This window comes from Anopheles coustani, chromosome 2 (assembly GCF_943734705.1).
Source record: "Anopheles coustani chromosome 2, idAnoCousDA_361_x.2, whole genome shotgun sequence".
Classification (NCBI taxonomy): domain Eukaryota; kingdom Metazoa; phylum Arthropoda; class Insecta; order Diptera; family Culicidae; genus Anopheles; species Anopheles coustani.
In genome coordinates this window covers 51,267,533-51,339,621 of record NC_071289.1, presented here as the reverse complement: position 1 = coordinate 51,339,621, position 72,089 = coordinate 51,267,533, and the positions used below count along the sequence as shown (strand labels likewise).

At 42.2% G+C, this 72,089-nt stretch overlaps 2 protein-coding genes and 1 pseudogene across 2 annotated transcripts in view; 1 reads left to right on the top strand and 2 right to left on the bottom strand.

Annotated features, from left to right (window-relative positions):
* Positions 1-23,268, top strand: part of LOC131264586 (trigger factor-like) — a 23,391-nt gene extending 123 nt beyond the window's left edge. Inside the window, exons 1-2 of the mRNA XM_058266865.1 lie at positions 1-184; positions 23,057-23,268. The exon at positions 1-184 is cut by the window's left edge and continues 123 nt beyond it. Coding sequence (XP_058122848.1) covers positions 1-184; positions 23,057-23,268 — 396 coding nt within the window. The remainder of the gene's footprint in view (positions 185-23,056) is intronic.
* Positions 23,269-37,934: 14,666 nt separating this feature from the next.
* LOC131264585 (uncharacterized) lies at positions 37,935-43,801 on the bottom strand (annotated as a pseudogene).
* A 13,954-nt stretch (positions 43,802-57,755) lies between these two features.
* LOC131264584 (uncharacterized) lies at positions 57,756-62,951 on the bottom strand. The gene is made up of 2 exons (XM_058266864.1): positions 62,067-62,951; positions 57,756-61,766 (listed from the first exon to the last, which is right to left on the bottom strand). The coding sequence occupies exons 1-2, from the start codon at positions 62,949-62,951 to the stop codon at positions 57,756-57,758; spliced, it is 4,896 nt and encodes a 1,631-aa protein (XP_058122847.1).
* Between the last annotated feature and the right edge of the window lie 9,138 nt (positions 62,952-72,089).

Here is a 72,089-nt window from a genome sequence, read left to right as displayed (position 1 = left end):
AAGGAGGTGGCCCAAAAACTTGCCCAACTCCAAGAGCAAATAGGTGCCGCCCGCGACAAGTCTGCCACCCCGGAGGAGCCATTGGAGAAGAAGGTAACTAAAATGACCGAAACCTTAAAAGAAGTAGTGCACGAACGACCGAAGGACCCGGCCTTAAGTTTACCGGAGTTCAATGGTGATAGCCGTATGTGGCTAAAGTTCAAAACTGCCTTTGGAAATATGAAAAATGATAATAAATGGAAACAAGAAGATATACTGCAAGCCTTGCAAGAAAAGATCAAAGGGGAAGCTGCCATAAGTGTGCATCGTTTCATGAACGACACACAACATATCGATAAAATCATGGAGAGATTGGAAAAGGAATATGGAAATGTTGGAATAGTTTATCGAACCTTGTTCAATGATTTGCTTAAAGTTGGAAAACCTACATTGAAAAACCCCAAAACCTTCATTAACTTTATGCGTGCCTTAGATGAATTGATCATATATTTAAATTCACTAAACAAGTCTGAGTATTTGTATGATCAAAGGTTGATAAGCGATTTGATGTAAAGATTACCAGATGATACGATGCACAAATGGTTTAATTTTTTGTTGGAAGGAGGGAAGGGAAATACATTACAGGAGCTTGCCGAATGGTTAACACCAACCGAAGAGCTTGCTATGTCACTCAATGCTAATAAACGCCAAGAACTTCCTCCAATAAATGAACAGACGCCCATTCCTGCAAGCCGACCTGGGTTTTGTGAGAAATATAGGATATGGCTGCCAAATTTGCAAAAGAGACCATCAAACCACAGATTGTAGAAGATTCAAATTCGTGAATATTGATGAAAGATGGGACACTGTTAGGCGCTTAGGTTTGTGCATAAATTGTTGCAAGCTAATCAATGCAATTTACCACCTCAATGTCGCGAAGGTAATTGTCGGCGGAAGCATAACACACTGCTACATCGTAACATGGCACATACCAACCAAGGGAATGTTGCAAGGCTAAATGTACACAATCTTAGAGAACAACTATACTACCAAATACTTTCCATAACTGTGAAACATGGAGAGCACGACCTACAGACCTTTGCATTTTTGGACACGGGGTCTGCAGTGAGCCCAATAAAAGAAGTCGTGCAACGAAAACTAAACGTGCCAGGGATACCAAGACCGACGGAAATGGTTTGGAGCAACGGAAACATACCAACGGAACTTGAAAGTGTAGAAATCGGGTTAGAAACTAGAAGCTTTGAAGGCATTTCATATCAAATAAATGAACTAAGAACGGTACGAAACTTAGATCTACCCACACGATCTGTTGATGCTAACGAATTAAGACAAAATACCGACACTTAAATTTTATCGATGTGCCATCCTACATTAAAGGAACTTAAAGGAACTACGTTAAAGGAGCACATTAGTATTGAAGGCTTCGAGGTGAGGCCTATAGCACAAACACCCGTTAACAAAGATGAGGAAAGAGCGGTTCAAGTAAAAGAATTGACAAGAGAAAAAGTTTTAGGACACTACTGGAATACCTCAAGAGATTCATTTAACTTTGTCGTAAAAAACATTCAACTACCTGATTCTGAAGCAACAAAAAGAAGTATATTATTATTATGTGGCACGACATCCCCTAGTGGGACAAGGCCTCTCTCCGAAGAGAGTTTGTGTGACCGAAAGACGGTATATTATAGATCGGTGGTCAGCCGTTCGTAATACCGGAGGGTGCCAGACTCGAGATTCGATCCCACACCTGTGGCGTGGTGTTTCCTCGCACTACCGCTGCGCCATGGGCACCCCCAAAAGAAGTATACTTTCACGAATAATGAAAATTTTTGATCCTTTGGGGTTGTTAGCAAACTATTTGATAGAAAATAGATTGTTATTGCAAGACATATGTAAAATAGGAATTTCTTGGGATGCTAAACTTCCAACTACTATTATGATGAAACGGGAAGACTTGCTGAAATTACTAGAATCATGGAAAACACCACGATGCTATTCACCAGCAGCCACTGTAGTAACCAGGCAGTTGCATGTATTTGTAGATGCTTCGGAACGGGCCTTTGCAGCGGTAGCTTATTTGCGTGCTGTTCACGAAAATTTCATAGATGTCAGTATAGTAGCGGCTAAATCAAGAGTGGCGCCCACCAAACCGCTTTCTATACCTCGCTTACAATTACAAGCAGCAATGCTAGGAGTGAGGTTGGTGGAAATCATTAAAAGAGAGTTAAGATTGCATATTAATCAGTCCGTATTTTGGTCCGATTTAAAGACTGTTCTAGCATGGATATCATCGGAACCAAGAAAGTACACCACTTTCGTAGCTTTGAGAATAGGTGAAATATTAGTCTCACCACCGTTAGTCAATGGAGATGTGTCTCAACAACGGCTAATCCGGCTAATGAAGCCACCAAGCCAAGAACCTTGGGAAAAATTGATAGATCAATTTGGCTGCAAGGGCCTGAGTTTTTAAAATTACCTGAGCAAACAATGACAACGGTGGAGGAAGCAAGACCGATGCTACTTCTGAATCTAAGGGAAATACGAAATTGGTCGTTTATAAACGTAGAATGGGCCTCCAGCTGGGTGAAGTTGAATGATCGCTAGCCATAGACCTCCTATATATTGATTGGTTACGAGCAAAAGCGCAGCGTAAGGAGTTCGTTTGCGTGATTGATAAAGAAAGATTAGATAATAGGGCTTATTACGATTCTCGAACAACTCTCTAATCACACGGAAGCCGCCGACTCGAACGTTGGAGAAAATTGCATGATGGACAGAACTGTCAAACTGGGGTGAATCGACTTCTCGAACGGGAGCCGAACGGATACTCGAAGATGAGGCATAATGCAAATGTGACGTTCGGGTCGGAAATTCTCTAACGTTCGAGTTTCGTAATAGGCCCTAATGCCGAGCATCTTCTACTTCAAAAGGCCCAGTGGGAAGGATTCAGAGAGGAAATTTTGACGTTAAGGAACGAAGAACCAGTTTTCCGTCATAGCTCAAGAAGAAACCGTAATCTTGAACTCAGCGAAAAAGGAATATTGAGGGCTGTCGGAAGACTAAGTGGAAGCGATGAACTCTCTGTAAACATGAAAAAACTACCGCAAATGCATAAGAGAGAAAAATGGCAAACAAGAGTACTGCCTTTAACACAAGAATCCAAATTGGGGTCATTTTGACCCCAACGCAGTTTTCGATTTTAATATCTCGAAAACGGCTGACTATTTTTACAAAAAAAAAAATAAGGCTTTTCTTAAAATCCAGAGTTATATCTAAAACAAAAATTTCAGATTTTTCTGTTCGACCAGTTCCGAGAATCAACATGACTATACCTAGAATGCTTTTTAGGGGTCATTTTGACCCCTACTTGTAAAACGCTATAACTTCACTATTTTTGTAGATTTTTCAAATCCGTAAAATGTTACTTTTTAGTATATTTGTTGATTATCTTTTGGCGTTTTTGGTTTTTCAATGCATTTCTTCATCATGTCGCTAGCTCGGTGTATAGCAAAAACGGTCGAAATTGCGTTTTTTTCAGCATTTATTTATTCAATATCTGTAATGTAAATCTAGAAAATAAATGTGCGCTAAATAGTTAGTATGTTGAGCAACATTTCAAAAATAAAATCATATTTTTGCCATCATAAATGACTCCATAAATTGGCCTCAAAGATTAAAAATAACGCCAATTCCCATAGTAACGCATCGCGCATAACAATTCGAAACGCTCGCGTACGGAATAACGGAACAAAGCGCAGAACGGAAACCACCTATGGAAAATGTTAAAATCCACATCTTCAAGATCAATTTGTGGCGTTATTTGTTAATTTAAAAATATGAAATTATTTTTCAAAGGTGGCCTAATTTATAAACATCATAGCGCACACTTTTTTTCTGAATTTGCATGATAAATTTTAATCCTTTTCAATTTTTATTCTTTCAAAATTTATCATGCAAATTAACTCATACCGATCTTTTTTGCTATACACCGAGCTAGCGGAATGGTGAAGTGGTACATCAAAAAATTAAAAACGCCAAAAGATAGTCAATAAATATACTAAAACGTAACAGTTTACGGATTTGAAAAATCTTCAAAAATAGTGAAGTTATAGCGTTTTCAAAATAGGGGTCAAAATGACCCCTAAAAAGCATTCGGGCAAGTTTCCAAAGCAATGTATTCTAGTGTTAAAAGTCGATGACGTAGTAGTATTCCCCAAAATGAACAAAGGCCCGAAAAATTGATAAATGGAAGCAGTACACACAGCAGCAGTCAAACAAGTGAGATCAGTTACTATTAAATGTGTCGACGCCTTAGTAAAACGCCCAGCTTGTAAGGTTGCCAAACTTTCAATATTTAAAGAATGATAAGGTCCAGTTGATAAATTTTGTGCGAGCATCATTTCCTAATAGTTCAGAAACTCAACGTTCTTGCTACACATCCGGGATATGAGGAATCTTGGGAAGAAGAGAGGAAGGGATGTTTACAGTTGATATTTGATATTTGATGAAATTGTTTGACGATTATGAGGGGGAAGAGAGAAGAGTGAATATGAAGTTTATGATATGTACTTGGTGGATGTTATGTGATCATGATTTATGGATGAGGTGATATTTGGAGATTTGGCATGGGAAGAGCATGCGGTGTTGATGATGTGTTGTAGTATGGAAATAGTGGCACAATGGTGTCAAGGTGATTCGTGGATCGTGAGTAGCATGAACGTTGAGTTAAACAAATAAGGGTTGGTAGCTACAAGAAGCACTTTTGAGTAAAGATAATCGCAAAATTAAATTGTATCCTGGTTAGTGGCTTGCAGGAAGGCTCGATTGTTCATTGACATCACCATAATTTTCCACTCCATACAGTTTGTTAAGTTGTTTTTATTTATGTCGAAACAATTTTTGAAAAGTCTAATTTATTTGTAATGTGCAGCTTGTAATTATTCAATATTATCTAAAAATTTATTATTTTTTACTATTTATTGCTTGACGGCTGAGCCGTATAGTAATTTATTTAATTTATTTGTGGTGATACCGGCACCGAGATGCCGTAAGCCGATGCGCTGCACGGACACTCTAGTGCCTCGGATTGACATTTGGCGTAGCTGGTGCTAGCGGGATAGCACAGATTAGGCTAACACACACACTCACACTAAGTAAGGATAGCATTAGCACACACTAAGTAAGGATAGGATTAGCACACACTAAGTAAGGATAGGAAAGTAAGCATATAAAAGAGTCGAGATGCGCTCGAGAAACTCTCTGTTGAATTGTAACCGCAAGAAGAACCGGACGTAATAAAGAAAGACCAGTGGCCTAAAGTAAAACATTATATATTAAACCATCACATTCGGATCCTCCTGGGCAGCAAAGGTCTTGATTGGCGGGCGGTATCGTTTGCTGTGGGAATAATAATGAAAAAAAGGATTGCTCTGCGGCTTTAATTTTGTAGCACCTCTACTAGGAGTTACGGAGGGAGGGATGTTGCCGCTAGAGCAATAAATTAATTAAAATAACTTAAATGAAATTTTTTTTTCAGAAATCACTTTTCCTCAAACTAAAAAGTAAAAACTAATTTATGGTCTATATATATATATATATATATATATATATATATATATATATATATATGTATATAAGTTACGTCTCGTCTGTGCACGTCTTTCTTCTTCCACGGCTCGAACAAGAAGAGCGATCGTTTCCGTCTAAGCACTGACGGATCCTTCTGACAGCGAGATGCTATATTAATCAAGGTTAATATAGGTCTGCTGTATCCTATCGTACTATAACTACTCCGGGGCGCAAGATCGGACGTACTCGTTCGATAAGCTAATCTTATCATTCCAACTAATTGCCTAAGTCACAGCCGCTTTCTTATTCTTTTAATTTTTATCTTATGTAATCTTATATTCCTATGGTCTATAAATGTCTTTCTTTTGTTTTCCTTAACCTTAACTTGTTTGTACCTAGTTCTTTTCTTATTTCTTATGCCTTGAATCTTATTGTACACGGTTTCATTTTCTTTTAATTCGGGTTCATCCTCTTTGTTAACGTTAGATTTTTCTCTGCACTTATTTTGATAGTTTTTAAGATTTACGATAACATCGTCAAATACTACATCTCTATTTCTGATAATTGAATCAATATTGAGTGGCCGTTCATCGCCATCCTTGATCCCAAAGAATACTTCAATTGGTTTCGCTTTAATAGCTTAATTTTATAAATCTCCTTATCAGTGCAGTCACTATACTTTTCTTTAATACATAAAAATATCTCTGAAAGAGTCGAATGAAATCTTTCGACAATTCCATCTGAATGATCTGAGATCTGTTTCCGTTGTTGATATAGCCCAGTTTTGAATTACAGAAATGTTGTCCGGGCTGGGTTTAACGCCGTCGGGTGTCACTATGTGCCCAAGGAATGCTACATCCTTTTTCAAAAATTCACTCTTTCCAAGATGAGTTTTTAAGTTGTTTTTTTCTATCGTTTCAAATATTGCTTTCAAATTGATTATATGCTCTTGTAAACTTGTGGAAAAAACGATAATATCCTCCATGTAAACTAGACATTTTCTTCCGATATGCTCCCTAAGAATATTATCCATTACTCTCTGAAAAGTCGATGGAGCATTTTTCAGCCCGAATGGCATTCTCACAAACTCGTAGTGGCCATTATCCACACTGAACGCGGTTTTTTGGATATCTTTGCCATTAAATTCAATCTTTCCAAGTTTATCCAATATCTCTGTGATGTTAGGTATAGGATAATGATCACACACACACAAGTCTCCATTTTCGTTAACCAGATGAATCACTCTTTTTGGAAACAATCCAAATGGGTGTAGTGTTGGGAAATGAAGCTCCGGGAAGGGATAAAATCTTCAAGCTCCGATCCGGAAAAGGAGCGAATCCCTTCATTAGCTCCGGGCTCCTAGAATAGATAAACAGCCTAAGCATGGAGTTCGATCATGCATCGAACAAAAAATAACATGTATTTAACAACATTTAATAATAAATTATTGATTAGTTTATTTATGAATAGTTAAAATTTATAAAACAAATGTATTTGAACATAAAGCTGCTGATATTTGTTCAGTTGTATTGTTCGGTTGTGCTGTCAGTAGTCAGCCCCACGGATAAGCCGCCCCTGATTAATCTTTACCCGGTTGACAAAAATTCAAATTTTTTGCAGCTGTCATGTAGTACCAGCAAGTTTTTCCATGGCAGATTGCTGGGACTCTTGCTGGAACTACATAGTACCAGCAACAATGTCAATTTCTGTCAACCGGGTACCCAAACAGTCGACATTCCACTGTATATTATAACTATGAAGACTAAAATCATACATTAGAAACAAAATAATTTTACTGTCAATTTTACATATTTTCGGACACCTTCGATATTGCATGTTTTTTTTCTCATTGTGCTTTTCATTATTCAAAACTGAAATAAAAATTTACAAGCAAAGCATAAAAAAAAAACTTGTTTGTTTGTAGTTCAATAAGTATTTTTATTAAGAATACCCTGTCTAATAAAAATTTTAATTTACATTTCTTTTTTTAAGTTATGTTGTAAAAACAGCATTTCATTTAACTTCTTAGGTTCTAACCTATTTCTTTTTTCCGTGTATATTTGGCCCGCTTTGGAAAATATTCGTTCACATGGAACTGATGTAGCCGGAATATGTAATTTCTTTTTTGCTATTTTATATAATTTCGGGAACCTATGCTGTTCTTCTCTCCACCACAATAAAGGATCTTCGTCAAAACCCAGGGCCCTAGCATTGATGTAATGGTCAAACTCTGCAATCGCCGCTGCTTTTGGGTGAATTTGCTCTCTGGCATTATTTACCTGACTGATAAAATCGCTAAATATTGAATTAGATGGTGGAACGGATTCTCTCGGTGGTGCTTCTGTACTAAAATTACTGTCCTGTTGGTATAGATAGGCTGTTTTATTTATGATGGACTCACGTATTGTTTTGTAGTTTGGCGGATCATTCTTAAAGGGGAAATTTTTAATGCGGGGGTCTAAAATCATTGATTCTTGTACTACCATGTTACTGCGTGTGGCTCTAAAACGTTCTTCCATTCCTTTTACTAGAGCAGATATTAAATTTTTTACTTCTTCCGTCATCGTTGTGATTGGTATGGATAAAAGTTTTTCAATTAAAATTTTTATTAATAGTCCTACCTTTGATATTGTAATCGATTTTTCGGCAGAAATTGTCTGAGTTGCGTAATTGAAATGAGTTAGTATTTTGACCGATTCTTCTATTACCTGCCATTGGTGATTACTTAGATTACAATTTTTTTTAAACGAATCTAAAGTAGCCCCTATTGCTACCCTATTTTTTAAAAACCGATCTAGCATCATAGGTGGAATTCCACCTTGTAATAACGTCCTGTTTTAATTTTAGTTTTTCCATTTTTAAGTTTTGCTGTATCTGTGCTAGCTTTAGTGTGGCCGATGAACTCTTTTTAAAAAACATGACTATTGATTTCACTTCTTCTACCGTTTCTTTAATACTATCTTGAATGGCATGTTGTACTATGAGGTTCAGAGAATGTGCAAAACAGGAAAAATGCCGAATATTTAGTTCATTAGCTGCTGTTTTCATATTGCTAGCGTTATCCGTTGTTATTGCCGAAACTTTATTTAGAGGTATTTCAAATTTTAGAAGAACTGTTTTGAGCCAGTCGGCAATGTTTTTTCCTGTGTGTTGATGGTTAAATTCACCGCATTCTAACATAAACGAAGTTAATTGAAATTCATTATTAATAAAATGTACAGTAACAGCAAGGAAACTAACATTGTTTATGTTGGTCCATCCATCGGAAGTTAGGGCAACTGAATCTACTGAACATAATTGAGCTTTTACCTTTTCAAATGTTTCGTTATACAAACTGGGAAGTAAACTTTTGGACAATGTTTTCCTACATGGTGGTTGATAGTTTGGGTTTAGTAAATTGATAAATTCTCTGAAATCTTCTCCTTCAACTATGGAAAACGGAAAATATTCCTTGCAAATCATCCTCAACAGAGTATGATCCAATTTATGTTTAAGATGGGTTGTAAGTGGGGCCCTAACAGGGAAATGTTGATCTATACGGTCTTGTTTAGTTAAATTGATATTCGAAGGACCTGGTATTGGGTCATCACTTACTGGTTCTGAAGTACTTTCACGATCAGCTGGGACGGTGGATTCAGTGCTTACGGAGACAAGCTTACGGTTTTTGAACACTACGCAGGAATGATGAAATCGTTGTAAGTGCCGCCACATGTTGGATGTAACGGCCTTTTTAATTTTTACGCCACAGTAACGACATTTTGCGTCCTTGTCGTCTTCAACAAAATGACGCCACAGCTCGGTATCAGCACGAGGTGACATTATATCCTTTGTTTACCTGTGAAAACACTCGTGGAAAACGAATTAATCAACTGCAAAACGCATTGCAAAGTAACTGTTTTTAACTTACCGTTATATATATGAACACTCGCTCAACTTTTTATTACTTCCTCCAGCGAAGTTTTTGATTGCTGGTTATTAAGAACTGATTTAATATAATATTCACTGAAGCATGCACTTTTAACCATGCGTATTGCTCTATGAATAATGAGACTATGCTCATAACCGTGGGACACTTTGATAACCCGTTGGACACTTCGAGCTTCTCAACGACCAAATTGAAATTTGAAATTTGTTTAAAGTTCGAGTTCACTTCATGTACTCGTAGCAAACACTGGTCTGCAATTTTTCGTTACTTTTCACTCAGTTAATTGGGGAAGATTTTAATCACTGGTTAAGTGCTGACTTAATGTAATGTCTACTGACGCTTGCACTTTTAACCATGCGTATCACTCTATGAATAATGAGACTATGCTCATAACCGTGGGACACTTTGATAATCAGTTGGACACTTCGAGCTTCTCAACGACCAAATTGGAAATGAAATTTGTTTCTAATGCGTTAATCGCTTATATACCCCTAGCTGTTAGCGATTTTTTATTACTTCCCATTCGGTATTCAATCGAATCTGGACTGCTTTAGCAATAACACTTGGTTTTCGGTTGAAATATATATGTATATATCTCATTGCCTGCTGCGTCGGTAAAGTTAACCCGAATCGGAGGTGTCGGGGTTTCAGGCTGGCGAGATTCTATCGAAAAACAAGTATTCTAGAAATATTTTAAATTTGCTATGAACCCATTAAACTTTGGGTGGCTATCTTTGGTATAGTTAACCCGAATCGGAGGTGTCGGGGTTTCAGGCTGGCGAGATTCTATCGAAGAACAAGTGTTCTAGAAATATTCTAAATTTGCTATGAACCCATTAAACTTTGCTTGGCTATCTTTGGTATAGTTAACCCGAATCGGAGGTGTCGGGGTTTCAGGCTGGCGAGATTCTATCGAAGAACAAGTGTTCTAGAAATATTCTAAATTTGCTATGAACCCATTAAACTTTGCGTGGCTATCTTTGGTATAGTTAACCCGAATCGGAGGTGTCGGTGCTTCAGGTTGGCGAGATTCTATCGAAGAACAAGTGTTCTAGAAATATTCTAAATTTGCTATGAACCCATTAAACTTTGCTTGGCTATCTTTGAAAAAAAAAAATAACTCTGAAACCGATGTTAAGTTGTTACTACTATTTATAGACCGATGTAAATAGTTTAATGTAAAAATGTCATTTTTCAATAAATGAAGTCAGTATTAATATGCAATGCTTTTCATCTCAGAAAGCCCCGTCAACAAAGTATTAAGTTTGAATGGTCAAGATCTCCTGAATTGTACTCTGAGTACTTATTCAACAGAGAATTTTCATCGACTTTATGGTATTTCAAGTAATCTTTATTTTTATAAATCTCAGTTTCAAAGTCCCGTGATGAGATGAGGCAATAAACCCTACATTTTTACAGTGCACGTGAAGCATGCTTTTTACAATCTGACTCTAAGTGGAAACGGGACTCGAACACGGGTTTACCAAGAGCGAAGCCGTAGTCTTGCCGAGGAACCATAGCACAAGTTAAAAATTGTGAGGAAATATCGCTACTTGAATGGCAAACGTAGATTTTGAAGAAAAATTTTATTTCGTACTATAAAAGATTTTCCCATTCGGGATTCGAACACCAAACCTCTGATACAAGGCTCGAGCATCACTACCAGTATACCAGTTGTACAAGTGGGTAGCATAGGGAAAATACAGGTATATATGGCTATGTGAATAAATTGAACCACCAAGCTGTTAATTTAATAATGGTTATGATAATTTGAAATCTATGTAACAAAATATGATCAGATTTGAAAAAGTAATTTGAATATCTAAAAAAAATCATGAAAAAAAATTTTTACAACCGTCAACAAAAAAGTTTTTTCTAGCCTAGATTTGAACTCCGATCCTCCGGAACAACACCCATGCACTTTGCCTCCTAGACTATTGATGAAAGAAAATTTCCGAGTGATATCACAGCTACTTATATGTCTGTAGGCAATCTGAATGTAGCATAGAAAATGAACCAAGAATAAAAACTTTAGTCACATTTTTCCTCCCCGAGCTTCGCCGGGGCTTCGAGCTAGTCTGTAAAATAAAAAAAACTGTCAGTTTGATCCGTCCGTTACAAAGTTGAGCGAGTGTTCAGATATTTAACAGTAACGCTGTGCAAAAATCTGTGCTCAAAGTGAATTTTGGGATTGTTTTAGTACTAAAGACGCTGCAATCTTTCACTGCAATAAAATTTAAAAAAATCACTTTCGCAAGGTTTTTACAATATTTCTTCGCGCACTGTAACATTTCAGTGACGCATCCAAGGTGATTGAGCATTGCAATATTGCTATGACATTTTCAAATTTTATTTCAGAGTCAAATTTTATTTCATTGAAGTGAAATATTGCATCCATTTTCTAGCACCATGTAATTTGTTTTCTGCAAGTATGTATTTCTACAGACAGCAAGAATAAAATTCGAATTTGTAAAATCTCCTGAACTGTAGCCCCGTGCGTCTGGGCTGAGCGAGAAGACTCGCGCATTTAACGGTTGTTTAAAAACACCTATGCTTAATATGGATTTTGTGATTTATTGATTCGATTTCTATGCATAATTCCCTAAAAACTTGACTTCTCGCACTAGTGGTGTCATTTTGTTGCAGACAAAAAAAACAATTTTTTTAAATTGTTTGTCATCACGCAGATCGGTTTAATAATTTGTACATGGTGCAAAAAACCGCAAAGTATACCGGAGACGCGATCTCGCGAAAACATTCGTCTGCGGCTTGCTTCACGTCTCCGGTCTGCTTTAAACTTTCCTATGCTCTTTCATATTCCTCATTCGATCCCATATCGAACAAACGTCAAATCCCATCCACTCCGGAGAGAATCCCATTCGATCCCATATCGAACAAACGTCAAATCCCATTCACTCCGGAGGGAATCCCATGTCGAACAAACGTCAAATCCCATCCACTCCGGAGAGAATCCCATTCGATCCCATATCGAACAAACGTCAAATCCCATTCACTCCGGAGGGAATCCCATGTCGAACAAACGTCAAATCCCATCCACTCCGGAGAGAATCCCATTCGATCCCATATCGAACAAACGTCAAATCCCATTCACTCCGGAGGGAATCCCATTCGTTCCCATATCGAATGACTGTCAAAATCCCATTCGCTTCTGACTCATGCAACATGAGGAGCTAATCAAACTAAATTTAGGATCGGATCGAAAAACTCCATGGCTGGATCGGATAAATCAATACGATCCAGCTCCGACGTCGCAACACTAAATTGGTGTCGACCATGGACTGTTAGAAGGATGAATTATTCCTTGCTCCAATAATGCATTTACTTGTTTTTGGACCTCGTCTTTATGGCAGTATGGATAGCGATATGACTTCGTATAAACCGGAATGTCGTCTTTTGTATTGAAATGATGTTTAATAGCATTGGTAAATGTCAGCTTATTACCTTCAATGTTGAAAATATCCTCAAACTGAGAAATCACATTTGTAACGTCGAACTTTTCTTCCTCATTTAGATGCTCAAGCTTTAATTGTTGTAATAGATCTTTTTACATATTGGCAGACTTCAACTAGTTGACGATGGATTTCAATAAGTGTCACCTTTTTCGCACTCAAAAAACGTATTACAGAACGCAATTCGCACTTGGACGCTGACGCGAGGGGTACCTCCATCGTTGACGGCTGCTCAGCCAAGACTGAGCGGTCGGGGAAGCCTCACCCAGCAGCAAAGTGGTAGTGGGGGAGCCAAGGAACACGGCGGTGTTGCCAGATTTCGCCTAGCGCGTGATCCGGCGAAGTTGCAGCGTTGGAGACCTTACTTTATTGTCAGCCCTCGTACAAAATCGCGCGTATAAACGAAAGTCAACGCGGGTCAACAAGTCTGTCGAATCGCTGTGGATTCGTTTATACGCGCGATTGACAGACCATCCGTACCGGCTTGTGCTATCATCTCCTACAATTCTGATATCATCTGCCACGATTGTTGTATACATGCCACACTTGGCTTGTCATCTGTCACGTTTGTGGAATCATCTACTGCGTTTGTGGTATCATCTGATTATTTTGTGCTATCAAATGGTAAACCCTGTAGAATACGTCAAGGGCAAAAAGGATTGCTTGACCTTTAAAGCCGAACTGCCCGAATCGTCCATCAAATTTGATTACTTTTACTAAAGGATTGATTCTTCGAAGCAATCTGGCTTCCGATTCGTGTAAGTCTTGGATCACGGCCGGAATGTCACCAGGATCCAAGTTATTCCAATATGCCATTGCCGGATCCATTCGATGGCGTTCATTTTTCAGATGTGTGTTACATCGTGAACAAACTTGTAGTGATGATTTTACAGCAAGCTCTGCTGGAAGGTAATCCTTTAAACAACGTATATAATTGTCATCTGAGTTGGATGTGGCACCCCCAGCCCCTTGCAGAGGGTAAGGGGATGTTCCTGAGGGACTGTCGGGCTCCTTACCTAGGTAAGGGGTACCACGCGCTGGGGAACGGATTCTGTAAGATACAGCAGACGGGTTGCCCCCGCTGATTGACTCCCACCACTACCTCCTAAAAACCTTGCCGAGCTGGTTGTTCCGTGCGTTTTGGTGCGCGTCTGGCTCCCATGTTTGGCTCAGTTTACCCCTGCCTTCTTCCTGCTGTCATCAGGATGTCCTCACTGTGTCATCGCTGATGGCGTCGTTGTCGGGACCGATTTTCCTGCTGTGACAGTCTCCGTTGGTCCCTTCGGATTTCTTCGAGCTCTTCTTCCGCTGCTACGAGGTCTCGCTGAGCGTCTTGCACTTCCTGCTGGTTCGTAGCCTCGTGTCGCCTCAGCATTGCGTCGTTCCTGCGCTCGAGCGCGTGGTGCGTAGCTCGCTGGACGGTCCTGTTTCTCAGGCGACGGATTCGTTCACGGATGTTGCGCAACTCCCGAAGCCAGTTTGATCTGTCCACGGGCGTCATGGCGTTGAGTCTGGCGGTGAGTGCTGGGCGACGGCGCGAGTATCCGCCCGGCCGACGCAGCCTGTTTCTCACTCGCCTCGCTTCTGCTGCCGCAGCATCCGCTCTCGTTTCCGCTGCTGCTGCCGTTGATCGGTGCTGTTGCTCCGCTCGCCAGGAGCGCTGCAGCTCCCTGGTGATGCTGTGTACTGCCTCGTTTGCTCTGTCCCAGTTTCGACGACTACTGAGAAGGTGGCTCACCAGCGTTTCGGCAGTGAGTACGAGGTCCTGTTGGTCAGTAAGGAGTCGTTGCCGTACATCTGCGAACCGCGGGCAGGAAAACAGCACGTGCTCCACGTTCTCTACTACGCCTACGCAATGGATGCAGTCCGGGGATAGGGTGAACCCCTTAAGGAACAGGTACTCTCGGAAGAATCCGTGTCCCGTAAGAGCCTGCGACAAATGGAAGTTCACCCTTCCATGTTTCCGTGCGACCCATGGCGTTATTTGCGGGATCACTCGATGTGCCCACCTCACATACCTGCTGGCGTTAGGCTGCTCGGCTAAGTTGCTTGGAACAGATTTCACAGGCCGTATCGCTGAATGTGTTAACATCTTTCAAAAAGGCCTGTATAGTTCCAATGCTTTGGGTGTATGAATTTTTGTCTATTATCAGTCGCTGCACTCTGTCCTGCTCAGTCTCGCGGGCCCGGCATTTCGTGTACGTACACAAATCAAAGCAGTGGTAGTGAAAAAAATTGCTCGGAACCTTTCACGCCGGTTTCGGCAACCTTCGTGTTATTCATTGCCTACCAGAAGAGCGACAGGATAAGAAAATGTTCGGATTTTCGGAGTTCCCATTCCCGCTGTTGCCAGTTTTTTTCTGTTACTGTTGGAGGAGCAGGAAAGGAAAGAGTATTATAATTGTTTCTCATGATATGTCGCTAAATTATGGGTCTCCTAGTATGTCCCTTTCTTAGAAAGTTCGAATTAAGACCCCTTGGGGTACGAAAGGCCGACTACGGTATCTTTTTAACGAAGTGCGACTTTGCAGTTGGCACGTGATGTGTTGGAACCGTTGTGTTATAGTACCGCGGCTATTATTTTGCTGCTATGAGTTTATAAGAGCGCCTATTTTCGTTAGCTCTTTAAAATGTCCTAGCTACAAAACGTTTGTTCTTAAGACTGCAACAGTTTTAGACAAAAGATTTACATGACATAAAATTTATATTTCTTGAATCCCTACGCAGTGTTGCTTATAATACTCAGAAGACAGCATTGATCATAGAACGGAACCATATTGCTCAGCTGCGCGAGTCATAATGGAACTGCAGTTGTCCGTCACTGAGAACATCGGTCAGAGGTTACCGGATCAAGCAGCTTCCTTCTAGCAACAGTCGAAGCTCAGCGTGCAGCATTGCCAGGCTCGTCTTGAATTTGCTCACTAAGGTGTAGTCCATTAGCGAAATGTGCTTTAGGACCTTTACCTTTACCTTCAGCTAAGCGGCTTTGACGAAATTTAATGAAATATGCACGATAAGCCGTGCAATGGGAAATACAGAGGCTCAAAAATGAGAAATGGATGTGGTGTACAACTTGTGTCCGACATTGGAGTTCTTCACGAGAAAACAGCAACCAAAATGATTAAATTTCCTTCATGGTCAAACAATTAAAGAAAAACCAAAGATGCGCATCTAGGGATGTACGTTACTTATAAGGTAGTATGCGTAAATATTCCAAATTTACCTTGCCTCCTGTACGGTTGCAAAGGAAAGCAGTATATTGCTGCTCACTCTCGCTGCAGTAGTTTTTTTCGGATTTTGCCGAAGCTAATCCGCACACCTCGTCTGCGCGTTAGCCGCGCCCGAAGAACGCGCAGACGACGTGTGCACACCCCTTTACGGTTGCTCGCGCTGGGTTTTCGATCGCTCGCGCTGGGTCTTCGAAGACCCGATCGCGCAGGGCATTTAAACTTCGTATCGTATTGCAATGCGCATGCGCTCTTTCCCAATTCCCACAAGCTTCGGGTCGTGGTAGGAAATCAATGGGCAAGAGCGAGATGGTGATATTCTGCTCTCTTTTACACCAACGCAGAAATTCCCCCGTCCCGCCACCGCCAGAAATCTCTGGCCACCGCGCCCATCTGGTGCCGCGGCAGCCGATCCGAACTGAAAAATCGAGGTTTGTGATTGGCTAGCCGAACCTTCATGTGTGAAGTCATCAAAGTGCGCATGCGCATTGTAATGCGCAATGCAATGTAGTTTTATGCGATTTGAGTTCACTTCAATGATTAACAACGCTAAATGAGTATACAACTCATCATATAAACGTCGTATAAACGCGTGATGCGTTCGTAAACTTGAAATGAAAGTTGCTGTCATTTATCTGCACCTTTAGACAATACACCTTTTACCACTGTTTAGCGCGATGGCCAAGGCGTTTAGTGACACCGTCCAAAACATCAATACGATCGCCGGAGCTATTAAGACAGCGCGAGCGCCGTTTAGCAACTCCATCCAAAGCATTAAGAAGATGACAGACCCTTCTAAGATAATGGGAGCACCCTTTGCGCGTTAACCGCACCTATCGAACCGTCCGCGGCACCTTTTAGCGGCAGTCAGTTTTCCGAGCCTTTTGTGAGCGCTTTTGTTCAAAGAGTCGATTGTAGAGGTGGATGCTTCATTTCGTGGTTTGAATTTTCCGTTACGTGTCAATATTTCGAATATTTTTTGTTTAGCTGGAAAGTTGTTTAAAATGTCTCGGGATATTCTTTCTGAAAACTGTAAATGAAAATAATAATTTCCATAAAGAGCTTTAATATTTATTTTCATAAAGGTCGCCTTTTCAAAAACATTCTTATTTACATTTGTGCATTGGGTTTGGTGCATATTTACTCCATAATTGCTTCCTTTCTGAGGCATTTTGTGATATATGAAAACATATTGTGCACATATAGCCTGCACAATCAGATGGAGTAATTAATGAAGCTGCTCCTGCGATGGCGTTCATCAGCTCCGCTTCGTTCTGTGGATTGGACCGTCGAGTAATTTGTTTCCACTGACTCGAAAAAAGCTATTTTAGGGCAATCTGGATTTCTGGATTTGCCAGTCCAGCTACATTGTGGCAAAAAGTGCCTATCAAAAATTAAATCTAATAAAGCATCTGCTAATTTTACGCCAAACGTTCTAGAGCTTGACCATAACTAAATTGAACCAAGGAAAGCGCGCTGCTGTGGCGCCTCTAGCGGCGTCAGCCAGAAACTAATATTGTCAGTAGTATTAGTAAATAGTAACAATGAAGTTGTGAAAGTTTCAGATCTGCACTATTGATTTTCGCGAAATGCCGTACAATGGAAATTGAACGACCAAAAATGAATCCGCACAAATAACTGGAAAACCAAGGTAATTGAGCAAATTGAATAAGCCGGGAACCTATAAAAAAAAAACAATAAAAATGACAAATATTTTTCTTTGGTATAATCATGCATAACGATTGTTATAAAAATAGGTTTTTAGTATTCTAGTGTTCACTGTTCTTATAAATTCACGTATTTTGTGTTTTGGTTCCTGCATTAGCGCTCGTATCGTGGAAAGGGACACCGTTTTCGCAACGTCCGTTCACTTCTTCTTGCCAAGAATATCTCTAACTGTTCCACCACTTCGTCTAAGCTGAAGTTTTGTGATTTTCCAGATTTTTTCGATGGGGCGAAACTCTGGGAAATTTGGTTTCGGTACCAAGTGGATCTTATTGGCCCAGTACCACTCCAAGACAACCTTGGACTAATGGCAGGTCGAAAAATCTGCAGAAACAAGTATGTGAATTTGTAGGAACAGGGAACACGTAAATAGTAAAAACTTATTTTCAAAACAAACCTTTTGTATAACTGTACAAAAGAAAAATACATGTAATTTTTTTTTGCTTTTAATATGAATTCCAGGCCTTGTCAATCTGTCCACCGACGCTCCAGTTATCCCAATCTGCAAGGTCTGGCTTAAAAGACCGATTGACTCAATTTACAATACAGGGTTGAGGAGTTTGAATGGTTTTTACTGCACTTGGCTTCTGCTTGTGTCCGTGTAGTTACATACTGTCAAGCGGGATTTAAGTGCATTTCGTGTAAATTTCAATCTAGTTTAGGAGGTTCTTATTTTTCTTCCTTGCATTGTATTTCTGTCATAGCGAAACAGGCACGATGAGAATCGTAAATATTTGGTTGTTTATTTAATGCAGCTGACTATCGTAGCATCACAGATCAGTGTATTTTAAAGCATCCAATCGATACAATGAGCGAAGAGGGTGAAAAAATTAATCACAGTGAAGAAAACAACAACTTGCAAGAAGGTTCGGCAACAGCAGACGACACAGCTGAGGCAGAGGTAATGTTCGTATCATCGTTCGGAAGATTAACTCAACGCAGTGATCCCGCTTTCATCTTCAGCCATAATTGTTTGTATAACAATCTGTGTTTTTTTTTGTTTAACATCAAGGAAATCTTCGAAAGATCGAAAGAAGAGGTTTGAGCCAGTGGTTGGGGCATGGCTCATTGAAGAGCATTGACGCCCAAAGCCGCCTGGCTCTCGCAAAGCTCTTGCGCTAGAAAGCTCCTGTCTGAACGCATCAGCTGGCACCTACAGGACAACCTACCTCCGGTTAGCGGCCCGACATCGAGGCCTCCGAGACGGCCGCTTCCTTCGCCGCCGTCAGAGGACTGCGGCTAGTCTCGTCGACTGTCACCTCCCATACAGCGTCACTGCTCCTACTTCTGGAACGGCTGGTGGTGCAGTAGCCCGCCTCCTTGTTCCTCGGTTGCCTGCTGCTTCGGCTACGGTCCTCGGGATCGGCTCGAGGCTGTGTGCTGTGCAACGGTGCTGTGCTCACAACAACTCAACAACAACACACTCTGTCAACTCCTTCCGTCGTGAGGACGATTTGCCCAACAATGCGCAAAATCCACCCCAGCAGGAGGATGTTTCGAACGGACTCAACCAACTGTGTCATGCGCAGGGGAATCAAATGAAACACTTGATGTGGAGCATCTTGATACAAAAGATTTGCATGAGGGCTGACCGCTAAGCAAAGGAATCATCTTCGAAGTGCCGACCGCAAGACCACCTGATAATTGGTGTTAACGCGTTCTTAGCGGAGGATATATCGAACGATGTCGATACGTGACTGCCGATATGAATGTTGAATAATTTGTCCACCTCGATTGCTCGAAATGTAACAATTGTGTTTCTTGTTTTACTAGATTGAAAATAAATAAAAAAATCCGCAAAATCTTTTCTCAAAGCGGCTGTTGGAAAGTATTGGAATTAGCCTCATTTTGTCATTATCATTTTTATGCGAAGAATCATTAAACACCGTTCTTACGGTTTAAAACGATACATTTGTTGTTTTGTAGTTGTGTGAGTGTTTAGAATATGTATTTAAAAAAGACATAACCGGAAAAAAAATTGTAATAAAATGTTCTACGTATTGCACTTGCTCCATTTATATATGGCAACTGACTAAAAAGAATTGTCCAATCGAATGGTCTAGTGGTTAGGAGTGCTGAACACGAAATATGCAGTTGATGGTTTGATACACATGCAGGTATGTAATAAAAATCTACTAATACATATATGAAAATCTACATGCTTTCAGAAAAGGAAACTGTACAACAACACGTAGCAAGCAGAGCAATGACGAAGGACAGAGACGTGGGTGTTCGAAAAAAGGAGGGACAACTTTTTATTTCGAATTTTCGAAATTCCCACTTTTTGACATATGCGGTCTTTTAACCGTGTTATTTAGACGTCTTTTAACGGTCTTTTAACCTATTAAAAGACCACTAAAAGACGTCTTTTAAAGTGACGTTTGCAGCTTGGGATTTGTGCGGTTCATTTTTGGACGTTTAATTTCCATCGTACGGCATTTCGTGGAAAAAAAAAAATAGTACAGGTCTGAAACTTTCACAACTTCATTGTTACTATTTACTAATACTACTAAAAATATTAGTTTCTGGCTGACGCCGATAGAGGCGCCACAGTAGCGCGCTTTTCTTGGTTCAATTTAGTTATGGTCATGCTTTATAATCCTGGAGCCGTGTTTCTAAGTTTTCTAATTCTTCTTTACTTGTAATGATCTGAAATTGGAAATCAGTCCTAGAGACGGATCCTTCCGTAGGACGGATAGCTGCAATTAAGGTTTCCAATTCTGAACGAGCGTGTTTTACATCACGATTGGTTTTATTCGATGTCAGCTCAATGTTTTCCACTCGGAGTGTAAGCTTATCTATTTTGTTACGATGTCGTGAAGCAGCTTCATTATTTCATCATTTGGACGCGTGGTGGTAGCTACGACAATAAATTCATTTGAGAAAAAGTGGAAGGTTAATTTAAAACTTGTGTGTACTTACCCGAAGGAATTGATTGTTGACGTAATTGAATATTTGTGATTGGCGGAGGATTTTCTGGATTGGTTGTTGCTGGAATCTGCTGCTGTTTTGTGGCCGGGACAGAAGGATTAACGCCAATTGCAATCCAACGTTTTGTACATGGTTCCCTAAAGTGGTCGCAAGTGGTCGGAATTTGAATGTGCGGTAAACAGCGCCGCTCTCGAAAGGTTGCCAGACAACCGCAAGTTTGCTTCCGGTTGAGAGCCGCAACAACTAGCTTGGAAGAATCTCCTCAGAGATTGGATCTCGCCACTTTATGCTTGTAAGCCGCAACTGAGCAGTTGTATGAATCCCTCAGTGCTTGGATGGATCAATTAACCGGTTGAAATCAAAGTCAATCAACATGCAGGTCGCAGCATACCATGTAACGAGCCGAAACCGTGGGAAAATGGTTGAACAGCGAAGAAAGTGGGGTAAAACTGCAAATCTGATATGTTTCACCACCAGAACAAAGAGTTGAGGCGTTCGAAATATGTTCTGAAGCAAGACTGGGTATAAGGCAGACCAAGGCACTTAATTTCGGCAATCACAACGAGCAAAAGAATCCATATCCCATTGTTATGTTCGGGGGTCTGGGTGTAAGGTGGCCAGTTTCTCAAGGTTTGTACTATCCCTGAATACAGCTATCCGGTAGGCATTATAGTTAAAATACACTTAACGTTTATTAACACTCTCGCTTGGATCAGTTCCTATTTACGTGGTAGATCATACAGCGTGAAAATCAATGATGCCATCTCGGCTTCATTTTCTAGTTCCTCAGGCGTCCCTCAAGGCAGCAACCTTGGTCCTTTGCTGTTTGTTCTGTTCATTAACGACATTTGTAATGTTCTTAAAAATGTCTCTGAGTTAATGTATGCAGACGATTTAAAGGTTTATTGTGAAGTGTCTGAACTGTCGGATTGTGTTAGGCTGCAGGAGGTCCTAAATGATCTCTGTTCGTGGTGTGAGGTCAATTCACTTGGGCTATGCGTTGATAAATGTTGCTTAGTGTCGTTCCATAGACTAAGAGAACCTAAATTATTCATGTACACGCTTAATGAACAGAGCCTCAATCGCTGTTACTCGGTTCGGGACTTAGGTGTAACCCTTGACAATAAATTAACATTTTGCGAGCACTATAACGTATTAATTGACAAGGCGAATAGAATGTTAGGCTTCGTGATAAGAAACACTAAGGAATTTGATGACCCAATGTGTCTAAAAACGCTTTATGTCAGTTTTGTCAGATCGTGTCTTGAATGTTGTAGTGTTATTAGGGCCCCACATTTTGATGTTTGGTGTAATAGAATAGAAAAGGTTCAACGACGATTCACTAGGCTAGCTATTCGTTCACTACGGTGGGAGGACAGTAACCTACCTCCCCCGTACCAGTCCCGTTGTCTCTTACTTGGATTACAGTCTTTAAACAAACGCAGGCTAGTAGCTCAAGCTGTGTTTGTAGCTAAATTAATCCGTGGTGATATCGACGCGCCATCCCTGCTTGAGCTAGTTGAATTTAATGCACCATACCGACAATTGCGGACCACTGAGTTTTTAAGGGTTAGATTTAGTAGGACGCGTTACGCTCAGTTCGCACCAATGACCGCCATGTGCAGAGCATTTAACAAAGCTTATCCAGCATTTGACTTTAACATATCTATTGACACTTTCAAAGCCAGGCTTCTTGCTGATCCGCATTTTACGTTAGATTAAGTTGTGATTTTTGTAAATTTAGTTCTTAAGACATTCACTGGGACCGCGTAGTCCGTTGAATTTTTTTAATAAATAAATAAATAAATAAATAAATAAATAAAAACACTTTAAAACAAAAGGGGACGAGACGTGCGGCATGCGTTGCCGGCACGTCCATCCGTGGCTGATGCTGAACCCGAAGTCCTCGATAAGTTCGGGACTATCGTTGCGCACGATAAGCGCTGCGGCCGACTCCAGAACCGGTAACCGCTTGAACTTTGGTCTCAAGGACGTCGTCCTGACACGTACACATCTACATGTTCCTCGCAATGCTGCGAGGAACCCAGAGTGCCCGGTCGTGTGACGCAGCCCGCGTACGTAGCATCTCCCCCTTTAGGATAGCAGATACCCGTCGAACTTTCGCGGAGCTCTATTAATCCTAGAAGAGCGGCGAAGTGAGGGTATCGGCTGCGCTTCCGAATGATCATCTGTCTGCTGTTGCTCTGCAGCCGGGGAAAACATCGTCTGCTCTGGTATCGGCGGGTTCGGAAGCTTCGTAGATGATGTTAACGGCGATGACGATGATGTTGGTGGTTCCGCTGATCCCCGCAGCGCAGACGATGGTGATGACAGTGACGTAGACATTGACGAAGACGATGACGTAGATGATGACGTAGACGAAGACGAAGACGATGACTTAGACGGTGACGTAGACAAATGACAAGAATCCAGCAAGACAGCCAATGGTAGACGATTAGATGACCCTTCCGTTGTCCGACGATCGCCAGCGATAACTCTCGGACGTTATTAAACTTGTTCTTAGATGATCTCCCACGGCAAAGATGATTTGGCCCAAGGGATTGGATTCTCGTGCGGTGGTGACTTGGCCGCAGCGGCGCATGATGAACATGTGCCTACACGTTCATCTATATCCTCGTCCATACAAGGCCAATATACGTAAGGCTTGGTTAATTTAGAAATGGGGCAGTTTGTTTGAATGATAGCGGAGCCCCCCGTGAACAAAAATGGACAAATTTTACACCGTTTGGTGACAAAAGTATGTACTTTATTTGGTCAAATTTTCACGCCATTTAGTTATTTCTGCTCCAAGATAGTCGACATGCAAGAGGAGAAGCGAAAACTAATTGTGCACAACTATCTGCAGAATCCATTAGTGTCATCTCGGGAGCTAGCAAAACGGTTAAGTTTGCTAAATCGACCGTTGCGTGAGTGATTAATAAATTAAATGAAAAAATAAATTTTCAAAACAAAAGTTTTTCCCTAAACGTACTAAAAAATAAAAAAAATTATGTATGTTAAATGACATATGTACTTATGTATCAGATTTTCGCCTTTATCGTTATTCGCATTACATCAAGATTGCTCTCAGTTCGATCGCCATCTACGACGCTATATATGAGGCCGTATGGGTTTAAAAACGAGAACTAATTTGCATTCTATGGACGAAGATAACACTTCAACTCGCCTTGTTGAAGCGTTTAAATCAATATGATAAATATAAAGATCACTAGACGGTAGAACAACGTTCTCCCCTTCTTGTGATTCTGGCAATGAAACATTAAAAACATTTTCTGTAGAACAAACATCAACACCAAAGATAGTAAAAGTTAAATTTTTAAATTGTGGCTCTAATGTAAACCCTTCTGCTAGAACAAAACGGCCTTCTTTTCGAATTCGAAATCTAGCTTTGATAATCTGACTCCGTTCCGTTAATCTCCCTGCAACCTGTTGCACGATTTTCGTACCGGATCTAACACATGGCTTGATAAATCTCATGTTATTTTCAAAGCCATATGCTGAAAACGAGTCCAGTGGCCCTAATCGTTCAACTTCTATGGCTATGTGTTGCAAATTGTGAACATTGCTGGACAATTTAGATAGCCCATAGAATTGGTCAAAATCTCTTACGAATTGATTGAGCATTCGTTTCGCAAGAGGAAAAAGTGCCTTATGCTCCAGTGTACTTAAAATAGTAATTCCACAAAAATATAATAAAAAATGATTATATGCTTCAGGTAGCATAAAATCTTTGAAAATGACTATGCTAATGTAGTGCAGAAAAATAGGAAATTCTGTAGCTTTCTACAGGGCTATTTCCTTAAGGTGTCTCATTGGGCGTGGAACTTCACAAGGAAGTCGTTTTTTCAACAGAAATGCAGAAACGACATCCTTTTGTCGGTTTCCCCAATGAATGAATTGGCGCTCATTGAAGCAGTTTGCCAACATGCCCTCAAGTTTTTTTTTTGTGACGCCTTCATCAATAAGATGAAGCCTTTCACCTACAGGGAATCCCTTAATCATATCAAAATGGACGATTTCCTCCAACGGAGTCCGGCCGGTTTGGTGATCTGGATAGGCTCCACTCCTGAACGCGGCGTCGGTTCGTAGCGGAGCATTGACCGTTTCGAAAATTGTTGTTCTTCCTCTACCTGATCGCTCGGACCGGCCGACAGTTGTGCAGGGTAAACATGCGTGCCTACCATTGAAGTTCACTGTTGCTGAAATCCCAAAAACATGTATTAAACTCTCTTCTTATATCAAAGAAAAATTAGGAAAATACCTTTTAAATACGCTCGCATTGGTGCATCGGCAATAACGGCGCGTAACATAAACGGTATCACTCGACTACCTAACTTTAAGCCACGTTGGTATAGATCGTTTACTTCATTTATAAATGGTCTGAGAAAATCTTCTAAGCTTCCCGATTTAGACGATCCGCCAAACGTTCCGATTGCCAAAACTGGCATTTTAGGCAGTTCTACTGCTCTTATTTGAATCGGAAGCAAGTTTTTGCGACTCTTTTTGAAGAGCGGTAATCCGTCGATTGATACATCAATCCCTCCGCTCGGATTGTGAACCCATACTCGCTTATGCTGCCAAACACTTCCTTCAAATTTGTGTCGTGCTCTTCCTGCGTTGTACCGCCGATGATCACATCGTCCATGTACTCGCAAACTTTTTTTCGCACTGCTGGGGCTATCTTGACTCCGGGCGGAAGACGGTTATATTTGTATAGACCTCGGTGAGTGTTTATAGTGAGCAGTGCTCTGTATTGCTCTTCCACTTGCACTTGTGTGAATGCATCCGATAGGTCTATGGTAGTGAACATCTTGCATTGTGCCAACTATGCAAAGATGTCTTCAGGAACTGGGAGTGGATATTCATGCGACTTAAGGGCTTGATTCACCCAGTCAGAGTAATCAACTGGCATAATAACTTTCAATTTCTCCAATCTTTCGAGTTCTTCGTCTACTATGGCCTGCATTGCATATGCAACGGGTCACCTAGGGTGGAAAACTGAAGGAACGGAGCCAAGTGCAAACAAGTCTACTAAATCAGCTCCCAATAAAAGTAGATCAACCTGTGCCACGCGGATGGTCGCTGGCTTCGTAATGTTGCACATTGTGACTTCCGCTTCGAATTCGCCCAATAATTCAAGTTGCTCGTTTGATGCAAGTCCCCCATGCAGTATGGCTGATGACGATAATGTCCGATGTCGTATCGAATTGTAACCGTATGCCTCTTCCATTAATAATAGCTTCGATAAATTTGCGATTGGTTTGTACACTGCACACACTAACGGTTTTAGTAGAAAGTTGTGGTCGGTATTGCTTTCGACGTACGTGGTACTTTTCTGAGCGGCAGCGTTCCTCACAATGCACGATGGAGCGAAGCCGGGATAAAAATCAAAAATTCATTTTTGGATTTCAGAAAAATGAGATATGTTTTCTTAAACTACAAGATGAATCTAAGAAATGACCCAAAAACTAGAGCCTCTGTTCTTCCAGGTTCTGAGAAACAGCCCGTCAAAGTCAAGATTTGTGAAAATATTGCATGAAAAATTGAAAAAATCCATCAACTTTGAAGATCTGTAACTCCTATAATAATGGTCTGAATCGAATTTCAAGCACAGTTTTGGAAAGGTATATTATTATGCTTTAAAATTGTTGACAGCAAAAGCATATAAATTTTTCCAAAAAATTCACAAATATTTGTAAGTATAAAACGACTACTTTGCATAAATATTGTTGAAAAAAACGAATCCCTTTCGGTCCAAAAAACTAAAATCAGTGGTGTCCCAAAATGATAGCCTCACTTAGGATTTTGATCGAATTATCAACAAAAATAGCATAAATGGATTAAAAAGTCATGATTTAGTTATCAGTTGGTTCTCCATTACAATTTATGCTTGGAAAATGCTTGATGGTATGCTCTCCGATAATTATTCTAACGTATTTACTGATAAGGAACGCCAAGCATTTCGGATAGCAAGTTTAAGGTCCTTTAGGGTCTCGTAATGTCTCCCATCGACGATCTTCATAAATCTCTTGAACTAGCCTTCCACAAACATTCTCTATTGGATTAAGGTCTGGAGAAACGGCTGGCTAAGACATTGTTTCGATACTAGATCGTGCCTGGTAAGTTCTTGTTGTCTTGCTTGCGTGCACGGCAGCATTTTCTTGCATAAAAATGAGCTGTTGAGTGTTGTGATTTTCCAGATAAGGCTTTAAATGATTGTCCAGGATGTCGATAAACATATCGCTGTTCATACGTGTTGGTATAATGGCCAATTTACTTCTACTAAGACCGCTGAACGCAGCCCAAATTATGACTGATTCACCTTCAAAATTGCGACGGTAGAAAAATCGTGCTATCGTCTTAAATCTCGCCGGTAATGGATGTAACCATCCGATCCATCAATATTTAACTTTTTTTCATCAATATAATCCACCTCACATGAATTAATAAATTAAAATTTGAACAATACTACACAGTGACAAGTTACGTTTCTCCACTCATTCTTCCATGTCATGTGTTCTGTAGCAAACTCCAATCTAGCGACTTTTTGGTGAAGTTTAAGGGCAGAAACTTTCTTCATGGACTCTCTTACAATATCAGAACATGAATTCAAAGCTCGCAACACAGCATTTTGGTGCACATTCACCCAGAAATCGTTTTTTGTCCTATGGCAACCTTTGGTTGCATTGAAAGCAACTTAAAAAATCCTCCGATTATCACGTGAGGAAAGATTTTGAAGACGACCAGGAGACTTCTGAAGCCCATATTAACTGGAATCTTTTACATAATCGTTAATGACGTTTGTGAATCTATTTATTAGCACAACAATCTCATGATTTGACTTGCCATTAAAGCGATAAGCATCAATTTGACTTTTTTTTCGTTCCTATAGTTGTTTTCTGCTTCCAATGTTCAAATTAAATTACAAATTAAAGTAAGAGAACTTAAAAATTACTTCTGGCAACTGATAACGTAGCTAGAAACTGGGTTGCTTTGTTAATTTGAATGATTTTTGAAGTGAGGCTATCATTATGGGACACTCCATTTTTTAAATTTTTGACCAAAATGTTATAATTAATTTTTCTTTCTGATAAATTAGAGGTGAAACACATTTCTTTTAGATTAAGGAATATGTTTCTGTCGTTTATTTTACTTTGCGATCATTTAAAATAGCATATGAGTGAAAAAACTGGGTGAGGCTATCATTATGGGGCGCAGTGTACAATTCAGCTAAATGAAGCAAGTTATGTGACGGTAAATTATTCATTTTACATGAGTTGAATTGATGGAAAATGTTTGGCATATTTAACTGACACTATGTATACGCAAACATGTTGTATATATGGTGCAAAACCAACAGAAATGAACAGTGTAGAGCACTTATAAAATGGATTTATTCCATATCCTGAGAATTTATCATGTGACTTATATACGACTACACTGCGCTGTTGGATGAGATTTTTCGAATGCTTGCCTCACATTTCGTACAGAATTGAATTTAAAAAACGGAAGGTTACTAAAAATTATATAAACATGTACAATGACCGAAAAAAAAAAATTGTATTGGAAAAGATGTACAGGGAAATTGGTGTTAAAGTAGATGAACCAAGGTGAATAGGTTGAAATAGTACGACGGGAAATGTTTGTCGTAGGGCTTTTTCAAACATTCAAAAGTTGAGCAATATTTTGCAAATAGAAACAGAACTTATAGAAAGGTTTCGAAATATTTTAATAGCCATCACCTGTTCACAGCCTTTAAATCCAAAAACTATTACTCTATATTGCATAGACACATACATGTCTTACAAACATCATTACAACTGGTACAAAATGCCTTCTACTGTCCATAAAGTTCTTGCGCATGTAGATGAAATAATTGTGAATGCCCCAGCTCCATTGGGATCCTTAGGAGAGGAAGCAGCAGAATGTAGAAATAAAATGTACAGAAGGGATAGCATTGCAATCATCAGAATAGTTCAGAAGTTATGTCCGCGTTAGATGCTTTAAATATCAATTATTTTCCAGATAACAATATTTTGAATGAAATTTTTTGTAAATTTAGTTTGTTTTATAACAAACTAAAAAATTTTTTTAAGTCAATGTAAAAAAAAAAGTTTGAAAAGTTGATGCACCCATAGAAAAGCCCAAAAATATGAGGTTTTTGCAGCGCCCCCTGGTGGGATTGTCCAGAAACATCATAATTTCGTGTAATATAATAGTACTACACGATATTGCAATGAAAAAATTGCAAAACATTTGATTCCGAATTTTATCCCGGCAATTTGCTCTTTTCGCTCCATAGTGCAATGATCGATCTTACCGCATTTTTGACACTTATGCGTAGCCTGCGGACAATCTTGCACCCAATGCCGACCACCGCAGCGCCAACATGCGCTTGGTGGCTTAATATTTGAGGGTATTATGATTGGGAGCGCGGAAACGATAAACTTCTCGACGCTGGCCCATACAAAAGGTAAACAACACTTTGAAAAAAGCGAAAAAATGGCTGGGCGTCTCGACGATCCAAAACGACGCCACCTGAGTGTCGAGACGATGCGCGGATACGAAACGACGCGCGTCGTTATCGTCGAGCAGTTTCAAGCACCTCCTGGTCGATGGATCTCTATACACCGTATGTGTCCGAAGCATATGTGGGTTCTATGGATCTTGGTATTTACCAAGAACATGATAATTCAGGATGCAATTTTCATATCAACGTTGTGTTTAGACAAGTCACTTTGATTTATTTAGCCATTTAGCCATAGTATAAAACACACCAATAACTCGATCGTTTTGAAAATTGATTAAAAATCAAAGTGCTCGAAACTTGTTAAAAACTATATATTTATATACCTTGAAATACTTGTATAAATACCCAGGTTGCTATTCGAGCAAATATGCGGAAACTTTCGAGCAATAACGCGGAACTGGATCATAATACCCTCAATTGTTGGCTGATCGATCATCGCGACTGCCCCAGCGGGGACGTGGTCCTTTACCGCAAATCTTTTGCTAATGATTCCAACCGCCATTTTGTAATGCGAGCACACGTTCTCTTGCTTTCCCGACGATCATTGCATTATCTAGTTTTAAATTTGCAATACGAATGCACTCCGCGGAAAGTTGCTCAATCGTTACATCTTCTCGATCTTCTATGCGAGTAAGTAACTTTAAATCGAAAATCTTTGTCCGTTTCCTCCTTGTGTCCGCAAACAAAAACTAGACGCTTCAAACTCAATCAGATGAGCGAAGAACAATTGAAGTCAACGCACACTCGGTTGACTCAGTAAGCGTACGCCAAAAAAATCCTCTGTGTGAGATTTCAAAAGATGCATGCACTTGTAGCGCTTGCTCAAAAGGGATTCTGCCTTCCCAAAAATCGATTTTAACTTCTCCACTGTAGCCGCCAGCGTAAAATCCCGGGGATAACGGGGAAGGATAAAACTTACATACTGGTCGTGTTCTATTGTCCCCAGCTTGCCCATGAGCAATCTGACCTTTGCTGCATCGTCGATCCTGGCAGCGTCCTTGGTGAAAAGGTCTTCATATCGTGAGTACCATTGCTCGACCGTTACCCCGGTGTCGGCCTCGAAGCGGAACTCGGTGATGTTCCCAGCCAACGAGTCGACTATATGTTCCGAATTATAGGGCATCGGCTGGTGCTGCTCCTGCGGCTATGGTGGCATTTGCGGGTAGGGGCTGGATGCTGTTGGTTCATCATTAACTTTGTTATGAGCTGCTGCTGCTGCTGCATTTGCTGTTGCAAAATTTTATTTAGAATACGAGCAGAGCAAAGCCGGCGTTCGTCGGACCCAAAATTACATTAGGGCCTATTACGAAACTCGAACGTTAGATAATTTCGCGTTAGAGAATACTCGAACGCCACATTTGCATTATGCCTCATCTTCGAGTTTCTGTTCGGCTCCCGTTCGAGAACTTTTTTGTCGATCAAAGTAAACTGTCGAACAATTCAAAAAACATTGCATTACAGTTCTCGAACGGGAACTCAAATTCGACAAAATTTTTATCCGTAAGTCTAGTGCTACGGAAAGTGCCAAAAAGTTCAATCGAAGAGACCTCACGGGAGTTCCCATAGTAAATTCCGATACATAAGATACATTCGAAGTAAAATATAGTGTTTTCATAATACGAAGGTATCTTTTCGCTTTAAATTTTAGAAAAACCAGCAATTTTCAACATTCCCTCCAAAATGCCGAAAAATTACGAATTAATGTGCGATTTTATTGAGGCATTCAAAGCTAAGCCGTGTCTTTTGGACAAAAAACATACAAATTATAAAATTACCTATATTAAACAAGCGGTCCATAAAGAACTGCTAATTGTATTACCAATACAATTGTACAGCAGTACAATCCCGAGGCCACAGTTGAAACTGTGAAAAAATAAAATCAGCACCATGAGAAAGGGATTCTCAGCCGCACGACAGCGAATGTTGCTGAGTGAATGTAGTGGAGCAGGGAGAAGCAACATCGAAGAAGTAGCTAATCTTTGGTATTACGACCAACTGTTCTTCTTTGGCGACAGCTGCGATGGGCCTCGTGCTTCGAGTAAGTAAATGATGGGGAAATAAAGGTATGCAGAAAATTTAGATTTAAGAATCTTTTTATGTTTATATTTATTTGGTGAGAAATACTTACTGCGACTGGTATTGATGAACTCTTTCCTTGGTTTGGAGGTGCGTCTATGATCTTAACCGGTTGAACCAAAACCTTTGGTGAGTAAAGATGTGCTAGTGGCCTATTTAAATACAGCGTGCCTGACTATTTATTTTAGAATTTTGAAATGCATCGTACTACACCATCGACGTTTTCATCGAAGAAAAGACCGCTGTTGGAACAAAGTAATATGCCGGATCCGCCACCTCCATTGATATAGCTCTCGCCAGACGGTGTTACTGCAAAACCCAAACGCCGGAGACGGCAAGCTAGTAGTGCGCGAGTGTGTGGGCGTGCTCCACCAAAGTTACAAGCCGTTCCACTGGAATTTGTCCAGGAGTCTGCTCCTTCAACACAGTGGGAAATTGAGTCTGGCCCTTTACACTGTGTTGACGGTGCAGACTCCTCTTCCCACTGTGTTGTTGTTGCGCAAGAAGAGCAGCAAGGAACGTGTGGGTCGCCGTTTAAATGACAGGTAAAGCGACGGCTAGACACAGCGGTATTCGCACGAATATTCCCGCCGTCCCGCGGGAATCCCGCTGGACGACGGGAAACTCCATATGAAAAAAACGGATTTCGTTCCCGCTATGTTTAAAAAACGCGAAACTACGACCCGGCGGGAACGGACGCATTTGCTTAATTGAAACGTTTCATGAAAAGTTTCATTCGCTTGCTACAACAACGTCGGTATGGGCAACGTATATGGATGCGGCCGATGTTGTTGGAGAGAAACCAAAATGCGAGTAGTCTTCGACGCAAAATTTTGGAGGAGGAACTCAACAACACCATTCATAAACTTTATATTTGATAATGACTCACAATTCCACTTTTACCTGCCGCCAATTTAGATCACGTAAACAAACTAAAACGTAAACAAAGCTTCACTTTGACAGATCGGGCGAATAAGCTCGTTCCCGCTGGATATTCTGTCGAATCTGGGCTACTTTTTCCCGTTCCCGCCACCTGGAATTCCAGGCGTGTTTAAACGGCGGTTAACGTAAAATTGGTGTTTATTTATGTTACCAAAACCTATACGAACAAACTCTTCGGATTCTCAGAACGATCTTCCAAGTAGTTATAGAGCGCAATGTATTTAGTCATAAATAATGAAAATGTTCCTGTTTTACCTTCTCTATAGCCACCTTTTCACCAACAAATCCTTCGGTAGTATTTCCTCAAATCCTTTCGTCTACTATTCCCTAAATCCCTTTGCTTCCGACCCGCAGTTATCTGATGGTAAGTGTAACATAAAAAATGTAAAAAAATGTATAATTTATAAAACAACAATTGGTCTCTTTTTAGAAAGTATCTCACAGCAAAATGAACCAGCTACAAACCCATCCGCAGCTGTACCTTGTAGTAAGTGAATGATTTGATAGAATATTCTGTTTAAAATGTTTTAGTGTGTAACAAATTCTTCTTCATTTTAACTATATTTTCATCAAATAAAAAACGGAAACTAGAGACTGAGGAAAACAGTGAGGCAAATTTAAAAGAAATTGTTGAACGCATGGAAATAATATTTATAGATAGGATAGAAAGATTAGAATTTGAAAACAGGCAGCTACATGACGTTCTAAATAAAAAAATTGATGTTATAGCTAGAAATACGGCTCGTCAGAATGCGTGCATAGATGAGTTGATAGCAGCTACTCGGCCAAGGGCAGGTTTATATGTTAGAGAGGAGGATATGTTTAGTCCTATTAACAGTCGTAAGGATATGGACAATTTGGAAGAAAATTTGAAAGAAGTCAAGTACAAAGAGAAGTTGATGCACTGGCTTCAACCTCAAGTGACACGAGTAGATGCAGAGAATCTTCTGCACGATGCTGTAGATTTAATATTTACAAGGAATGTTTTTGCAACGATGAATTGGACAGGGATTTCGAAAACGCCAGGTGTACATAAAATAGGTTTAGGTAATTTTAAGAATATCGTCAGTGTTTTTGTCGATATAGGTAGTAACAATAATTTAGTATTAGATAGAAAATTCGTTGCTCAGTTTCTTATGAAGAAGCTAAGTCATGCGAAAGACAGAATTAAAATAAGCGATAGTAAACAAACTTCATGTCATGTAATGAAACGACAATAAACTACAAAATCGGTATTGAAATTCATTTTTTTTATTTTATTAGAGTGTGAACAAGAGGAAAGAATATAAGAGGAATGAATATATAGAGGCTATTTTGTACCCCAACCAACTTACACCTTATTTGATTCGGACAAATGTCCAGCCTAGTTTCATGCATATTGCTAACTAGCTTGTCGCCCCGGCGTTGCTCGGCGAAGAAGGATTTAAGAAAAGAATTATAGTTTTTACCCTGTACTCGAAAGTTTTATTTTAATTTGATAGTTGCTATAACGTAATATTTAACCGTCACCCGTTCAACCGCCTACCCGGGTAGTTTTTGGAGTTTTGTTTTGTTCTAACTTTTGATTGGATTGACGTATCGGCATGAAATTTTTAGAATACCTAGAAAAAAACATTTTCGATCGTTTTGCTAAAGAAAAAAAAAATTCCAAGGAATTAAAATAATTTTTATTTGCGTTTTTCGGTTGATACCCCTCAAACGTTCAACCGGACTACCCGGGTAGTCCATACATTTTGTATGGGAGATTCCGTTTTCCTGTACCTAAGACTTAATAACATTTTATCTAAACGTCGGATCGATTTGAAATTTTCAGTGAAGATACTTGAGGGTGTTTCCCAAAATATTGTATAATTTTTATAATTTTAAAAATTCATTAAGTATGTTAATTTGAGGTTCCAAAAAATTTCACCATTCACATCTACAACCATTTATCTGTGTAGTTCATATATTTTACATAGAAGTTTGCTTTTTCTCTATTTTAGTACTGATATATTTACTCTTAGATACTTAACTACTTGAAATGTTTTGGAAAATTGCATAAAATATTGTAAAAATTAATAAACTCTCAGTCGCTTCATGCTATCGTCATGCTTCAACTGGGAACAGAGTTTTGTCCGTTATTTAATTCTTTTTTCGTCAGAAATGCTGTTCCTAGTAATTCTTCTATAAGTCTGTTCGGTTTTATCTATTCTAAGGATTGAGTTTTTCCATAACGCTCACTTTTACTTAGCTTTTATTGTTCTTTGAATCACACACATAGTCGACTAGAAACGGATTAATAAACGTGTTTGTGGCGCACATTTTCTGAACAAAATGATGTGTAGCATACTTGTATTTAATATTAGATTAAGATTTTAATACCTAAACGTAAGGCATAAATGTTTAAATTATCGAATTCGTGTTTTCGAATGAAACAATCCTACTTGAACATTTCTAAAATATGTTTAAAAAACTTGAATAGATTTCAGAAAATTTCAAGTAATTAAGGTTCAATGATCAAAGATACGTATACTGAAATACAGAAAATGCAAAGTCCTATCTAAAATGTTCAAGCTGCACAGGTTTGGGTCATAGATGTGAAGGGTGAAATTTTTTGGAACCTCAAATTAACATAATTAATGAATTTTTAAAATTATAACAAACACACAATATTGTGGAAAACACCCTCAAGTATCTTCACTGAAAATTTCAAATCGATCCGACGTCTAGATAAAAAGTTATTAAGTCTTAAGTACAGGAAAACGGAGTCTCCCATACAAAATGTATGGACTACCCGGGTAGTCCGGTTGAACGTCTACGTATGTAGGTTTGGTTGAACGGGTGACGGTTAAAATTGTTGATATTTCATCAATACCCCGTGTTGTATAAACCTTTTTTGATGAATGCACCTTGACATCTGGTACTGTCACTTTCATTACAGTAGTGGTCAGTGATGCATATATACTTGGGCTGATGTTTATTTTCATTGGTACCGTGTATGAGCCATAAATTAGAATACTGTTAATGAAAACCCCTAAATTACTACGATTAATTATTGTTCTTTGTAAAAACTACCGAAAACTGAAGATAATGTTTGTTTTGTGCAACAAAAATACATATTTTGTGCATTTTTGCTATATTTTGTTTTTATGTGAAGCAGTGTAGATTGCATACGTATTTGTTTTGTTTGTGTTAGTAAAACTGAGTTTCAATTGTAAAATTTAGATAATTTTATCACAAAAAAGTGATCAAACGAATCTTCAACAACATCTGCAGTGCTTAAACTTTATGTGTGGAAAGTTTCATTAGCGACGGTTCTGTATTGGTCGAGTTTTTAGTGTACACAAAACTCCATACATAAAAAAAAGCTAAAATATGTAGTAGATGTAGCCCTACCCCAGCAGCTTTAATTTATGCGTCGTGCGACAAATCGCGTACATTAACATACAAAAGAAGAGCGTACATTTACCCCAGGAGCATTAATTTATGCGTCGTGCGACAAATCGCGTACATTAACATACAAAAGAAGAGCGTACATTTAGCGTCTATTAGAAGAGATACAAACGCCTTATTGTACGCTCTCGTAACGTTTCGACCTGGCGGTTGCCTACATGTAGGCGCTAAATTTAAACGGTTTTTTCGGTTTAAATATTGCAAATTCCAATTTACTGTTTAATTTTCGGTTTTATTTATTTTTTTTGTTCATTTCATTACAACATCCATGTTTTTTCAAATTATGTCATCAAATGAACGGCATTCGTCCTGAACGTATTTACGTTGCTCTCATGATGGTTCTAGGTTGTGAAGTCTGTAAAATAAAATACCCTATTATTGCAAACGTTTCAAATATTTAAATGCATACTTACATTGTTTGTTAATTCAACTGGTTCAACTGCAAGCTGGTGGTTTCATCCTTCTTTTAGTTGCTTCCCCTTAGCAGGTTGTCAGTGAAGATTATTTATTTACATTTATAAAACATGTTGAGAGCGGCAGAAATACTTGATTAGTGAAAAAATAAAAATTCCACTATTCATAAAATGCAACTTACACAAAAAGGAATGAAGGCTTGCGCTGTTTAATACACACAACGCATGTAGTCTATATACAACCGGCCGCATGTTCTACCGGAAGCCGGACGCCTGCGGCAACTTGTGCAGTAAGGAAATTTTCGAGCCGGAAATTTCAGAGCCTCTCACACCACCTGAAGATCAATCATTGGGCATGAGAAAAGAAAGATAAAATTGGACAGCAATATGACCTCTACCATATATACCTGAGTTTCGCCGAAGATTAAGTTTTTCCCGGGCAGCGACACGATTTCGTTCGGTATACGGGTGATGGTCAGCTAATACGGGTGATGGGGTGATCCTCACAATTTGATTCTTCTTCCGGTTTACGTCACACTTACTTGTTTCCAAGGCGCAAACACTGTCCGCGTCACTGGTCGAAACAGCGATAACTGGAACAGCAGGGTAACGGTGCTACCTTCTTTGATAAGCTCATCAAACCTGCAATAAGACTTTTATGGGTTTTATTGATTTCGCACCATACCAACATCAAACTGCATCTAACTTACCAACTGCCTCCTTACTGCTGCCTCAGGATGCAGAGTGGAGCCGTAATGCACAATGCAGTTTTAATTTGACTGAAATGTAAACAACTACATTCACCTTTAATTCTCGTGCAAGTTTGCCAAACGATTTATATTTTCCGTGTAGAGAAATACCTTTACCGTCTTCATTTTTACACTATACATTCACTTTTCACGATGATTCTGCTGTAAAAGCAAAAATATTCTTTCGAATGGAGTCTTCTAAGCGCTGCGCACAAGTTTGTTTTGGTTCGAAGACGTCAAACAACAACAAGACCCAAGAAGAGTTAATACGGAGGTTACCTCATATAGCATCTGATTGAATTTGGATGTGGTACTGAACTTGAGTTTTGCCTGCTGAGATGAGAGGAAATCAATTTTTCACCATCACAACCAACAACAATTCGTAAGCAGACGACAATGAGTGCAAAAAAAATACGTTTAATGTTTTCTTTTTCAATCAACGCTTTTTGTTCTAGATGAACCAACCTCTTTTTTATGAGTGTGTTGCGCTGAGCACACTAGCGCCCCTTCGGATTGTTCCTGTGTGACGCGGATGGTTTGAGAACCTTTGGGGTTATAGCCGTTATGCTGTGGTGTTATGTTGCCCATCGCATCGATTAACGAATCGTTACTATGGCTATCGTACGATCGCATCATTTAACGTAGCTGGGGTAGTAAACGTACATTTCCATTGAGTCGAAAGAAGCGATGTTGAAAACCGATTCTTGGGTCTCCAGCTTCCGCCCTGTTATCCGAAGATATCCAGCATTCGGTCCTCATCTCATTGCTGCATTTTGAAATTGGATAATAGAATTATCCTTTGTTAGAAACCACTAATTTCTCGGATTATTCTGCAGCAAGAAACTAGGACGTACTCGAACTGTCACTGTCGTTCCACGTGCATGTATGGCAGGATACTTTGTTTTGTATGGTGATCTCGTCATCATCATACGGAATTTACCAACTCTGATAGTCGGTTTATGGCTTGTTCTAAATTTTTCCATCCAGCTCGAAGCATTCGTTTCAGTTGCTGCAGCTGGTTCTCGAAGGGATAGGTAGAAATTGTTGTTAATGGCCCAATTCTCTGTACTTCTGTGCACACATGCTGCAGGTTGTGCACATTGCTGCTCATATGACGCTTTCCGTAAATGATTGAGAAATCGTGAACAAATTTGTCTAGCATTTGACCCGCCTGGACCCATTTGTCCTTGTACACATTAGACGAGAGAAGCGTCACGTCACAAAACAAAAGTAAAAAATGGTTGTAAGCATCATGGGGAAGATGGTCTTTCAGCACTACAATGCTCACATAGTGTAAAAATGCGGCATATTCAGACCCTTTCCAAAAGTGGGCGAACTTGATGGGTCGAATCTTGCGATGGATTTCGTGAGGCAATGTTGTTAAATCCAGTGTCACAGAAATTTGTTTGCATTGGTCATCCGTCCATCGCTTTTTACCTAGTGTGCCATCACGCCATCCGACAAGCATTCGTTTCATAATGCCTAGATCGATTAGATGCAGCCTGTCTGCTACAGCTACATCTTCGATTATGTCAAAATGATTGAGGTCCAAAAGCGGGGTCCTGATTTTTCGGTGTCCAGCGTAAAGGTCGTTTCTAAACCCCTCGTCAGTACGCTTAGGAGCGTTTAAGCCGGGAAACACAATAGTGCGACCTTCCTTGCTATATTCACCCCGGACTGTACACTTCAGGCATCCTCCATAACCTTCATGGCCTGTTACACCCGAAACAACAAACAAAAGTAAGGGTCAAAATATGGAAGTCAAATGATAACTTCATTTAACTATATCAAATTATACCTTTGATAAACGCTCTGGCAGGCGTGTCTGCAACGATTGCCCGCAGTTTTATCAGAATGTGTCTCCCGTGGATGGTAAGTCCCTGGGCAGACAGGATATTCATCTCATTTTTTTATTTTTTTTATTTTTATTATGCTCTTACTGTTATTCGCCTCGAGGGCTTTATAACTTCTAAACTTAAAATTAATTACAAAAAATTAGCAAAGGGTAGAGGACGCAGGGTCACCGAACGGAAGGACTAAGCAGGAGAGGAGAGGAGACGAGAACGGAATTGGGGAATAGAAAGGTTGAAGTCAAACAGACTGTAAACGTCATTGAAGGCAGACAGTGCGCGGAGGAACGGGTCGTTTTGGCCGTAACGGGTGAGGCGACGGGGGATAGCCAACGGGGGCCTATCACGTAGCGGGCGAGATGGGGCATAAAAAGGGATTGAGGACAGGAGGGAAGGGGCATCCAAGTGATTGAGGAGAACGCCCGCGACAAAGAGTGCCTGAGCGTTCTTGTACCGCACGCAAATCTCCTCCAACCCCAGGAGCTGACACCGAGTGGAATAGGACGGAATAGGAGAGGAGTTGTTACCAAGGAACCGACGGACAGCAATCCGCGTAAACCTCCGCTGAATGCCCTCGAGCCTGTTCATGGAGGTAACCCCTGGAGGAGACCAGACAACACAAGCGTAATCGAGGGCAGAGCGGACCCAGCAACAATAAAGCGACTTGAGGCAGAGTGGGTCGCGAATCTCAGTCGCAATCCGTTTTATACGGCCAAGCATTTTGTTCGCCTTGGCAACGGTCGCGTTCAGATGTGCGTCGAAGGTGAGGGCCAACCAGACCCCGAGATCCTTGACCACGGACACACGGGATAGGGGGACCCCACAAACCGTATAGTCCGCATGGACAAGACTACGAGGTCTGATGAACGATACCACGCAACATTTATCGGGGCACAGCGTGAGTACGTTGATGATGCACCACACCGAGAAATCGTCAACGACACTTTGGAGGGGACAGGAGTCGGCAAATGAGGAGATGGGCAGTAAGATCTTGACATCATCGGCGTAGAGCAGGTGGCCGTCACTAGGAAGGATGCTCGTACAATCGTTGATGAAAAGACAGAACAGGAGGGGACCAAGAACACTTCCCTGGGGGACACCAGAGACACCCACGAAGGGATCGGATAAGCAATCGACCACCTTCACACGGTAGATGCGACCGGTCAGGAATGACTTGATCCAGGATAGGAGAGGATCACGGATGCCAAGCCGCTCTAGCTTAGCCATCAGAAGATCGTGCGGAAGCGAGTCGAAGGCAGCTTTGATGTCAGTGTAAATGACATCGAGCTGCCTTCCGGCCGAGATGTTCTCAAAGGCGCATTTAACTAAGGTCATCAGGTTGGACAAAGTTGAGCGACAAGGCATGAGGAGGAGAAATATAGGAATAGAAACAAGAGAGGAGAGAGGCATGGACAACGGATTCTAGCACTTTGGCGATGGAGCACAGGTGGGATATACCACGGTAGTTAGAGGGAGTTGAACGGCAGCCCTTCTTGTGAGTAGGGACCATCCAGGCAGACTTCCACATCGACGGCACAACCCCTTCGGTGAGCGAGCGGTTGAAGAGGCGAGCCAGTATCGGGGTGAAAGCATCCTTGCAGTCCCTAAGAACGCAAGAAGGGATACCGTCGGGACTAGGGGAGGAAAGTGCAGCCAGAATAGTATCATTGCCAACTGGCACAGAGTGGAGCAATGCCGAGAGAGCCGAGACCCCAGAGATCGCCCTAGCAATCGACACAGAAGACCGCGCTGGGTCAACGAAATTTCCCGCGAAATGAGTGGGCTCTTTGCCATACATCTCAGCGTGGGTCGACCCAGTCGTATTACCATCGGACATGGAGGAGGGGAGTAGGGAGGAAGAGCCCCGCCTGGAGTTGACATGACGCCAGAAGGAGCGGGGATGGGATGAGAAGCGGGTCTGCAGGCGCCGAAGGTACATCCCATAGCATGCCCGATTGAGCCCACGGTAAGCAGCCGAAGCATACTTAAATGCCCTCTTATGGAGCTCGCTGTTTACACGGTTGTAAATACGGAGCGTACGCTTTACATCCGCCTTCAAAGCACGAAGTTGCCTGTTGGACCAGGGACGATCAGGGGGAGGGCGTAGAGGAGGACAGCAATCGGAAAGGAACGAGGAAATTACAATATTAAAACTAGACACGGCGATCTCAATCGAGGTACAAGAATCGATAAAAGACCAATCGTGTGCTACAATTAAACTATTAAATCTAGAGGTATTCAGCTTACGGAAATTGAGCCCGGCCACGCTAGGCCGAGCAACTGGAACAGCAACATGGACCGGGACGGACAGAAAGACAGCTAGAGCAGGATGATGTCGGTCTTCAGGAACGAGCGGTTCTGGAGCGTGGGAGACGGGAGAGCAAAGCGTAGCTAAGGATGAGCTCGCGAGCACGAGATCCAATTGGCGACCAAGATCGTTCTGGACACCCGAGATCTGCACCAAGTCGTTGAGGCACATCCCGTCTGTGAGCACTGCGGAGGTAGCGGTGGAGGAGGCTGGCACGTAGAAACTTGTTGCAACCGCTGGCTGCCAGTCGATGTGGGGGATGTTTAGATCTCCAAACAAGAAGAGGTGATCGGACGGTTTGACACGTTCGCGAACTAGCCCGATATTGTCGTGGAGCTCATCAATGACAGAAGGAGAGCAGCGGTCAGGCGGGATGTAAACAGCGCCCACGAAGAGCGACGCTTGGTCCAGCTGGATACGCACCCAGGTTAGCTCCAGTGCGCCAGTTGGGAGATTCACGGGAGACGATTGGAGCCGCTGGGAACATGAAATGAGGACTCCTCCGCCTCGAGAGTGCCTGCTGTTCGATTGATTTCGGTCGCAACGGAACACACAGAACGATTCATCAAACAGCATCGCTGACGGAATGTCGTTATCTAACCACGTTTCGCTTAAAATAATAACATCCGCGACGGATTCGGAAAGGGCCAGCCGGAATTCATTCGTCTTCGTCCGCAGGCCCCTTACGTTTTGGTAAAAACAATTTATCGGCGTTACTGCAGGAAAGGTGAGTGCGGGAGTCGGTGAGTGTACGGAGTTCCGTGCCACTGGAGCTGATGATGATGATGTTGAAGGAGCTTGATGAGGTGAGAGCTGTCTGAGCTCAGTTACTCGTCGGTCACTAGTGTAGGCTGCATGTGAGGCTCCGACACGATCGGAGACCGGGACAGTTCCGGATCCAGTGGTGCATCCAAATTGGTGGTTGGTAACGTGACGGCAGGTTGTGTAGTGGCAGCGATCGGCGGTGCGGCAGTAGGAGGTGACCCGACTCGAAAAATTGCCGGTTCAGAAGAGCCCCTATGATCCGAGAACTCTCGGAATCCTACGCCCTGCGTCCACGTGGCCGGCGAGAGAGCCTTGTCGCGAAGGTGGGGCAACAGACCAACCATGAAAGAAATAAAGGTGGCAGTGCTCAGGTCTCTGTCCTTGCTAACAAGCCTCCTTATGATGACGTCATCGGTGCCCAGTTGTCGCTTGACCAATCGATCAACCACATCATCGGAAACCGATGGGGCGATTCTGGTGAGGTAAAGCCAAAACCTGGGTGGTACCGTTATCAGCACCGATGAATCGTCAATCAACGCCGTGCCCTGGACGATGCGGGATGTGAGGTCGGAATCCGGGGGGGAGCGGGCAAGCAGACGGCGTTTGGCGGTGTTGGTGGTAGCCAAATCTCCCGCATTAACCCTGACAAGCTGCGAGAGACTCCCCGCACCCGTTGGAGTATGGGTGCCGACGGTGGTGACAGGTGCAGTGGAGGCAGGCAAGTAAGTATGATGCTGGCGGCGCGTAGATGTTGTCGTTAGCGGTGATCCGAGGGGCTGGGGCAGACGGGCGAGATGGCGCTCGAGAGTCTCTCCCAGTTCTCGCTTAATATTGGCCAGTGTATTAGTGATAAGATCACGAGTACTAGCCCAGCCTCCGTTTGAGCCGCTCCTACAATCCTGGCACATCCACAGGAGAGGAGACTCCGGGCGTTTAAGCTCCTGTGTCACCGCTCTGGAGAGTCCTAGGCATGCGAAGTGAAACTCACACTTGCATATCCCACTGCAGATGTATAGGCTATCCCTAGCCACCGGGAGAGCGCAGGTAGCCATATTAAGGCTAGGCATGCACAGCACTGAAGGCGAATCTTACACAAACACACGCGCGATTCAGAACAGACCCAAATGCCGGTATCGGGAATTAATCGCCAAAACAATCAGCTGTAAGCCGGACTGGAGCCACCCAAATAAACCGTCAACAAGCGGGTCGTGGACTGTAGAGTGTCCGAAAGACGCTGCACAGGAACAAACACAGTAGGCGGCAACGAAACACAGCGAAAACACGAGATCAAGTGAGAGCCCGAGGAACAACGATCCAGCTTCTACGAGTTGCAATGCCGAAAAAAGCTCATTGACCATAGGTCGAAGGTACTCCTAAATATTGTCGGGTTTTTTATATCCACAATATATGGCCGCTGTCATAGCTGGTGCATCGGGCAAATCATGGATATTGAACAAAATTGGCCAGAATTGCATACTGCTATTGTTATGCAGGGGCAACGCATCTACCGACATGGTCAGGCTTAGCTGCGTGCAAGGAGGAGCGGTGCTAAAATTTAAATAACATTTTATAAGTTAATATGTTTTATAATAACATAGGACAAAAAGGTTAGCGGTAGATACTACCATTTCACACTTACGTAAAATAAGATAACAAGCATTTTCTAATGCTGTGATACCAAAATTGGCCACCAGAAATGTCGACGATTTCAGCAGATGTTTTACGTTTTGTCCTCAGCAAAGTCTTGCAATTAGCAGGGACACGAACGTTGGCTTTCTTCAATAGTTTCAAAATCATGTTGATTGAAACATGAGTTGAATTATTTACCAATGCCCAATGTCGTAGGCCATCGGGGATGGACAAATTGTCAAGTGGATCTTTTTCGTAAACGCCGCTGTTGACAGAAGATTGGTCATCATCGATGTAATCCGCTGGTGCAGCTGCTTCCGTATTGTGTTCTTGTTCGATGTTATTTTGAAGAACCTGGCTTTGCATACTTGCAAATTCATTTTTTATTATAATATCTCTATTATATAATATAATATCTCTACTTCTTATTATATCTAGTATGTTTTACCTTACAGGTGCTTTTTTTTACATTGTTGCTCATCGTAAGATGGCTTTTTGAGTTCCTAAACTTTTTCATTAAAAATGCTTTTACAGCAGCCCCACATGTGGGCTCCCCACCAATAGTATAATAAGTTATGATCGTTGCCTCAAGATTATTATAAAAAAATATAATTTTTATTTAAGTATAATTACTGATTCACGACTATTACAATTTTTATTTGGGATTGAACCTGTTCTGTCTGTTCCTAGCTAGAGACTGAGGTCTAACTTGTTATGAAGCCCTTTTATAGCGCTGCCGTTGCTGCTCCGGGTGGTCTTCTGTTTCGACGTGTTGCTCTGCGATTGGTGACGAAGTCTTTCTCACAGTCGTTGTTCTGCACAATTCATGTCTCAACTCGTTCGCGATCTTCGTCAGGTTTCTGCGTCGAGTGATCATGTCCTGTCGCGAGGGTTCGCGCTAGTGTCTGCGTTGAGTGGTTGCATCCGTAGCGAGGGTTCTCATAGAATGCGGTGACATCCTGTCGCGAGGGTGGAATATGATACGTTGGCTGGTTTCCTATCGTAACGTATATTTCGATAATTTTTTGAAATTGGCAAAAGGCGATCTTCTGCCCTTTTATTCCTTTTGCCGTGTAGCCGGTCCATGTGCACTGCGTTACAAAATATGGGTCGAGCAAGGGGTAGTATGCTTCGTGCATGCGTTGTTCCGAACGCATTTCGACCGAAGAAATTGTAGAAGTCAGCCATGAAATTACTTCATCGAAGTAATTTTGTTCGGTCAGTTTCTTGTTGAACGTTTCCAACATTTCTTCGGTCGAAATACGTTCGAAAACAAAGGTTGTTCTATTGGAAGCCGTCTGTTCCGGTGCTGCTGGAAGAAACCGGCTATCCACTAAAAGATCGTGAATGCACTGCACCGTCTTTTGTAACAAAAAGGAGCTGCTTGCGCCTTGCTGAACCATATTTTGCAACGCAGAGCAATGGTTGGTACACGGCATAACCATCCTAAAAAGTAAAACAAAAAACTAAATAATGATTCAGTAAAACTTGCAAAAACACCATCTATAATGTTACCTTTCCAACATTCCGGGCTCTGTTTGAACACCAACACTCTGGTGTGAATCCTCCATCACATTGGTTTTCTTGTCGCTGCTCATTGTTAATGATAGTTGCTGCAAAATAGAAGTAAAAGTTAACATAAATTTTATTTTAATGAGTACGAAGCTTACTTTATTTTTCCGTTGAAAATTTGATCGGAATGACGCTAGTAATATGACAGCTCGTCAAATCTAAATACTGCACTGTAAGAGAAGCGTCATGCTAAGCGGACATAATTTAATTTGATAAATAGACATTTTTTTATACATTCGCGGCTTAATTCCTGTGCGAATATTGTAAAATGAATTTTGCAAACGAGTACACCTTATGAATTATTTTTAAAATAATGATTTCGATTTTCATCATGCTTTACCCGGTTTTTCTGGCCGGGACCATATCAATATATTTTGGCCGAAATAAAATTTCACTGTGATCTAGTATCCCAAGCCCACTAGGCAAAAACTTGCATGCTAACTCCTAATTTTGTGTCACCTCGATTTTGCCCATACAAAATTGAGGAGTTTTGAGGAGTTTTGAGGAGTTTGAGCCACGGGCCTTTAAGCGTGTGTGAGTGAGAACGGGCAGCCAAGATCTATGCATGTGTTGGTGAGGATCATGGGATTTATGTATGTAGTAGTGATAGATATTTTCTTTCGGTTGGCGCCACAAAACACGAATGTCAAAATTAAAATTCCATCGAACTTTTATTTATTTATAACGCAATCGCAATTTGCTTACGTACAGTTTTTAGCTCCTACTGAAGAAAGGTAAGATTTCCTCACTTTGCATAAGTTAACCATTAAAAATAATACAATGTAATGTTTGCAATCATACATACCCAAATTTCAGATGGCTTCACCAAAAAAAGAGATCATTCCGAATAATCCGGTGCCAGACTTTGCAAAAGAATTTCTTTCGACACGCAGGAGCATGGCACAGCTAAAAGTACAATCGGACATTGTTACTACGAAGGTTGAAGAGCTACATGAAAAAATGGATAAGAGCTACATGAAAAAATGGAGAAATTCTTCGCGAGTAAACGATTTGCGATCGAAAAGATAATATTTAATGTTTTAACACTACACATAAAACGCATATTCACGGTAGCAACTTTACAATATAATTGTAAAACAAACACATAACACTTACCTAAGACTGAGCCAGCAGGTGCCGGAGCCGAACCGGAGCCCGATGGCTGCATTTCAACATATTCTGCATCGCAAGCTCGTTCTTCTTCCTCTAGATATCGGCGACGCTTCCGATAGATGGATGATCTCGAAGTCATGTTGAAATCTTGGTTCAGGATTGCTCTTTTTCTAAAAAGATTCAAAACATAGGTTAGTTCTATTCGCTTTTTGTTTTGTTTCTGAGCCGGCTTCTCGAACTTGTCATTTTTTCACTGACTTTCTTTCCACGCACGATTCCACTAACACAGACACACAGATTTTTGAATCGCTGTGTCCAAACACGGGAAGTTATGTTTATACCACCCGGGTTGGATCCGACAGAACGTTGATTTATACAGATGAGCGGGACAGATGATGACGACCTACGCGTTAAAAAGAGATGGCATGTTTGTGATGGATGGCGCAAGAGATGGCGTTAGTGGGAGAGGACTGTCATTTGACCGCTCGCAGTATCGAACCAAAACCAAAACAAAGCAGCGGTGTGTGCTGTGCGTGGTGTAAAAATTAAGAAAAACTAGTTTGTTTTAAAGTATTAATAAAGTGTTAAGTGTTATTTGCTTTGTTTCAGCAAAAAGTGTTTGTTTCTGCCGCTTTGTGCACGGTTAAAGCAGGTTGGACGAAGCCGGATGAAGTCTGCTGGAGCCGGATGCAGACGGATAAAGCTGCTGGATTAACCAATGCAAAAGGATGGAGGAAATTGTTTACACGAGAGAAAAAGATAAGTATTTTCATAATCTATATTATAGTTTACTATTATTTTAAGAATACATCGTCTAAAAGATCATTTCTTTATTGTTTTTTCAGACCACCTTGACGGAGCGGTAGCCGGTCGTCAACCCAAGTTAGCAGCCAGCAGCTGCTGCTGCTGAACACCGCTGTGATGCTGCCAATCATCACTGTGCATGGTAAGTTATAGTTTATTGCCTGAAAGTGATCTTAAAATCACATAATTTACTCCGTAATTTGCGTTTTATTTTTCAGACCACCGGCTGACGGAAAAGGTGAAGAGTGCGTTGAAAGTATGATGGCCGGACATCGAACGCTGTACTGCTGCCGATCATCGCTGTGCTGCTGCCGTTGGTGCGTGAAATTGTTCTTGTGAAATGCGTGAAAAAGTGCGTGAATTAAGTGATGTGTGTAGTGCGTAAAATAATTGATTTTGAAGTGAATAAATTGCGGTATAATTATTGAAATAATTTTCTTCTTTTCGTGTGTTCACACTCACGAGTCCATTTTGATGACACTAACACCACTACGCAAGGGGTACCGCGGTACGGCACGCACACATGCTCAAAACGAGCTCTTCGCACGCACACACTCTCAAAAAAGCAACTCAGAGACGCTTAGAATCTGGGCATTCTAAGCGGGTCAGTATCGGGTTCTAAGCGGGTTTTGATGCTCCCCGAGTAACAAAAATACGCATGTTGCACTATCAAAAGAGTGTTTTTCATGGTATCATCAGAGTACTGATGGAACCCGCGAAATATGTAGGTCGCGTGACAAAAACGGCGTGACGCGATGTTTTTTATACAATGCGCGGTGTTTTAATGGAGGCGATGTTTTCAATATTTTGTCATCACATACAAAGGAAAATTCCCAAGTCGTAATTTCATAATAAAAGAACATTTTTTATTCAAATATATTTATAAACCACGTTACAAACCGCTTATTCGCCAGGAGCCGCCTTTACTGCAAAAATCAGTCATCTCCGCACGTAACTTGCATTCCACCGTGTGAAGACACCGCGGTTGGGCTTCTGGTGCCGCTGCTGCTTGCGTTGAACTTTGGAAGAGAAAATGCATAAAAATTAGCACAGTTTTGGATTCTTTCTGATAATCATTTATCTCAAAAACGTTTACTTACCGAATATAAACGAAAACTGCCGCTCTATTACTATTTTCTTCACATTTTTGGTGAACAGCAATTTCACTCTGCAAGCGGTGGCAAAATCAAAACAACTCTGCTGACAGCAGGCAAAACTGCCCAAGGCTCATAGAGCGGTAGGTTGGTTTACTTTGGCTTGTTGACATTTGGTTCAAATTCATAATTAATTGTCAAAATAATATTTTATTATTTCTTCATTGCTTGGTAATTATGAGCAGTGTTTGAAGTGATCATTGATATCAAACTGAACACATTGATTTTATTTTGCGCAATATTTGGATCTGGTTCACTTATCTTGCTTTCAGTCACTTAAAAAAGTGTCTTTTAAGTCTCCACTACACTTCTACGACTGAAAGTAACAGCTCGATAGAAGACCCATGTTTTTGACAAATGTTTTGTTTCGTTACATTATGAATCATGATGAAGCATGGTATGAGAGATGTATAGCGGTTGTTTTGGTTTTTCGCATTCGCAGTAATCAATAAACAATATTTTTTTCCAGCTGTATACAACGAACATCACAGCGTTACGATATCGATAGGTGGCTGTGCGAGCGATCGTTCTTACTCTCGCAACTGCTCAAGATAAAACAAGTGCAGTGCTAATTTTCAACCTATTGATCGAGTATATACACTGAAGCAAGAAGTTCAAGAACTTCCTGCGAAGTTTAATTTCGCCTGAGAAGCGCGAGAGAAAGTCCCTTACTGCGTTTAACGCAGCAATACATATAAAATACTAGCAGTTACAAAAACTGATTTCATTGGTATTTAATATAACTCATTTTTTAAGTGCCTTCATCGTAGTCATGGTTAAGTTTTGATATGAATCAATTTTCCGATTCAACTTCAGGGTTTTTATGGTTTGAAAAGTTTAACGACATTTACCAAACCTACCCTGTTTAATGCGCCTTGGTCCGAACCTTTCCGTGTTGCAGTTCTATCTGCATGTATGGGTCCATCAGGGGTTGGATGAGGAAATTCCTCCTGATGCATCGCTTCGTCGCGGTGTTTTGTTCGCGATGTTGTGCTACCGCTTGCAAGTATAGACTCGCGGAGAGGAGCACTGGGGTAGCACTTTCATCGCCCGGGCGTTTTGTATGGAAATTGTTGCTCCTAAACTCGCCGTCGCGCAACTTTGTTCGTCGGGTCTCTGAGCGGGGTGTGTGACACATTTTAGCTGCGACGTGACATTTTTGCCGAGCGGGCTTCTGGCAGGACGTCACGTGGCGGCTGAGGCTGTGGACTTCTCGGGGGGGTAATAGAGTGTCATTCTCGGCACGGTTTCTTCCTGTTTAGTCCTTCAAAAGATTTTTTTTTTTTTCATAAACGTTATAATGTTATAAATTTATAAATTTCTTTGCTTAAATTATAATTTCGTCCTTCTTTTAATTTGTGTTTTATGGTGTTTTTACCTTTATCGTCTATGAAATTTACTCCTTTGTCTTCAGTTACAATAGCCTCTTTATAGCGCTCTTGGTGTTTCAAATAATTTCTCTTACGTAGATAAATAGTTTCTCCAGGAGTCAAAAGTTCTGGTTGCTCTCTTATTTCATTTGCCTTTGCAATTTGATTGATTTTCTTTTAATCTTATCCTTTCGTCTAAATCGGTTGGTAATGGATGATCGTTTCTGAATTGGTGGAATAATTCGTTAGGTGTTATGTTGGTTTCTGAATGGATTGAGTCGTTATAAATAGATACGGCTATGTTAATTTTGTTAATAATGTTAATAATGTTAATAAAGTGATAGAATGTTGTGTAGCTCGCTGAAGGTTCTATGGAAAATTTCTATTGTTACGTTAGAGGATGACTGTGCGATAGATGTGTAGTGATATGTGTAGTGATATGAGCAGTCTTGGTTTACCAACTGTTGCTATAAATGTGGACAATCCTTTAATGATGTGCAGTATTGCGAGTATGGATTGGGACTGCAAAAGCCAGACGAGAGAACCTATCACAAAACGTCAAGTAGAGCTTATCTTTAATAATAAAGATGTCAGTGTGGACTATCTCAAGTGGCTTATCAGGGGTTTCTGTTATTTTGTATTTCAGTTTGTACGGGTGTCTTTCGTATTTACATTTTTTACAAATTTTACAGAAGTTTGTGTATTTTGTTACTTTGGATCTGAGTTCTGGGAAGAAGATTTTTTTCTGTAGATGTTTAACTGATTCGGTTATTCCTCTGTGGTTTGCATCGTGGTACGTCTGAACGATTTGGTCTTGCTCTAGTTCGTCAGTGATGTCTTCGAGCATTTTTGGTGTCCATTGAAGTTTATAAGGTTTAGCTCTAGCAAAATATTTTTTGTAAACTTTGTGAGCTATAGTAAGAATTTTTGTTTCGCAATGAATCCCATTGATGCAATTTGTGGAAGCATACTTTTTAAATATTTCGAGAATATTTCCTGTTGTAAATGTAGTATTTTTTATGTATCCATCTTTTGCAGCGTATAATCCTGACGGAATAACGGTATCTTTAATACGGATATCGTTCGGTAGCCATACATTGCCTTTGTTTTGTTTTACAGGCACTTATACGACACACAATGGGCGTTAACCGCGGGGGGGGGGGGGGGGGGGGTCCCATCATCCGCATCCGCTAAGGTATGCTTGTATGGGGGAGCCTCAAAATATCGCCTCGTGTGTCCAATACAGCATTTAGCTCCGAGAGAGAGTCATATCCCAATATGCCGTCAAAAAAATCGTGAAATTTAAAGATAAAGAATTCCGTGTAGGTTCCAAGAACGTTGGTTTTGAAATTTTCTTTGGATTCGTGTTTTCCTGCACTGTTGGATAAAAAAATTCTTTTTATTTGACTCTCTTATTTATTGGCATTTATAGGGGGTCCGCGACAGCCGAGCGGTAGCGCCGGTTAGAAAATCGGCCCATGAGCGCCGGGGCTCACCACCTCGACGGCGTGGGTTCGAATCCCAACCGAGACCCGGACCCTCCCCTGTACGAGAGGCCTGACTATCCACGTACAATAGGGTAAAAAAGTCTCGTAAGCCCTTAACGGGCATGCATGACCAACAAGGTCGTTACGCCAAGAAGAAGAAGATTTATTGGCACGATATCGGGAGAAATGAAATTTTTATTGGCTCCACTGTCGATCAAAATATTGGCCTTTTTGCCGCAGAAATCTAATACTATGTAAGGAAGGCCATTTGTTGCGTTTATCTCACACCAAAATGTCCGTGAGTCAATTGAAAATTTGCTCCTTCTTTATCATGTTCCGCATTGGCACGTTCTTCGTACAGGACACGGTAAACGAAGCGTAATCGCTGGTCTCTCGTGTATCGTCGATATTCAGGCCAAGCGTCATCTTTGGTTTGTTTATGTTTTGCAATTTGGTAAAAATGGCATCATTTCTTGATGCTACTGCTATTATTTTGTTGTTTACTGTTAAAAATACAAAAACTACGCTAAACAATCATAGAAATTTGATAAATAATCACGGATGAATGAACTATTCATTCGTTTGTTTACGTTCTGACAAGATTACGCATGCGATTATAGGGTAGGTGAGCCAAAATTCTTTTTGACGGATTGACCAGCAGAATACCACCATTACGCTAGCGATTACGCTTCGTTTCCCATCCCCTTAATAGCAGTTATCGCTTTCGATTTCACTTTTGGCTGTATGCGTATTTGTATTGTATCTTGACCTAATCGACGAATCGACTTCCATCGGTATGGGTTTTTGCCGATCAGATCTAGCCTTTTGTTCGTAAAGAACATTTTTTGAGAATTGCTTATCACCGGCTTGGTTATAATTGCTATAAGTGGCACGAGGTTGGACCGTTTTATTGTTTTCGTAGGTGTTTTGAACTTTACACAGAGCTGAATATGCGGATTCTATACTATCTGGGTTTGAAGCCTGTAGAAACGCAAAATCACTTTTACTAAGGCCGTTTGTAAATGCTGTCAAGCATTCTTTATCTATGTAGTCGCATATCGGTCCCCAACTATTTTTGTATAGGTCGTGTTCTTGCGCGACTTTTCTTTCGGGATATTTTTCGGATGGCTTCAGCTGCGTATTATAATTACCCGAGTGATTTTTGGTGGAAGAGAGAGATTTTTTGTTGCCACTATCTTTTATACACCCGTTTCCACTTAGGGTGGAAGCGCGCCCGCCTTCTGTGCAATGGCGCGCTATAACGGTGGAAACGCGAGTATCAACGGTGGTACGCGGCGCATGATGACTGTATGAATTTTCGGATGGTCTTCGTGAAGTAAGTAAACCTTACACCTTGAGCTCCAGTTTGCTACTGTTTATTGCTTCTGTCAAAATAGTTCATTTGGCTAATTCATTCGACTTACCCAGGCAACATTTCGCTATGGAAAATGACCGCTTCTTTTCTGTGGAGTGTTCAGCTGCTTTTCCTATTAAAGCAGCTCCGTTCATTCAGAAGCAGCACTGCAGTTCATGAAATAATTTAAGTGTCTCGACTGTAGAAAGCTTACACGATGCAGCTTTAAGCGTTGTTTTGAAACTTTGCAAAAAAAAAGCTGTTTCCACAACTCTTGTTCCGTTTGTTCCTTTTTCTTCTGTTCTGTTCTGCCCTTCTCGTTCTGCTGCCTCGCTCCCCTCTGCGGTCCTCTTGTAACCTCCTGATGTGTTCTGCTCGCCTGGTAGCAGGTGTTCCGCCGTTGCTTCGGTTTTGGGAGTTTATATGTTGCCTGAGGGTGAAAGATGTATATATTTGTCTTTGTTATTAAAGTTTTTACTTACCATTTGATTCTGCCAGTCCGAAGCGTGTGGGGTGTTAATCTCGAATTGTTCCATTAGTCCACCGAGATTCTTGTACACCCTCGGGTTTAACTAGGGTTTTCTTTAATCGCTTTGGTGTTTGTGTGACAGTACACACACGCGTCGCACGCGCGTTGACCTTGTAAAAAGAACCGCTAACAAGAACCAGCTCCCGACAAACAAAGTTGCGCGACGGCGGGTTTAGGTGCAACTTTTTCCATACAAAACGCCCGGGCGATGAAAGTGCTACCCCAGTGCTCCTCTCCGCGAGTCTATACTTGCAAGCGGTAGCACAACATCGCGAACAAAACACCGCGACGAAGCGATGCATCAGGAGGAATTTCCTCATCCCACCCCTGATGGACCCATACTTGCAGATGGCACTGCAACACGGACAGGTTCGGACCAAGGCGCATTAAACAGGGTAGGTTTGGTAAATGTCGTTAAACTTTTCAATCCACAAAAACCCTGAAGTTGAATCGGAAAATTGATTCATATCAAAACTTAACCATGACTACGATGAAGGCACTTAAAAAATGAGTTTTATGAAATGTCCATGAAAACCATTTTTTTAACTGTCAGTATTTTCTATGTATTGCTGCGTTAAACGCAGTAAGGGACTTTCTCTCGCGCTTCTCAGGCGACATCAAACTTCGCAGGAAGTTTTTGAACTTCTTGCTTCAGCGTATATACTCGATCAATAGGTTGAAAATTAGCACTGCACTTGTTTTATTTTGAGCAGTTGCGAGAGTAAGAACGATCGCTCGCACATACACCAATCGATAACGTAATGCTATGATGTTCGTTGTATACAGCTGGAAAAAAATATTGTTTATTGATTACTGCGAAAGCGAAAAACCAAAACAATCGCTATACATTTCTCATACCATGATTCATCATGATTCATAATGTAAAGAAATAAAATATTATGTCAAAAACATGGATCTTCTATCGAGCTATTACTTTCAGTCGTAGAAGTGTAGTGGAGAATTAAAAAACACATTTTTAAGTGACTGAAAGCAAAATAAGTGAACCAGATCCAAATATTGCGCAAAATAGAATCAATGGGTTCAGTTTTATATCAATCATCACTTCAAACACTGCTCATAATTACCAAGCAATGAAGAAAAAATAAAATATTATTTTGACAATTAATTATGAATTTGAACCAAATGTCAACAAGCCAAAGTAAACCAACCTACAGCTCTATGAGCCTTGGGCAGTTTTGCCTGCTGTCAGCAGAGTTGTTTTGATTTTGCCACCGCTTGCAGAGTGAAATTGCAGTTCACCAAAAATGTGAAGAAAATAGTAGTATAGCGGCAGTTTTCGTTAATATTCGGTAAGTAAACGTTATTAAGATACATGAAAATCAGAAAAAATCCAAAACTGTGCTAATTTTTATGCATTTTCTTTTCCAAAGTTCAACGCAAGCAACAGCGGCACCAGAAGCCCAACCGCGGTGTCTTCACGCGGTGGAATGCAAGTTACGTGCGGAGATGGCTGATTTTTGCAGTAAAGGCGGCTCCTGGCGAATAAGCGGTTTGTAACGTGGTTTATAAATATATTTCAATAAAAAATGTTCTTTTAATATAAAATTACGACTCGGGAATTTTCCTTTGTATATGATGACAAAATATTGAAAACATCGCCTCCATTAAAACACCGCGCATTGTATAAAAAACATCGCGTCACGTCGTTTTTGTCACGCAACCTACATATTTCGCAGGTTCCATCAGGAGCCCGATGATACCATGAAAAACGCCCCTTTCATAGCGCAACATGGATATTCTTGTTACTCGGGCTGATTCTTGTTTTGCCGCACTGGTGTGGTGACAACCGATCGCACCGTATGATTATCTTTGTTATATTTTCGCGCAGCATTAAATATACATATGCGCATGGAATTTCTTTGTGTTATCATTACAGTTGTTCGTCACATTTTTAACATGTAATAAAAGGTACTAAAATATGACCGCAAAATGTTTGATTTAAATTTCAATACAAACTGGCGCTAGGCGCAGTGTACTGCCGGCGTCATTAACAGTGACCAAGCGACTAAGTTGCATGTTTTTTGTGTAACATGTGTTTTATACGTAAAGAACATGCAAAACGGAAGAACGGAGCAAAGAACAATACGAATGATCAAAGATGTACTTTTTCCTCCACGAACTTTGGTTCATACCTAGCTTGCAATATGTTACAGATAAGAAATCACTTTTACAAAGATAGGCCATGCCAAAATCTTGTTAAAAATAATTGCACAGCTTACCCATATCCACTACATCCAAGTCACTGCAAGTTGCATTCATTTATTTTTCAGATTTCGATGGCACATCGCATTTTTCATTGCTTAACATTTGATTGTTTAATGCGGAGCGGGTCCCCGGAGAACGTTGGTAACTCTCGGCAAGGCAGTGCACGAGCCGAAAGTTACCAACGTTCTCCGGGGACCCGCAGGAGTGGTCGGTGTTTATTGCCAACTATAAACACTCTACGGCCATCTGCGGGTACAGCAACGAGGAAAATCTACTGCGTCTTCAGCAGTGTCTTAAGGGGAAGGCACGGGACGCCGTGGAAAGCTGCCTGTATCATCCCACCAGCGTACCGGAGGCGATCGACATCCTGACGGAGTGCTACGGACGTCCGGAGCTCATCGTGGATACGTTGATGAGCAAGATTCGACGGATGCCACCACCGAAGGAAAACCGATTTGACACCCTGGTCGATTACGGTGTTGCGGTCCGGAACCTGTGCGCGGCGATTAGGGGTAGCGGATTGCAGGACTATCTTAATGGAGGATCGCTGCTGAACGAGCTCGTGGAGAAGCTGCCACCAACAGTGAGGCTCAACTGGTTCTACTACCGGAACTCCAGCGGAGGAGCAACGTTGACAACCTTCAACGAGTGGATGAAGGATCTCGTCAGCGCGGCCTGCCAAGGAGTAAAGCCGATCTCCCGAGATTTGCAGCACGAAGGTGGTGGTCCTTCCAGCCACCCTCGTAAGTATGGTAATCTCAACGCACATTTCTCAGGACAGACTACAGAGCCCGTTACCAGCGTAAAGCAAAGCGAACCCTGTCCCGCGTGTTCAGGAAGGTGTTCCAGTTTAGCGGAGTGCGGAAACTTTCTCGATATGGACGTCGGATCGAAATGGAGGTACGTCAAAGGCCACGACATATGCAGGACTTGTTTGAAGAAACATTCTCATTTCTGTCGTGTGGATGTGTTGTGCGGTGTTAACGGTTGCAACCGACGGCACAACAAGCTGCTTCATGACGAAGAATATAAACGAGCATGCCAGTCAAGTGGAGCTACGGAGAAAACGCTGAGCTGCAACGTCCATACTGGCCCACAGGATGGTGTCCTGCTTAAATATATCCCGGTGACGCTTCACGGGAATGGCAAGGCCATCAACACGCTTGCCCTGCTGGATGACGGCTCAGAGGGAACTTTCATGGACCACTCTTTAGTGGAGGAGCTGAGACTCACTGGAAAGCCTCAACCGCTTTGCATTACTTGGACAGGGAACCAAAAGCGCCACGAGGACCAATCCGTTGAGGTGTCGCTGAGAATCTCTGGGGTCGAAAGCTCAGCGGTATTCGACCTACATGGAGTTCGCACCGTGTCCAGTTTGAATCTCAGGAAGCAGTCGGTAGCGCCTTCCCTCATCAGCGAGGAGTTCGAGCATCTTAGGGGACTACCACTGCGCGAGTATACTAAAGCAGCACCGCGCATTCTCATCGGAATAGATAACATATTCGTGGGGCAGTCGCTGAAAACCGTTGAAAGGGAACCCTGCGAGCTAGCAGCTTCAAAAACCCGTCTCGGTTGGGTAGTATACGGGCAGAACAAATCGCAAGGTTCGACTAATAGAGCGAAAACTAGTTCGTTAGGCGTCCATGTTGGTAGCTGTAAGAAGAAGAGCGATAAAGAAACAAATTCAGAGCAAAATCGTAGTTTACCCTCAGGGCCACCAAAGGTTATCGGACCTACCGAAGGAATACAATCGCGAGAGAACATGCCGATTCAGCTCGCATCTGAGGGACCGCTGCAGGATGACTGCTGCGAGACTGCAGGAGGTCTCAAACTAAAATGTAAAAGATTGTTAAGATACATACCCAACATAATACAGCCAAGTTACAACGTTAGTCGAAAGATAATTTCCGTCGGTATAGAGGCTGCGAAACGGTGGGGAGCGCTCTGCTCCAGTCTAGATTGGAAGCGGTTTGTTCGGCCCAAAACGTGGATGGCTACTAATGTAGGCTCTCATCACTATTCGGAAGATAAGCTACCAAGTAGGTTGACGGAAGAAATAACGGTGAAGCGGAAACCGTTGACAGACGTTGAGGTTGATGATGAAATCATTCTGCCACCAGCCATCACACACAGCACTCGCGGCCATTCGAAGGACAGGGGCCCAACAACAGGGACAGCTCGACACCCGATCGCGGGGTCGTGCAGAAAACAGTTCGATCCACAGTTAGGTAAAAGCTCATTCACTCCTGGCCGGCAATCTCGAAATAGGGTCAGAAGCGATTGTTCTTGCGCGAGTTTTCTTTCGGGGTATGTTTCGGATGGCTTCAGCTGCGTTTTATAATTACCCGGGTGATTTTTGGTGGAAGAGAGAGTTTTGCTTTATTGCAACTATCTTTTATAACCTTTTTGTAACTCCCTTTTAGTTCCCCTTTTTGACGTTACGGGTTCGGCCCTATAAATCAATTATGGCCGTAATTGCCATAATTGCCTATGTTTTTGTTTACGTGTTTGAATGTCAATTTTTGCCTGATCATCCTCCGCCCCCTTGACACTCGTCAACAATTATTCTCCACGTGGTGATAAGCTCAGTTTGTTGCCTCCGGTAGCAAGCAAATTTTAGCGATTGGCCTAACCGAAATTCCCTTTGCAGTTCTTAATGTTACCACACGTGTCAAACTATCCGTGCCGGGGTGTGTCTCAACTATCCGCGCGAGTGGCCATTGTGTTGTAGGAAGAGCCTCGTCCATCAGGATTGCCAGTCTGCCAGGTGAAAAATCTGAATTGCTGCAGGTCTTCATCGTATCCCTTTGCATCTCTTGTAGATACTCGCTGGCCCAATGTTTCCAGAAGCGCTGGACGAGCAGTTGCCACTTCTGCCACTCGCTCAGGGTGTACGTCTTTCGGTTTGAATAGTCCGGCTCGGGGATGGCGTTCATGGATGTGCCTATAAGAAAATGTGCAGGTGTTAAAGCGGCTAAATCGTTGGGGTCGTCCGACATAGGTAACAGCGGACGCGAATTCATTGCTGCCTCTATTTGGTGCAGCACAGTGATGTATCCTTCATAAGGCAGTCTCGTGCTGCCCAGCTGGCGAAACAGGTGTCTTTTGGCGGTCTTCACTGCAGCTTCCCACAATCCGCCAAAGTGTGGAGCCCTTGGTGGACTGAAGTGCCAAGTGATGCCCATATCAGCACAAGTCGAAACGATGATGTTGCTTTGCTCCTGATCATGGAGCATCTCGAATAGCTCACTAAGCTCCCGGGCTGCGCCTTCGAAGTTTTTACCGTTGTCCGAGTAGATATGGGACGGACGTCCTCGGCGCGATGCAAACCGTCGAAGTGATGCTAGGAAACCAGCAGTGGTCAAATCACCCACTAGTTCCAGGTGAACAGCCTTCGTAGCAAAGCAAACAAATACGCAGAGGTATGCTTTGGCGGGCTCTGCTCGTTTGTGGATCGGTCGTAGGTAGATCGGCCCAGCATAGTCCACTCCGATGGTCGCGAACGGTCGATTCGGTGTGATCCGCGATGATGGTAACTGCCCGATTTGTTGCTGCGCAAGTATGGGCTGTTGGCGAATGCATCGTAAGCAGTGCCTAACGACGCTTTTCACCAGATGTCGTCCGTCGAGTGGCCAAAATTCTTCGCGAATCTGGGAAAGCAGCAATCTTCCGCCACCATGTATGAGTTCTCTATGAAGGTGCTCTGCGATGCGGCGTGCGAAGATGTGCTTCTTGGGCAGAAGAATTGGATGTTTCGATTGATAAGGCAGTTGTGAGAGCTTGAGGCGCCCTCCTACTCTCATAACTCCTTCGCTGTCGATGAACGGGCTCAGACGTCTAAGTGGTGAGCGCTTTGGAACCACCTCACGCTTCCTCAACCGCTCGAGCTCCGTTGGAAATGCGTCTTGCTGTGCCAGCTTGCATAGCACAGTTTTAGCAGCTTCCATGAGGTCCGGAGTGATAGTTGATGACGCTGGGGGCTCCAATGGATCGCGGCGAGTACGGCACTTCTCCTTAGCATTGCGCACGAATCTAAGGCAATACCCAATGACGCGTAGAAGCTTGGTGTATGATGAGTACCGCTCGAACCAAGGATGCACTGTCTCGATGACGGCAACCGCTGCACTCACTTGACGAATCTCTAGCTCGGCACCATCCACAACCGTTGGTGTTGAATTTGGCCATTCAGACGCTGGACGAATTAACCACTCTGGACCGCTGCTCCACAGTGCACTTTTCACGAAATCTGCTGCGGTCACGCCTCGTGATACCAAGTCAGCAGGATTCGAACATCCCGCAATGTGTTTCCAGGGATGGAGATGTGAGTAGGCTTGTACCTCCGCGACGCGATTGCCTACATACGTTTTCCAATTGTTGGGCGGTGAACTCAGCCAATGCAGCGTAACTGTCGAGTCGGACCAAAAATATGACTCCGCTGATTCGAGTCCCATCGCCTGCTTCACACGATCGTATAAATGCGCTCCTGTAACGGCTGCATTAAGTTCTAATCGCGGTAATGTAACCCGTTTTAGTGGTGCTAAACGTGACTTCGATGCTAATAGCGAGATTCGTACGTGTCCTTGTTTGTTTTCACAACGCGAGTAAATACATGCACCGAACGCGGCTTCAGAGGCATCACAAAACGTATGTAACTGAACGCGAGAATCAGGTAAGAGAGCGTAGCGATCACTTTTATAACCGGAAATAATTGGCCAGTCGGATTTAATGGATGTCCACTTTTTATAGATGCTGTCAGAAACAGGATTATCCCAGCCAGGCTTCTGCACCCACAATTCCTGCATCAGCAACTTAGCGCGAATGATGATCGGCGATATCAATCCTATCGGATCGAACATTCGGGAGATGCCAGAGAATATTAACCGCATTGTGGGGTAGCTAGTGTCGGCGTCGATCCGCGACTCGAAGGATAAAACGTCAGCTTCGGGCTCCCAAGCGATACCGAGTGCCTTTATCTTCTCGTCGGGCATAAATTGAAGCGTTGACTGCGTTCCGATCTGATCCTCCGTCAAACCAGAGAGCACGGCCAACTTACTAGAGGTCCATTTTCGCAGAGAGAATCCACCCTTTTTTAACAATTCATCGAGCTCCTCTCGTAGCTGCTTTGCTTGCTCCTCTGAATCAGCACCACCGATGAAGTCGTCCACGTAGAAATTTTGAACCAAAGCTTGTGCAGCATGCTGAAAGTTCGTGCCTTCATCCTCGGCCAACTGCAGCAACGTACGCGTAGCCAAAAAAGAAGATGGAGCAAGCCCGTAGGTCACCGTATTCAGCTCGTAAGTCTCCACTGAAGCATCCGGTGAGAATCGAAACAACACGCGTTGAAACCGACGGTCATCAGGATGGACTTCTATCTGCCTGTACATTTTCGCGATGTCACCAACGAGCGCTACTTTGTAGGTGCGAAAACGAAGAATTATATCCAGCAACTGGTCTTGCACTACTGGACCGACACGCAATGCATCGTTTAGCGAATATCCAGTAGATGTCTTCGCTGATCCGTCGAAAACGACCCGGAGCTTTGTCGTTGTACTAGATTCTTTCAAAACGGGATGGTGCGGTAAGTAATACCCGTGATCATTGTCTGCTGGAGACGTGGGAGTCATGTGCCCCAGTTCCAAGTACTCTTTCATGAACTTGTGGTATTCTTCTTTTAGGTCTGGATCACGTTGGAGTCTTCTTTCGAGAAGTATGAAGCGGTTCAAAGCCATATCCCTTGACAGTCCAAGTTTGTCAAAGAAATCTGGTTGCTTCGGAAGACGAACTATGTATCGACCCGATGGATCCCGCTGGGTTGTGTTTCGGTAAATAGCCTCACATTGGCGTTCTTCGGGTGAGTAGCCATCGTTGAACCATAACTCTTCTGATTTCCAAAACCGCTCGATGGATTCTTCTAGAGTTGTCATACAAATTACAGCTGTCGTGTGAGCAACATTAGAAGTGCCTTCCGAAGGCTCTGGCGATCCAATCGAACCAGTGACGACCCATCCGAATACGCTTTCCTGCAGAGTTGGAAGGGTAGGTGCTAGTTTGAGCTGGGCGCTACCTTCGAAGAAAGCAGCATAATGTCGAGCGCCAAGAATAATGTCGATTGCCGAAGATTTGTAGAACTCTGGATCGGCTAGGATCAACTCGGACGGGATGTTCCAGCTCGTCGTGTTAACGTCCCGCAGCGGCAGATTAGCCATCAACTTGTCGACAATCAAAAATTCGACACCCACTTCAAACTGTTTCGTTCGTGAGGCAATCTTCGCGTGAACGGATTCTTTCAGCGGACGGGTAGATTGGCCTGCACCCTGCAGCATAACATTAACCTTCTTTCTTTTTAGCCTCAGTCGATGAGCGAGCTGACTGCTTATCATATCAGGCTGCGAGGCACTGTCCAAAAGTGCTCGAGCTGGATGAACTAATCCGAAAGAATCAACTATATTGATGATGGCAGTTTGGAGCAAAACCTGCGTTGGTGCTCGCTCCATTGCTGCTGCGAAAGTTCGCTGAAGATTTGCCGTGTGATCGTTAGTGGCTGGTCCAATGCTCGCAGCTGGCATGGCAGTGGAGAATGTTCCGGCAGAGTGATCCTGTGACGTGTGTGAGTGCAACATAGTGTGGTGTTGTGAATTACAGTGGCGGCATTTGTACTGCGAAGTGCAGTCGCGGGCGCGGTGATTGTCTCGAAGGCAATTCAAACATAATCGTGCGTTCATTACGGTGCGATGGCGTTCGTTCGGGCTCAATGCAATGAATCGGGAACACTTTGCAATAAAATGCTCTGAATCGCACAGAGAGCATTTGCGTACAGCATTTGATGCCGCTGCAAAGCTTCCTAGCCGCGTGGGTGGCATCCGTTTTGTATGATGTTGCGCTTCGCTAAAACTGACATCCTGCTCCTTGTTCACCGATAGCGTTTCAAGCACTCGCATACGGCGCTGCAAGAAAACAATCAGGCTAGCATACGTCGGGCTTTCTTCGTTTGATGCGTGCTCCTCCCAGTCCCTCAGTGTGCTTGTTGGCAACTTGGTGCACAACAAGTGTTCCAGCAAAACACCCCATGTATCCGTCCTTTCCCCAAGATGGTCAAGGGTTTTCTTGTGCCGTTCGAACTCGTCCACTAAGAGGTGCAGTGCGGTCGCGGTTTCCCTTTTCGCGGGCGTCATAGTGAACAGTGCTTGCAAGTGACGTTTTTTCAATAAATATTCGTTGGAGTAGCGCGCCGTTAATGCCTGCCACGCTATCTCGTAATTTGCCGCGCTAATAGTGATCGCTTCTATCACTTGTGCTGCTTCACCCTTAATCGCTGCGCGCAAGTAATGAAACTTTTGGATGGCGGGAAGATCACGGTTGTCGTGAATCAGACACTCGAACGTGTCCCGAAACGTAAGCCATTCCATGTAATCCCCATGAAACTGAGGCAGTGATATGGTCGGAAGTTTAATACCAGCCAAGGAATTACCGGTGGCATTAAATGACGAGCCTTGTGAGGGTCTTTTTGCCTTCAGTTCTGCTTCCACCCGTATCAAACGAGGCTCGAAATCGGCGCGAAGAGCTTCATTTTGCTTGACCTCCTCTTCGGTTGTAGCTCCGTCTTCAAGCTCCTGCTGCAGCTTTTCAAGATCTTCACATAACCTTTCGAACTTGGATATTCTGGCTTCTACTTCAACAAGATCACGGTCTTGTTGAAAATCGCGAACGAAGCTTTCGTAACGGCTGAGTGAAACGAGAAGGATCGCTCTTCTCGACGAAAGGATGATGGGTTCCGCGGGCATTTTGAATCGAAAAACGGCGTACGTAGCGTTTATGGTATCGCGCAATGAAAACGGCCCGAAATCGCGAAGATAAAATTAACCAACGTTCGTATTTCAAGAATCCTGGTCACGGCACCAATGTTCTTGCGCGAGTTTTCTTTCGGGGTATGTTTCGGATGGCTTCAGCTGCGTTTTATAATTACCCGGGTGATTTTTGGTGGAAGAGAGAGTTTTGCTTTATTGCAACTATCTTTTATAACCTTTTTGTAACTCCCTTTTAGTTCCCCTTTTTGACGTAACGGGTTCGGCCCTATAAATCAATTATGGCCGTAATTGCCATAATTGCCTATGTTTTTGTTTACGTGTTTGAATGTCAATTTTTGCCTGATCAGCGATCATCACGGATTTAGATGTCGGCCAGAAACAGGGGTAGGCCACTTCACGTGACATACCGGTGGGGAGAATGTTACAAAGTAACACTGGCCGACAACTCTGTAACTAAAACTAGATAGGAATCCACGCGGTAGTGTTATTAGTAAACAATAGTGACAGGCAGTGACAGGCAGGGTTTATAGAGTAAGAGAGGTCAAAGAAACACTCCTTAACTGCTTACCTTGGTTGGGCGAAATTTCGCCCGATCAAGATGCGCGCATGATGGCCCCGATGGGCATTTTGAAAATGAACCGGCCATCGCGAAACGGCCATCGCGACACAGAGAGTATAAATATAAGATACGAAGGGAAGCGGTTCCTTTTCTTGATTCGACTGTGAAGATAGCCCTAATAAACACCGCGTTTTTTAAAACGCTTGCAACACAAAGTAGCGTTGTTAATATACGGTTGGGGGCATCGTTCACACTAGTAAAGATCTGTTCACAGATCTATACACCGATTGGAGACAGCATTCGGAAGTAACGGATAAAAATCTAGCTCTTATCAAAAGCTACTTTTGTGTGCAAAATGCGCTCCAACATCTTCTTCCGGAAACATAATCGTTTCCCAGCATAAGGTGAAATCATGTATTGACAGTTTAAAAGAGAGCAGGTTAATGGCACCCCTTACTCAAAATGCATTCTTTTTTTTAATGCTGGTAACCCTAATATAAATACATAAACTCGCGTAGCAACTGCTCAGGTGAATAGAAAATTAACCACTGCCGGACAAAGATTACCGTTACTTTGTAATTAACCTTTGAACTTAGAAACACGGCCTTAACATTTGCATTAAAAAATAGACAAATTTTTAAAAGATTAAGATTTTAGTACTTTCAAAATAACTTCCGACGGCCAGTTGGTCTTGGCCGAAACTTTGGCAAAGCCAACCAAATCAACCATGTAGGAATGTTTTCAGTTGTTGTAAATGTTTCTTTTTTCGATTGGTTGTAGTTGATAGGCATGAGCAAGGTGAGCAGTGTGGGATAGTTCAATTATATTTGACCCATTCAACTCCTCTGATCCTCTTTACGCATGATTTACTGTGGCTATGTATGTCCAAACCACTGAATCGTACTCTTTATCGTGTTTTCTGATAAAGTGGATTTATTCCGGAAGACACTGCACACTATACATTTCTCCATACGCCGGAAGTCTTGACAGGAAGAACAGCGACTTTGGGCAAATCCTTCTCACTGATTTTTACTTTTAAAATTTATTATATTTAAAAAAAACATTAAATTTTCGCTTTAAAACTACTGTAACAAGCTTCAAAAGTAATATAAAATACTAGGCTTTTTTACTACTTGTCGCCATCTGGTTTTAAATAATCGTTGGTCACGTGGTCCGCTATTAAGCTGGATGTTTAACACACAATCAAACGTAGATGGTTGTTGTCAAACTTGTTTTAAATTTAAACGAAATGCTACTCTTTAATTTGCTTTTAACAGAAAGTAGCTAACGTGTTCCGTTTTTTCATGAAAAGTCGTTAAAATTTGTCTCATATTTTAAATGCCAACGTTATTGTAATATTCCCGAAATGCAAACGTTCGTCACTAATCAAGATTTAATCGGTATAAGGACAGTCTATGTCGATTATTTAAAAAATAAAACGTCCCACTTTTGGACCTCTTTTAAGCCCGAAGATAAAACTCGAAAAAGAATTCTATATTTCAAATATCAAATGGCGAACATGAATCCTTAACATCAAACACCTCGCAATAGTTGGCGTTCGAGATCATTGATTCAAATGATCAATGTATCGCTGGGATATATTTTTGATGTTTTGAATATAATGGACACACTTTGTGAATAGCCGATTATATGTTAGTTTGATATGCATTCGTTTATTCACAGGTGTAAAACGTGCAGCGGTAGCAATGGTAGCAACTGCGAGAGAAGAGTAAAAATTGAATGCGGGAGAAAAAAATATCGCATCCACCCTTCTTAGAACATAACTTGAGCCAGCAACTAGCAAACTTGTAATTTGTTTTTCTAGCGCAGTAATTGCATGCATGTGCATGTGCATGCGCAAACAGATCGTTTCGAGCCAACATATAAATATCATTAATAAATTGAATAACATTTGTCTATTTTCTCGTTGTCATTATAAGTATGTAACACATATACGATTTTGTAATAACGTAAATGAAAACTTTCCCACATATAGAAATTCTGTCGAAGGATTCTTTATTCTATCGAGTGTTCCTTTGAAGAGACCGCACGAGAATGCTTCGAGTGCTTTTGAAATCATACACCTTTGATCATCTAAAACACAGTCATTTCTGAGGCGATTGAGATGATATAAATATTATTACATAGGTATTAGGTGGAACTATGTTTTGTCTCAATGATGCACTTGGCTAGGAATAACCATTAAGGAGCTATTTTTGTTTTATTTCTTCCCTTTATTGTGCATCGATAACAGATTTGAAAGCGTCAATTTGGTTTAAGGGTACGGGAAACGAAGCGTAATCGCTAGCGTAATCGTGTCATTCCACTGCTCCATCTGTCAAAAAGAATTTTGGCTTACCTACGCTATAATCGCATGCGTAATCTTGTTAGAACGCAAACAAACGAATCGAAAGTTCAATCGATTGCGATTTTTTATCGAAATTCTGTGATTATTTAGCGTAGTTTTTGTATTTCCAAAAATACCCAACAAAATAATAGCTGTGGCTTCAAGGAATGTTGCAACTTTTACCAAATTGCAAAACATAAACAAAGCACAGACGACGCTTGGCCCGAATATCGACGATACACGAGCGACCAGCGATTACGCTTCGTTTACCGCGCCCTTACATTGGAAAATATTCTACCGTTGGTGACAGTGCCGGTGCTTTCCGTTCAAACTGTAACGGTTGATGCTTTCCATCCGTCGCTTTATTTCAGTTTTCATGCAAAGTTTCACTCAAAAGCGGGTTGAAAAATTTCGGCGCTGCAGCGCGAATGCGACGGAGCATAAGTCAGTCGCTGCGTCTCGCTCCGATCCACGGGGATAGGCCTGAGTTCATTCAAAATTGGTAGTAGGGTAAGTCCTTTTTCATGAATAGAAAAGGATTCATGCATTCCTAAACGCCTGAATGTAGGCAACTTAGATTATATTTCCAACATTCCGGCCACCAAAAAAGGGTATCCCTTTTTTAAATGATGTTTGAGTGATTGATTGAGTTGTCCCTTTCCTAACTCTACCGAGGTAATATGTGCTAACCGTTTTCAGCACACGCTTGCAATTGTTGACGGTACTCTGATCTACCGTAACGGTGTATGATCCTATAACTTGTGATAATGCATACGTATTGGAGCCTACTAGAGAATGACCTAGAGTTAGAGACTTAGTATCCGTGGATTCGTTGACAATGATACTAGAGGTCGAGAATTCAAAGATTGCCCACTTGGGCTGCGGTTCCGAATTGTTGACTTGAATTACACGCGAAATTGGGAGATGCGCGATGCTTGCTTCACCAGTATAAGCCTTGCCTTGAAGTATGTTGCGAATGACGATAAGCAACCATTCCGAGGCTACTATCGCCAATTATCTAGAACCCTAGACGTAGGGTGGCTAGTAGAAGCTGAGGTCGTAGTGGTAGTATTAGTTTGGGATGGCGCGGAAGGAAAGATGAAGCTGATCCGGTCGTAGACGGGATCCAAGTGTAGTCATCCAGCGTACAGTCACTATCTTCGTTCAATAGTGCTCATGCTTCTCCACTCGATCCGGGAACTCCGTTGGCGACAGCTGCTTCAACAACGCCAACCACTCCACCAATTGCACCGTCTGAACCAGTGCTGCGAGGAGTTGGTGGACCGAGCAAGTGAACCGTTGCCTGTTGAGAATGCACCGGGAAGGGTGGCAATTTAAGAAGGATCGCGGGTCCGATTAGCGTGGCCTTAGCCGAGGCGAGCGAGTGATGCGGATGGTGGGAAGGCGGCACGATTGAAGAAGATGGTTGCTGCTGCTGCTGGAAGTTGGTGCGGGACGTGAGAGCGCCACAGGAGTTCGTAGAGGTCAGCAGTCCGTCCGGAAGCTGCTGAGACTGAGGTTGTAGCGATGGCAGCATATAGCAGTAAGCTGAACCTGTCCCGTCCGGCACGGAAAGGGTTATGCCTGCCGTTTGCTGCGAAAGGCCCTCCATACTGGGCAACAATTGTGGAGTGGGGTGATGCTTGTACTGTACTGGTTGGGGCGGTGGGGGTTTCTTGCCAACGTACAGGAGTGGCGATATAGTACTACGCAGACGCCTTCGCCCGACATCGTACGTGCAGATGCTGTTGCAGCTGATGATGATGTTGATGCAGATCGTGCTGTTGCAGATGATGATGTTGATGTTGATGCAACGACTGTTGCTGATCCTGTAGCAGGACCGGATGGGGTGGATTTAGCGGATGTTGAGCCGCTAGGGGCTGCTGCGCTTTAGGATACGAATATTGGAATAAACCTTGCTGACCGATTTGTACTGATGCGGCCAACCTTCTAGCAGCGTGCCGAGTTGTCCTAGAAACGTAATGTTTCTCAAGATCCGCGGTCGAGCACACTGTTGGGAAGGGTTTCACATACCCAGAATCTCAGACTCGTACCCAAGATCGCTTCCTGTGGGGTGTCTGATGTGGCAACATGACAAATCCGCGGAGCTTCCGTTGCAACTTGGGCAGTGTCAGCTGCGACGAGCCAACCGGAGGTAGTCTCGACCAGCCACGGAAGTCCTTTGCCAAGCGACCGTTTCTTTCTCTGCCAGAATTCATCTCCCGCGATGACGATGTCAATCCTGCCTGAGATGTAGAATGATGGCATTTCATCTACAGGCATCATCCAAAAAGTAACGTCAGTGGAAGTCGTTGGGATGTCCACCGAAGGTTGGTTCAACATCACGAATGCCATCTGTGATGAGAACAGTTGGATATTCAGCTGGATGGCTGCCACAACCGAACCGTTCACTGGCTGTGATGCCATACCGATGCCAGAGATGGGTATGTTGATATTCGAAGTGAATATAATTAACTGCCGAGCGAACGTTTCCGGGATCAAGTTGGACATCGATCCGGAGTCGAGAAGCGCTCTTTCCTGGTAGCCTTTTACAAAGTCATCGATGGGATGTAATATCGCGGTCTCAAGGAAATCCGTTTCCTCTTCCGAATCAACTCCCACCGAAGTTGTAGAAGTAGTGTGGAGCAGCGAGTGATGACGCTCCCCGCACGTGCGACAAGACTGATCCGATTTGCAGTCCTTCGCTAAATGAGCATTGCTAAGGCAATTCCAACAATAAAGCTGCTTTGCCACGATGTCGCGTCGGTGGTTCACATCTTTACCGTTGAAAACTGGACAGTTGCTTAGCGGGTGGTTTTCACTGCACTCCAACAAACACCGTGGTTGAAGTGTCCCCGAAAATCTGTGAGTAGGTGCGGTGTTTGTAATGGCCGTCCGTGGCGCATTTTTCCGAGAGTTGCCGGCCACCTTGATCGGGGTGTCGGCTTTATGAATAGAGGACCATTCAGTGGACCTTAGAATCCGAATCCGATCCTCGACGAAGTGTAATAGCTCTTGGAACGTGTCCTCCTTGAGGTGGATAGAATGCTGTTCCCATGCCATTCTTGTTTCACTATCAAACTTTAGCAGAAAAATATTGAACAGTGTAGCGTTCCATTCTTCGATAGGTTCCTTAAGCTCTATCAAACCGTTAATGAGACGCGTGAACTCCTCCACTAGGTAATTCAGCGCCATGATCGTAGGAGACTGTACTGCCGGAAGCAGATGCAGTCTATGCCAATATTCTCGAATAAGAATACGTGTATCACCATACTGTTTGAGAATCACATTCCCTGGTAGCTTGTGACTCTCGTTAGTTGACGGTATGGTTTGTAATGGTAACGCAGCGTTGCCCATTACTATTGAATCCGTAGGAAGATTCACTCTAAGGAACGCCTTGAGCCGTCGGCATCGTCCCTCCATGTCGACCCTTGCTATGATGCATGATTCCAACGAATCATCGCTGTCGTCTAACTCTTCTATCTCCTCCATCGCGTTGAAGAAATCTTCCTTGTGCTGGTGAAAGCTTTCCAATGCCTCGGGAATCTCAACTCCATCTTGCGGAGAGAACGCTTTCATAAAACGCTGCAGCGATTTAATATTCTCCAAAGCGATCCGTAGTTTGAGTCGGGCCGCCTTGATCATTTTTTCCATTTCGTTTAACATTTTTTCACTGATCCCTTTTTTCGCTGTTCCCCCAAGGGTTAACCGATAACGCGCTTGAAGACCAAATGCGCGCGAAACTCTCTCAAACTGCGATGGCGCGCAAAACGTGATGGCGGATGGATGATACAGCACTATCAGGATGCGTGAGATGCGTAGGCACCTTTCTCTAGCTTAGTATCTTGTGCACTCTTTCTCACTGCACTATCTATGTAGTAAACAAAGTTCCTTGCGTTGCACCCGTTGTGCAAATCACTAGTTACACTCGACGACGTAATTGTCGAATGTTTCCACTGCACTATTGACGTCGTGAACGTCGAAGTTCTATGTGTTGCACCCGTTGTGCAAATCCCTAACCACAATCGACGATGTAATCGTCGAATGTTCTTCTACCACTTGTTTCGCGATCTTGACGTCGTGAACGTCGAAGAAAACAATTGTCCGTAAGACAATGCGTACGTCGTAGACGTAAACCGATATAATTGTTCGTAAAACAATTATAGAGTAAAACTTTCACTCAAGCACGAATAATCCGGTTCGAAGGACCAAATGTATGAATTTTCGGATGGTCTTCGTGAAGTAAGTAAACCTTACACCTTGAGCTCCAGTTTGCTACTGTTTATTGCTTCTGTCAAAATAGTTCATTTGGCTAATTCATTCGACTTAGTTCCTAAGTCCTTTTTCATGAATAGAAAAGGATTCATGCATTCCTAAACGCCTGAATGTAGGCAACTCCTTAGATTATATTTCCAACAATGACTGAATCTCGCTTGCCTACTGTTGAAACGCGGACGCGGTCTGTTGGAGGGACGCAAATTTTGACGGCCGCACAAGATCTGTGAAGTGAGAGGTCTGCTCATACCATGGTATACCAAAACCTGTCAAACAACCGCATAATCAACAAACTGACCTTCTTTAAATGATGATACTGTACGGATGCAAAACAGGGTAAAATCCCAAATGAAGCCCCCCCGGCGCCGCATCGTCATCATTTTTTCCACGTTTGCGCCTGAAAGTTATGCAATAGGTGGCACATCAATTCAGTTTGAATATTTGAACCGTTGATGTTCCGTTAGAAGCTGTAATGATTTGAACTAATCGGTTAAACTGAGCAAGATGGACATCATAAACCAATGAGTCGGAGTGAAAAAATGAGTATGAAACGGCGGCGCGCCCGCAGCGAGCGTAGCGAGCGGACTGCGCTAGGTCTACCGAAAAAGGGAGTTTGTTATAAATTTGTGAAATAAGGGGGGCCCGTGGGCCCCCCTCATACCGCACCCCTAGGTTGATGGCGTAGCCGAATTTTCATACACTCATGCAAGTTATGCATGAGGGAGTTTATGTTGTACATCCTTTCCAGTATAATAATCATCTTTAATTTAACGAGATTTCAATTCAAACGGTTCACACAACGGCATTTGTTTCACCAATTGCATACCTTTAAGGTACATCCGCTCACAAATGGTGTAGCCACGACAGCGATTTCGGCTGGGGGGGCTTCATTTGGGATTTTACCCAAAACAGTATTTGTTACACTGTTCAAAAACATCTAATTTTCCACCCGCTAGCTTTATTGAGAGCAATTCCTGACGCAGTATTCTAAACATACGCGACCTCTCACTTTTACAGATCTTGTGCAGAAATATACCGGCCGTCAGAATTGTACAAGGTCTATAAAAGTGACAGGTCGCGTATGTTTTGAATATTGCGTCAGGAATTGCTCTCAATAAAGCTAGCGGGTGGAAAATTAGATGTTTTTGAACAGTGTAACAAATATTGTTTTGCATCCGTACAGTATCATCATTTAAAGAAGGTCAGTTTGTTGATTATGCGGTAGTTTGACAGGTTTTGATATACCATGGTATGAGCAGACCTCTCACTGCACAGATCTTGTGCGGCCGTCAAAATTTGCGTCCCTCCAACAGACCGCGTCCGCGTTTCAACAGTAGGCAAGCGAGATTCAAAGAGCTATTCCGAGATCCGAACGTTCGAGATTTACGTTCGAGATTCGATATTCGGCATTACCAAATTCGAATTCGAGATTTATCAAGGTGTATGCAAAAGTGTATAAAGGGTTACCGCTCAATTGTTTGAATAAACCTTTGGTGATGTTCGATAATTTGATTTGATTGTTATTATTATTTTTGGATCGGTGATTGATACATGCGTACCATTAAAAAGAAGATAATATCATTTGACATAGATTTTATCACGAAACCCCACTAATAACAAACGATTTTTCCACATTCAACGCCAAAATCTGTGTTGACCATTTGATTTTGACAACTGCCGAACAGCTATGTCGACTTTGTCGACTCGATTCGAATGTTAGAATACCGAAAAAATCTCGATTCGAGACGAGCGCTCGCGTTCGAGACCGTTTCGAAACGGATCTCGGAATAGCCCTGTCAGTCATCATGCGCCGCGTACCACCGTTGATACTCGCGTTTCCACCGTTATAGCGCGCCATTGCACAGAAGGCGGGTGCGCTTCCATCCTAAGTGGAAACGGGTGTAATATTTTTCTAGCTCCTTTTAGTTCCCCT

Bases quoted from the DNA above. Each gene is read 5' to 3' on its own strand.
- LOC131264584 (XM_058266864.1), bottom strand. From the start codon at position 62,951: ATGCCCGCGGAACCCATCATCCTTTCGTCGAGAAGAGCGATCCTTCTC. The intron at 61,767-62,066 runs GTCAGTTTTAGC...CACACGTCACAG, and splicing joins CGGTGAACAAGGAGCAGGAT to GATCACTCTGCCGGAACATT.